Source organism: Pseudonaja textilis, chromosome 1 (genome assembly GCF_049901715.1).
Source record: "Pseudonaja textilis isolate UNSWEBS1 chromosome 1, rPseTex1.2, whole genome shotgun sequence".
Taxonomy (NCBI): domain Eukaryota; kingdom Metazoa; phylum Chordata; class Lepidosauria; order Squamata; family Elapidae; genus Pseudonaja; species Pseudonaja textilis.
Window position 1 is genome coordinate 75,101,970 of NC_141990.1, and position 72,089 is coordinate 75,174,058.

Sequence of the window (72,089 nt, forward strand, 5' to 3'; positions counted from 1 at the left end):
TACGTTTAAAGTCCACAGTGTCATGAGACCAGGTTACTTTCAGTACAATTTCACCCTTTCAGATAGTATGGGCATGTGTTCAGTTCCTTCTCTTAAATGTTCTCATCTCATGAGACCTAGGAAATATGCCTTCTCCATAGCTGCTCCTGACCTGAAGAACATCCTTCCCCTAGAGAACCACAACGCTCCCACCATCTTTGCTTTCCAAAAGGTTTTGGAGAGCTGGAAGTTCTCGTAAGTATTGGGGTAGGATGAAGCTGGCTGCTTGACAAGATAGTCTGTGGATGTATGGAAGAATATTGCCCTGGGATAGCAGGAATTTTTATTTTGAATGTTGGGATAGGGAACTTATGGTTTTTATGGTTTGTGAACTGTCCAGGGTTGTGGTTACAATATTGGCAGGTATACAAGTCTTTCAAAATAATATATATAATATATATTTAAAAAATGTTTGTATGTATCACACTTGGGGGAGAATTTATGGCTTATTGAAGACTTTTTAAAATATTCTGGAAATATTCCCTTCCCAAATAATGATGGACGTCTGAAAATGCTTTTAATTACTAGGCCGCAGCATTTGTGTGTGTATAATTATGTGTGTATGTGTATTTGTGTATGCATATATGTATATGTATTTAGATACATATAGATACATGTAATAGATATAGATACAAACACACTTACAGATTTATATCAGATTGACAACTTCATAGTGGATCCACTTATTTTATGAATAAAGGGATAATTTTTTTCTAAATGAAGTCTCCACCTGGGAGATGAAAGTCAAGCTGTGTTTCCTTCTGCTTCTTGCATTATCACTACTAATAACAAAACTGCAGGCAGAACTTGAGCTGGCAATTTTGCTAATGATGCATGAAGCAGACAAGGAACCTGACTTGCTTTTCCTCTGTGGTATCAGGCTAGCAGCTGAAAATGGATTTGCATTCAAATAAAACAACCAGAGTTAAAATTGCCAGGAGGGCTGGCAGATGAGCAAAATATTGTGCTTATAGTCCCTTTCCTGAGAACTCTTGATATTCTCTATAATTTACGGCATAGATGACATTTATTATCCCAACTTTCTAAGCTTGATATCTTAAAACTCCAAACCCATTGAACTAATTTTTGTTAAATTAATAGACTGAACACTCCATTCTTTTACAGTCCAGCTTGAAAGAAATCTGTTTTACATGATACAGTTGACTATTTTAACATTTGGCAAGAGAAGGAAAAACATCAGATTAATCCTGCATAGTATCACATTTGCCAAGTACACATATCTGATTTGAATGACTGCACATAAAACATAACATATACATTGTAATATATTAGATTGCCACCGAGAAAATCAGGTTCTGTTCTTGAACTCCATGGTAACAAGTGGCATTAAAAATGAGGCATGTGTGTTCAGTACTTTGGAAAATAGGGGAAGGGGAGGAAAAGAGAAGCTGGTTTTTGATGGTGCCACTTTCAGTTGAAGGCTTCTTTTTCCCTTAATACACAGACTTTTCCAACTAGAGTTACATTTTTTTTCTTTCTTGGCTCTCTTTGTCCCTTTCCCATTCATAAGGCATGTGTTTCGTCTGCTTTGTTCTTTTTCATCAACTTTTCATCACCAGACCATCTGAAGTTCTACCATACCTATCCAAATCTACTCATGGTTTGCTTTCTAAAACATCTTATGTGTATCATCACAGTCCTCATATCTGGACAAAATCAAGGAAGTAAAGAACTACACAAACTTCACTAAGGTATCTTGTGTACCAATCCTTGGCATAAAGACAGAATTTTGGATATTGCAAAAGGAATTCTGCACCTTCATTCATAGTGAGTTCATAATTGCTTCTTAGATATCTTGCTGGCTCAGTTGACATTTAAAAGATAAGCTGCCAAGAGACATGCTTTCTGTCTCTTGATGGTTTATATCCACTCTCCCTTCTATTGCTTTCCCCCCAGCACTTTTGCAGTGATTTGATCTACACAAACTCTCCCTTCTGCACAAACTCTCAAGCAGAAGGGTATCCTAATATTCATAATACTTGTTTGATGGATATTTGCTTTTCTTGGTGTAATGGGATCTGAAATCATTGATGAAAAATCTTAAAACATGCTAAGGGATATTACTTACCTTATTAATAAAATAATAGCCAGTGTGGTGTTCAACTAGAATAGGAGCATCAAACTTGCATCGTCATGACGGTGTCACATGATGTATCGTGACTTTTTCCCCTTTGCTAAACTGGATGTGGGTGTGGCCAGCACGTGACGTATCCGGCCCACTGGCTGCTAGTTTGACAATCCAACCCCCTGCTTAAGCAGGAAACAATTCTGACATATGGTTGTCCAATCAATGGGGTGATTGGATCCTAGACCACTCTCAGGTGATTTTGGATCTCTCACCCCTCTCAGTTGAACATACTGAGCTGCAGTGGCACAGTGGTTAGAATGCAGAACTGCAGGCTACTTCTGCTCACTGCTGGCTTCCAGTAGTTTGGCAGTTCAATTCTCACCGGCTCAAGGTTGATTCAGCCTTCCATCATTTTGAGGTCAGTAAAATGAGGATCCAGATTATTGGGGACAATATGCTGACTCTGTAAACTGCTTATATAGGGCTGTAAAGCAATGTGAAGCATTATATCTATATAAGTCTATCGCTGTTGCTACTTCATAAGATTATTCTTAAAGGGGAAAATAGAAGCAAGCACTATACATATCATCTTCAACGTATATAAAACTTGACATCCTTCTCTAAGTGGCTTTACAGAGTCAGCCTATTGCCCCCAATGATCTGGGTCCACATTTTACCCATTTCTGAAGGATGGAAGGCTGAGTCAACCTTGAGCTTGATAGGATTTGAACTGCCAAATTGCAGGCAGCCAATAGTCAGCAGAAGTGGCCTGCATTACAGCACTCTAACCACTGTGACACCAAGGCTCTTGGTGTCTATATGGACAACAATGTAAATAAATGGTATTTCTGCCACTTATGTGCTCCTCTTTCTTTCATTTGAACTTGTTGGATCCTGAGGATGTGTGCCTGCAGATGTGCTTCAGGCAGATATAGCATCTCTTTTCATTCTTGAAGGAGGATGAAATCTGGACAGGAAGCCAGCATATTCATTCTGCCTCAAGTGGCTGCAGTCATGGAAGGAGTGCTTGGAAGGAGAGGAAAGTGAAACTATGCAATTTGCCTTAATCCTGTCCAGATGGCACTGAATGCAGATTTTCCTTAAAGAAATAGTTCCTTTTTTAAAAAAAGCATTGATATACAGTGCACCATAAACATTAAAGCAGATTATTAACTGCTTTAATATTAGAACCAATTATCTAACTTAGATAATATCCCTGGGAACAATGAATATTTGTAGATATCATAGGAAATTAATGCATCAACACAATTCCATTAATAAGCTCAATCAAAAAGATGTAGTGAATGCTGCTTGTACTTCAATTTATTTGCTCTTCTGACTTTATTTATACATTTATTGGTATAATAGCATAAACTGTAATACATTTAGTGACAGCTGCTTCATTTGACAGATAGGCAACTGCATGGGTATTTAACTCTACCCTGAAACCCATGCATGAGCCTTGGCACCCTTATACATTTGAGTAAGATTTTATATATTAAATATATTAATATGATGTGATTCAGCATCATGTTCTTCATTAGGGTCATTAATTTACTAGAAATGTTATCTAGGTAGTTTCCACGATTTTTAAATAGCCTGCTTCCAATTGACTCCAATTGAGCCAATTCTATGTATTTAAATTACCTGTCAGTGATTTTTTAAAAAAACAACAACCTCTGAATAACAGTTTCAAGATAAGTAGCTGATTTTTGCTTGATAAATGTCTTTATGAAAATATTTTCACAAGATAGACTTTTTCAAATTAGGCCCATAAATTTACTCCTGTGGTCAGACGCTTTCTATCATTGCAATTGCCCACTTTTGAGCTTCTGGTAGTATTTGGCAGGGCTTTGCATACTTCAAAATGATTCAGAAGTAATTACTTGGATTTGAATGAGTCAAGCCCTTCTTTGCTTTCATTAAATCAGAGCCTTTTTCTTCCATACATTTATGAAAAGCAAATGTTATGGCTGTTTAAAAGAAGCATTGACTTTAAAGAGTAAAGTTCTTAAAGCAACATCATGTTTTGTTTTTTTCCAAGTGTGGGAGGAAGCTTGAGGGGAAAAAACTGGGTGTTTTAATGAACAGTGGAATGGCACAGAATTTGGTGGAGATTCAAAGCCCTCCTTCTGAAACATTTTTAAAGCATGCATAGCACTAATATTTAGGGATTGAAATTAGAAACCAAAGTAACGTTGAATTCAAATTTTCAGTGCTACCAATGCTGCCAAAAGGATTGTTTTGCTACAGAGAGATCCAGAATAAAGGAATGAAAATGGCAGAGTCCTAACCTCAAATATAGAAGACCCTAGTTGTTTTCCTTAACTTAAATCTGTAAGGAGGGGAAAAAAACTTCACCAGACTGGGTGAAACTATCTAGTTTCACTTTGTGTTCAGTAAACAGAAAATGAAACAGGACTTCATGTGACAATAAGTTATTTCAATCCACTAGTTTTTAAAAAAAGATAAAACCTGAGGGATTTAGTACTCAAGTGCTTGAATCACAGAGAAGTCTGTGATGGATAAAAATTTTAAAGAAAAGATTTTGTTTACGGATTATCCAAATGACCAGAGTCTTTGATTATTGTGTGCAAAGCGGTGTATTATCTCATCTTTGATGCCATCTTATTGATATGATCAATCAACTTACAATGATGAATAGAGCTTCTACCCATTCACTGTTTATGTTTTGAAAAGCAAGAACACCAATATTTAGAAGCAGGGACACTGCTTCACATAATCAAAGGAATAGGAAAATTCCAGTCAAAATGTAATGCAGCCTAAGCACCCCTTTGAAGATCTATTTCAGAGAATGGAAATGTTTGGATACTGCATCCATTCATTTTTCAGGAACATCAATCAGAGCAGGCAAAGTTGATGCTTTCTCAACTCATTTGTTAGTATATACAGAAAGTTACAGCTTTTTTTCCTCCTACATTTTCCATAATCCCTTGAGGAGACCAATAAATTTGTATTGGTACATGAAGAATTGTGCTGATAGAAAGGTAACATGTTAGTTTAAACCCAAGAGTGTAATCTCTATTTTCTATATCAGTATCTATTTATTGTGGAAAATGAATATTTTTCTATTGTCCTCCAATGATTGTAAATCTATAACTCTCAATAAATTTCAATATGGTACCTAGGCTGGAAATTGATGTCCTGTAACTGCTGAAGGATCAAAAGTTGTGCAACTGATTGTCTTGAATCATTCTTACACTACTTACTATGAAGCATGGAACACTAGCGCTCTCTTGCCAAAAATAACCACAATCAGCCCTCACATATCTGCAACTTACCGAACATAGTATTTTTCTTCTAATTGCTTTCACAATCTCTATAGCCATCATACCATATTATCTGTCAGATTTGATAGTGTCTTTTATGTTCAGGTGGAACTGAGTTAAAATACTTTGATTTTAGGAGTTGCACTTTAGTTAAGCCATTTTTAGGAGCTACTTGTGGAACATTTTTCTGGACAACTTTGTGTAACCTTGCCTTTGGTATTAGCACAGTCCTGTTCTTTTTTTCTCTCTCCCCCATCCCTGTAAGAAGCTTGTGTTTTTTTTACCACATACTTTAGATACTTTTAGCTTAAGTTATTGTTTCCAAGAGGCAGGATACTGCTTACTTATGTTTCCTTTCTCTTACATGGTAGGCTATCTAGGAAGATTATGCAACAAAGTAGATTCAAGGGGGGGAAGTGATTTGGAGCATATGAGATGCCCACCAATCAGCTGAGAGCAGCTGCTTAAAGAAATGATACTTTTCACTGGCTTTCCATAGTTGTTATTCCCAAATCCTAATAAAATATGTGTTTGTAATTACAAAGATTCTGACATTCTATATGCATGCCCAAATAACCTTTTCACTTGCTACTCATGAGAGGCTTCTTCTTCTTGCGTGGAAAAAGTTCAGTGAAGTCTTCATTTATTTTTCTGCAAAGCAAGGCAGGCTGCAAGAGCTAATTTTATAAGAAAGATAGCAGTCAAAAACACAACCTGATCATATTTAAAATCTGTGCAGGAGTTCTACATTCCACTCAAGAGAATTTTAGTAAATTTCATTACTGTGATTCCATAGCATCCTAAGAAATATTTCTTTCCCCATCTTTTTATCCTTCAGTTGGATTTCTTTCTTTCTTTCTTTCTTTCTTTCTTTCTTTCTTTCTTTCTTTCTTTCTTTCTTTCTTTCTTTCTTTCTTTCTTTCTTTCTTTTTGGCTTTTCCATTTTCTCTACTTGGTAGATCATGTGCTGGCAGCTCTAAAGTCTGCTATAAAGTCTCTAGAATCCATGTCATCAATAATTTCATAAACATTTGTATTAGTTTCACTACATGGCCACATCTCCTCTTACCTTTCTTTCTACAGAAAATATATTAGCAAAAGTTTTTCTGTTGCGCTTGGATACTCCTGTTAGCCATTAGCCATTCCCATATGCAACTTAAGGGTCTCACTAGAACAATGCTCCTCAGGAAATAAGACCTATTGTGATCAGTGGGCTTTGCTTCCAAGTAGATGTGACCAGAATTGGGATGGAGAATTTGGAATCTAAAGGAATCCCATTTCAGGGATTTCAGTACTAAGATTGTAGGAAAAAGTGAGATTTCGGCAGCTAACTGTCAGAAATTTAATATCATTGATTGTCATTGTTTTTTGAGAGTTAGCTTTTTCCTTTTCATTTATTATTAAATATATTTGATCTTGTTCCCTTAGCTAGCTGCTCAGAATATCAAGTTTTTCAGCTTCCTTTCATACAGTTTTTTTAACAGTAATTTTTCCTCCCTGACCTGTTTTCAAATTCATAATCGATTCTTGAACTTAAAATAATGGACACTGCAAACAACTTTCCAAACGAGAGTCAGGGTTGAATTGTAGTGTTGTTGCATTTTCCCTTAAATTCCCCCCCCCCCACATTCCATACTTAATGTTTAATTTTTGACACAAGGTTACTTATTGAACAGTGACCTGCATTTCTGTTCTATGTGTACTTACTCATGAGTCCGTCCCTGAAGTGAGATACTGCTTAGTCCCAGTTATATATATATATAGATAGGATTGCAACTTTAGTGCCTCATTAAGAAAGTTAATTGAACGTGTGTATGTGTATATATAGATGAACACACGCACACACATATGCTCAATTATTCAAAATATAATCCTTTTCCCCAGCCACAAAATGTGATTTGCACGTACAAATCTTTACTGTAATACTTTACAGTATTAATCTATGATGCAACTTTTTCATATTGTGCCAAATCCCTTTTCTTTGTTTCTTTTATTATACCCAGCTACAATTTTCCCTTCCTTACCCCAATGCCTGTTTTCCTTTTTCTACAGGAAGCCCACAAATCCCCATCTTTGCACAGTCTCTGCCACCTGACAGAAACACCAGGTGGCTCGCTTCTTTCTCTATTTGCTACCCAGTGTGCTATTTCATTTACAGCCAAGATCAATATCAAGCATTCATTCTGAAGAGTGGGATTTGAGGGATTCCACAGGAAAGCAGAGGGATCTGTATGACACAAGCTATTGTTTCCATCTGAGTTTGATCTTACATAAGACCTGTTCTTTTGAAGCATGGACTATCAGCATACATACCCATTTCAAGAGACTCTTGAAGTTTACTTGTATAGTGGAACAACTCTATTGTATCAGCTTTCAAGTGTGATTCTCTCTGAATAGCTTTGGGAATGGGAATGGCATAGGAAGCCCTTACACAGGAACTTTTCTGTTATCAGAATAATATGATAGGCTTATTTGTGGTGTGGATCTAGGGAAGGGATTCAAGTAGCATTTCCAAAGACAAATTCCGTACTATTGGCTGTCTTAAGCTCTAATATAGATGGGACTTTTAGGATCCTCCTGCGATCTTGCCCTTGATATTACTGAAGCATTATGGAATTTAGACTGGGAAGTAGCAACCCAACTACTCCAATATAACATGAATCTACACCAAGGCTATTATCTATCACAACTTTGTTTTTTCAGACACCCACCAAGTTGTATTTTAATTCTGAATAGGGTCTTTCCAGATTTATAGTGTAAAGATATGAATTTATTGTGTAAGGAATGGACCACTAAAGTGAATAGAATCTATTTGAACTAATTTATCTTGCTATGCATAGATGCCATGGAACATTCTCAGGTATCACCTCAGAGTAGTAGCATCTAATTGACCCTTGCTGATCCATGATTGGATTGGCCGTGATTAGGATTTGGAGGGGAAAATTTCCTCTTTCCTGAATTACCTGTCTAGCTATAGGAATGTATCCATATACCACAGGTAGTCTAGAGTTTTGTTCAGTGAAGGTGAATTTATTTTTTAGGTATAAATTCATTTATTTTTTTCTATTATGTACCATGAAAGCGAAATCTAACTATACATGTGCTAAGAATTGATCCTGACTTGATGCACGTAATCAAACAATCAGTGTACCATTTATTCATTTAGAGGGGAGAAATATCCGTAAAATGTCCATTTTCATCCATTGCTTACAGTGGCTGTCATTTTATTTTCCCATAATGCCTATATGTGTTGTTCTGGCACATTAAAAAAAAGTTGCTAATAGCCAAGTTCCCTCAGAATATTCTGGAAATAGGAAATGACTAAGGCATTTTCAAAAAATAAAATGGCTGATAGGAGGCAATTGCTTGAGTGCAGTTGCTGTCACTGAGTAAAATTAAGTTCCACAAGTCCAAATGAATGATGATGAAGAAAGGCTATTAAAAAACTTTATCATACTTTCAGCTTCTCAGAAAGGATTTTGTGGCCATGGTTCCTTAGGCAATGAAATAAGGAGTATTGAGGCCAAATTCCCAGATTATGGATGATCACACTGAACAGTTTTATACATGTCTTTAAAAGATACAGCTAACATAACTGATTCATCCATAAACAGACTTTGATTTGGAGGGGGAGAAAAATCCATAAATCCGTTTACTTGAAAGAAGGGTTTGCCAGTTATAGTATCCAAAGCAGAGAAAACACTTTAACTGAATATTCAGTTACAACAGTTTGGTATTTGCAATGGGGAAAACAATGTTTACTAAAAATATTCAGCAGTCAATAGGTAGCCATTATGTACCTTTTAATTCCAAAGAAAATTAATCCTATCTCTTGTTCCACCATAGTTTGCATTTTAAATTCTTGGCAATAAGACAATGGATTTTCATATAATTTTGGCTGTTTGATGTTCCTTAATAAAAACTGTCACTACCTGCAGCTATTTCAGAATGTGACAGAGCATCCTGAAAATATCTCTGACTGCTTGTGAAAAAGACCCACTGAAACTTTACAAATAATTATCAGCCCAAAATAACGTTTGAAACAGAAATTGGTTTAAGGGATGAGTAACATGCAAGAATCTATGCCAGCTGGTAATCAGCACAGAAAAAATGAATATATCATTTAGTTAAGATTTCAAGTGGGTGCTGAAAAGAATAGTCTGATTAATTCATTGTGTTTGTATATTATTATTCAGATATTATGTGAACTACTTGATCAATCTGTTTAAAATGCTGTTGATTTCAGTATCTGACACAGGAACAGATTCAAATTACACTCAGAATGGATGAGAAGAAATTTAATTTGGTTAAAAATACAGATAATTTTTAAAATGATGATCTATAGCCTTTGGAGAATGAATCATTTTTGTTTATTCTGAGTGATCCTTTCCAAAAGTACCATAGGGATTTTGGGAAGAAAATTTGACTATTTTTGGAAAGGCTGCACTTATGTACCACCTACATAATCTGTAGTATTTATAATAAGAGAAATGCCCTTTCTTGATAATGAAAGTATGGTTCATTTGAAATGGTTCATTTGCCACCCTTGTAGCAGTTTAAAAATCAAGCATTGGAAATAACCCTTTTGGATCTTCCCATTCTGAATTGTGAATTTATTTGTTTGTTCTGAGAAGTAGACCCAGCAAATCTTAGGTCTGGATATGACCAAAGCTAATAAATCCATGGAACTCTTCTATGTTCTCTTCAACTGATGTTTTGAAGAAGCTGAGAATATTCAAATTAAATATTCAAAGCTATAGGATATATAGCAACTACCATTCCAGATTTTACATGGTCTCTTCCTCTTTTACTCCCTTCTGCTAGATATAAGCCATGGAAGATTTGATAATTCTTGCTAAATATATTTACCTTTATTAAATTGTGTTAATATAAACTATGGTTTCCTGTGGGTACTTTCTGTGGATTTTCCTGAATTTCTGGGAAATTTTATAGGAGAGTCTTAATCACTAAGGAAGAGATTAAAATGGCAGTTCCAACCTCCGAACCCTGATTGCATTACTACTTTTGCTACCTAAGCCTGCTGGGACCTACCTCCATAGGGAGGGACTTTCCAAAAAGCACTTTGCAAAGCATCTCTCAAATAGGATACAGAATAATAATAGAAGTGGAAGGGACATTGGAGGTCTTCTCCACCCTGCACAATTTCAGACAAGTGACTGTCCAGTCTCTTTTTAAAATCCTCTAGTGGTGAAATACCCACAACTTCTGAAGGCAAGCTGTTCCACTGGTTAATTGGTCTCACTGTTTCTCTTTAGCTTTAGGTTGCTTCTCACCTTGATTAGTTTCCATCCATTGTTGCTTGCCTTGTCTTCTAGTGCTTAGAGAATAGGTTGAACTCCTCTTCTTTGTGGCAATTCCTCAAATATTGGAACATTGCTATCATGCCACTCCTAGTCCTTCTTTTCTCTTGACAAGCCATACACAATTCCTCCAATTGTTCATATGTTTTAGTCTCCAGACCCTTAGTTGCTGTTCTCTGCACTCTTTCCAAAGTCTCCATATCTTTTTAATAATATGCTGACCAAAACTGGATGCAGTAGTCCAGATGTTGTTTTACTAAGTTTTTATATAGCAGGATTAATACGTGATCTTGATGCCATCCTCTGTTAATGCAACCAAGGATTGTATAAGCTTTTTTGGCTGCTGCTGCACACTGTGGCTCATATTTAAATGATCATCTACTAGGATTCCAAGATCCCTCTCAAAGTTACTGCTTTTGTATCTGGAGCTCCTGTATGAGTTATGACCACTCCTCAATTTTCTGCAGCTCATACCAATCATCACTGCTATGTCCCTACAAGCAAGTTCTTTTTTAGGCTGCCCTCTGCTATTGTGTAAAGAAAATTAGAGAATCCAGAGCCTTGTCTTTTAATTTAATAGCTATTTCCTCTGTTTCATTCTCCAATTGCTTCAATACAGTACATTTCAAATGAGAAAAAGAAAGCACATTTCCAATCTTCCAACTGTTTGGCCACCTGGGAGACAGGCCTATCCTAGGGAGGCAAAAGAAGCATGAAGTCACAGTAATATTATAAGAAATATGGTACCAGTTCTCTGCAGAACTTTTGCACAACTTTTTTGCCTATCAAATATAGTCATTTTTTCCTGGATTTTCCTGGATGGCATTATCAATCCATCTGACCTTGTACATATTTTTTATATAAATCAAGTTTTTGATGTTATATTTTGTCAGTGCGCATCAATGACTTGATAAATAAAAGAAGTTAAGAGGGTTTTATCTAATGTAATCGATGAGGCATAAAATTGGATAAGTGCCACCTTATTGGAAAAACATTACTATTGAGAAAGTCTAGGGAAGTTTTCCCAAATGTTTGGCATTGATGAACTCTCCATTCCTATTCTTGGAAAATCCTTTGTGTTTGTTACAAGGAGAAAAGCAAGCAGGCCAAGGCTACTTTTCTCCCATGGACTGGCTGTTTTACTCCGGGTCTGGTAAGATGTGATCAAAAACATGAGGTGTGTAGGTCAAATAAATACAGATAATGGGACTAAGACTGTAATGGGCAGTAGGAACAGGAGGAAAACTGCAACCAATACAGTAGTTAGTTTAAAGAAATGTGAGTGTGGGGCAGAAATATAATTTGAGAAAATGTCTCAGACTTGACCCTTCCTAGTTCTCACAAGTATAAAGGGAGAGAGAAGGAAAACCATAATTGCTTGAAACTATTGTTCCTTATAAGGTGATTGCAAGACAGTGGTTTCTGGTGGGTTTAGTGCTGTGGCAGATAACAAAATGGCCATTTTGTTCAAACTGTGGTCAGTACGTAACCATTCCAAAAATGAAAAAATTTGCAGTGGCACAATTGGTTAATGTAGCCCAGGGCTTTGCGCTGGTACTGATTCCAGATCATTCTGGAACATTTTGTTCTCCTATAGAACCATGTTGAATCTGTGTGTGCAGCTTTTATCATCTCAGCCTCTCAAAGGCTGACTTTTTATGACCATGAGATATCTCTTTGTGCACACATACAGTTAGTTTTGCCATTGCTATGTATTCTCCTAGTTTTAGTTCTCAGTCAGACATTGTCAGAAATGGGTCATGCTACCAATGTTGAGCAAAATTTATTCATGCTACTGTAATCATATATTTCATTAAATTATCATAATTTTGAAGATTTTTTCCAGAGAGTCTATGTAGTTAAAAGTATTTAATTTCAAGTTTAAATTTTCAAATTTTTTTGCATTGTACTATGTGTGTCTGTCAAGTACTTTTGAGATTCTTTACATGTCCAGTACAGGTGACAAAATATTCCTTCTGCTTCATGGCATTTCCTATACCATTTCTGTATGATTTAGTTATCTTAGCCATTATTGATAGGGTTCTATACCATCTGTAGAGCATTTTATACCAATTCTCCTTTAGATTATAACTTGGTGTAAATCTTACAGATTTAATTCATAATTCTTCCCACTGTTCTGTTGCAACTTTTTTAAAAAATGCTTTCCATAGTTTTTTGTTTGTTGTCTCTTATGTCGTATCTAAGTAAAAATTCATATCTATGTTATAATGGAAGGTGTTGGTTTTGTATTATCATTTCACATTCTGTTTTTTTCCCCCTAATCTCTCACCTTTCCTTCTTGAGATCTGATTTTATCCTTCCAAATATTTGTAAACACACTGGCCATGATATATTCCAGACTATACTAAGTAGTTCTTGCTATATTTTTAATCTGCTGGTAAAGTCGGAGTGAACCATATCTGTATATGAAATTAAAATTTTAACTGTAATTATATGCAACATGAAAAGCACTTGAAGGAGAAGCACATTGTTGGGCTAATTATTCTCTTTGTGGAATTCCATACATTTATCAAACTTGATTACACTTCCTAAAATAAGGAATACTGTTTTATTTCAAATGGCACAAATTAGAATTTTAGAGAGACCTTTACAAGAATGGCAAGATACAATCAGCAAACTTATAAGGAGTGGGGAAAAATCTGGAATGAAACAAAACTTTTTTACAAGATTCCAAAGAGAGAAGTGGCCTTTCTCTTCCAAATTTTAAATGGTTACATTAAGCAAATTGCCTGCCGTGGATGACCGAGTGAATTAAAACTCAGGATAGCAAAATGGCTAGGCAGAAAGATTTCACAGCCTGATTTCACAGCCCCATACGGAAAATGTGGGAGGGGTTTTTTCTCACCAGTCTTTGAGAGTGGTCTTGCAAACAGGTCAGGTACACATTGTCTCCAGCATTGCATATGCCATAAGACACTCTGTATTCGGCTGTTGTGCAGAAAATGGAACAGGAAAAGAAAGAGTTGCTTGCTGAAGTTGCAATTAAAGTATACTGCATATACTGTTGGCCTCAGTGGTTTCATTGACACTGTGGTGTGGAAAGAAATAGCAATAGTACTTAGACTTATATATTGCTACTGCTCCATAGTACTTTACAGTACTCTTTGAGCAGTTTACAGTGTCATCATATTGCCCCGAACAATCTGAGTCCTTATTTTATCAACCTTGGAAGGATGGAAGGCTGAGTCAACTTTGAGCCAGTCAGGATTGAACTCCAGACTGTGAGCAGAGATCAGGGGTGGTATTCAATTTTTTTACTACCAGTTCTGTGGGTGTGGCTTGTTGGGTGTGGTGTGGCTTGTTGGGTGTGGCATGGCTTGGGGGTGTGGCTTGGTGGGCATGGCAGGGTAAGGATACTGTAAAATCCCCATTCCCTCCCCACCCCACTAACCTGCTTTCCAGCTCCGTTCTCCTGTGCAGGGAAACAAAAGAAGACCCAGCTGATCAGCTGGGACTTGGGAGGCAGAGAATAGATGGGCCAGTTAGAGGTGGTATTTGCCAGTTCTCTGAACTACTCAAAATTTCCGCTACCGGTTCTCCAGGACCTGTCAGAACTGGCTGAACACCACCTCTGGCAGAGTTACCCTGCAATACTGCATTATAATCACTATGCCACCATGGCTCAGGAAGGCAAATTATGCCATCTAGTTTCTTTGTTCTTTTGCTTGGAGGCAGATAATATCCTGGCTACTGCTTTAGAAATAATTTAGGAAGACTAGAATTTTAAGTTGCAATGAACTCCAAAATGAGATGACTAAACTGGAGGTTTACATGAAAAAAAAAAGATATCATTTACTGCAACAAAAGGTTTTGTTGGGGCAAACAAACATACAACCCTCTACATTCTCATAAAGGCTGATGGATTTGAACAGGCAATCTTTTGAAAAAAAGGGATCTTAGAGTTATTAGGAATGTGGAGTCCTTAGTGCTCTCTGTACTTGGTTGTCTGCTTGCTAGAGAGGGGTTAGGGTTAGTAAGAGTTGGTTTTTCTTGAGCTCCTCAGACAGAAGCAAGGATTTAGAGTTCAACCCTGAGCTACATATATTATTTTCTATTGGTTATTGATTGATAATATATCAACCCAAAATTTGACTATGAGAAAGGAAAATGCCATACTAGGGACCACTAGAACAATGACTGAAAATAAAACAGCTTATATTGTAATCTCAAAGGATCTCTGAGAAACTCTGAGTAAATGAGTTTAATAATATGCCTTTGGTCATCTCCAGTACCAAGTGACATTTAAGGCATATTGCCTGACACTAAAAGTAACATATCATGGCCAATACACCAATTTCCATAGTCCTATTGTTTAAGGAGTGAATAAATACTTTACTTGCTCTCTTTCCTTAATCTCACAGCTTTATTAAATAACATTGATGGGGAAAAAATGGAAGTTTGAAGGACAGAAAGATTGCTTCCTTGTATTCTATTTTTAGTTTCCCAAAACAAAGTCCCAGTTGTGGTGGCCATTGTGGTAAAACTGGATCCTCTTCCTTGTAGCTCTTCTTATTATAGTTATTGTTTAGTTTTTGTAGTACAGCTTGGAAAATTTAATGAGAAAAAAATACTAATTTACTAAATAAGAAGGGAGAGAGGGACCAGAATCTCAGGACATGATTGTAAGCTATAATTTTGAAATCATGAATGTAAAAACATTTTGTAAAGGGTTAGAATGACATAACAAAGTCACCACATACATTTTAATGCAAAGCTATTTTCATAACCAATGCTATACACTCAGTTTTTTAAATTAATGACCCTGTCCTCTCAAGATGCTAAACACTAAGTGATATTGCTTAAATGCCCTGATCTTGCAGCCTACCAGTTGATTCTATTAAACTGGCATTGCTGTTCTGCCTTCTAGATCATTTAGAACTGGTAACAAAATTAGCAATATTGTTTTAGTTAATTGCCCTCATCCAGGAAACATTGGCAGCTCCCCTGGGTCACTACAAGCTATTTCTTTTTATGTTGGTAAATGCTCTTTTCCTCCTAAGTGAAAATACACACAGCTTCATTATACAGCATAACAGTCTTCCTCCAATAAAGGCTACCTGTGGATTTAATTCCATAAACAACTGCTAGATTTAAAGGAGCATTATCCATGATCTTTATATTTGAAATTCTTTTCTTTCATGGGCGATCATAAGAGAGTTTAATTTTGTTTTCCTGCTGTTCTGTCCTTAGCTAGACAGTTTACTTTTTCCTTTCAGCACACTATATCTGTATTCTTCATTTTTTGTTACACTGCCTCAAGTATTGAAAATATAGTTGCTATTGTTTTTCTCTTTGTGTTCTGGAAATGCTATCTTCCTTTGATCTCTCTTTCTCTCTCTGTCACTATCTTCTCTAGCTCTATCATCCTTCTGTATCTGTATAATCTCTATCTGTAATTCCACCTGCCTATCATAAATCCACAGCATATGATATATTTCTCACAACAAATGAGATTGATCGACAAATAAGAAAGGGCCATCTTCATTTACATCTTTTTTTTAAAAAGAACTCAACTGAATTGCCTGTTATGGTGCAGATGTTTATGGAGACATGAATGACCTGAATTCTACTTCTACCCCGAAGTTCTACTTCTACCCAGTTTTGTAAAAACTGCCTTGTGTATGTTCCCATTTACTGTACTTGAGAAAATTCTGTGTTGCCTTTTCCAATAAGGCAGTCTGAAAGCCTTTAAATACCAAATATTTTACACTCCCACATTTTCCCCATGTTATTTTCATGAACCACAGATCAGAAATGCATTTGGCTTTGTGTTGAATAAATATTTGTGATCTGGAATTGACAGATAACACCTTCAACCAATCTGAAAGTTTGCTTAGCCCAAACTAGGCAAGAGTTGAATGACAATGCCAGCTCATCATTGATCATTCATCAGACTTCAGGCTTTTTTTTAACCAACTTTACTGTCTTTCACATAACTTCTGATATTGTGTCCATTAACAGATTGTTTCATATGGAAGAGGAGAAGTCTCTAGAATCACCCACCCAACCCTCAACCCCATGTATTGTATATATTTGAAGAAAAAATGTTTTGGATCTCACAAAATGTTTTGGAATGCCCAAAAACAAATAGATGTTACTTTCGGGTCCCTACATGTTCTGAAAATTTGCTTCTGAGTTTAAACTCAATTGTATAATCCTATTACAGTAGTGACTAACCTTTTTGGACTGCGGTGCCAAAAACTGTATGCGTGCTTGTGCCCGCGTACTCGCATGCCAGCAGCCAGAAGGCAATGCATGTGCAATCCCTCCTGCCACCCCTTAGTCCACTGCACCTCCCAGCTGATTTTCGGCCCATTTGAGGCTTTTTTTCAGCATCCCAGAGGCTTGAGGAAAGCTTCTGCATCCTTTGCAGGCCAAAAAATAGGCCCATTTTGTCATTTCCGATATTTCTGGAAATACAGGAAGTGATGAAACAGGCCTATTTTTGGCCTGCAAAGGCTGCAGAAGCTTTCCTCAAGCCTCTGGGAGGTCAAAAAAGGCCTCAAACAGGCCGAAAATCAGCTGGGAGGCACGTATATGTGCAGTGAGATAAGTTTTCCTGCAACTCACGTGCCGGTACATATGGTTCTGCATGCCACTTGTGGCACACTTGCTATAGGTTCATCATCATTCTCCTAATATGTATAGCCCTTAAATGCATTTGTGTGTATTTCACTTAATTTGCATAACATTTCTTCAGAGGGATGCTTAGAGAGCAAGCAGATTCCAAGGGAGGATTGACCTCTGGCAAATACCTTGAGAAGTCTAAAAAGCCTTCTTCTTCCCATAGGGACAGATCTGTATTACAAATTATTGTGTCATCCCAATACAGATAGTCCTCAAGTTATGACCACAATGGAGTCCAGAATTTATGTTGCTAAGTGAGAAATTTGTTGAGGGAGTTTTGCCCCATTTTATGACTTTTCTTGCCATGCTTGTGAAGTGAATCACTGACATTGTTATATTAGTAACATGGTTGTTAAGTGAATCTGGTTTCCCCATTGACTTTTCTTGTCAGAAGGTTGCAAAAGATGATTACATGACCCTGCAACCGTCTTAAATATGAACCAGTTGCCAAGCATCTGAATGTAAATCATGTGATTGTGGGGATGCCACAACAGTTGTAAGTGTGAAAAATTGCCATAAGTCACTATTTTCAGTGTTGTTGTAACTTTGAACACTCACTAAATGGACTGTTATAAGTTGAGGACTACGGGTATATTTTAGTGCATTGCATGGCAGTGAATTAGTGAGAATTGCATATCCACAAAACTCCATTGAACGCTTTTCTCTGAAGTTATTTGAATGATATGCAAGCTAGCAAATGAGTAGGATATAGTTTTTTTTTCTCAAATAAGAAAATAAACATCCATAAACCTCAGTTGAATTTCATTTGCAACAGAAGCCATGACACAAAGGAGAAGGAAGTGGAAGAGATGGCAGAGGTGTTTCCCCCCCCTACCCCACCAGAGATGGCAAATCTCAGACTTTGAAGAATCTGCATTTCATCAGCACTGTTTTGCAGTCAATACTTTGTGATTGGCTATGGAATCTGCAGGAGACATGAAGAAAAATAATTGTGTGGTAAGGTTCTATAGTCGTGACGATGCAATCCATCTTTGTGTAGCTATAGTTGATTTTTTTTTAATAAAAAAGATTATAAAAGTAAAATTTATCACTTAAAATTGCAGAAAACATACACTTTGGAATGAATGACATATTGTAAAGGCACATGCTTGCAACTTATAAAACATTTGCCAATGCAGTAATGGTGCTTGGAGGAGGAGTTTTCCCAAAATATTCTACATAAAAAAATAATTCTAGGCAATAATAACTTGGACTATTCTAAAACTATGACTTATGTTTGATCTTTGAGAAACAGCAGAGATCATTATATTAAAAAAATAGATTATTTTGATATCAGTTTTGTTGTCAATATCTTATATCTTTTTTTTTGCAATTCCTGCTTGTGACTTATTCTATTTTAGGTCTCAACACTTATTAAAGAAAGTAACAGGCTTCCCTTAGACAAGAGGGAGGATGGCAGGCCTTTTTGTGATTTCTGCTGGTGAAACTGAAAAGAAGCTGCTATGCAAATGTTAATTAATTGCCAAAGAGGTTCATTCTTATTGTTAATTGCATTAACCTACAAAAGATTTGGGGATTAATGAGAAAAAGGGGCCATGAACGAATTGGTGGCTCTCGAGGGAAGCACAAATGTGCATTATCCTTGAGTTCTATAATCTGTTCAGAACTCTTAGCTTGTCATTAGCATGTGCATTTACCTGAATGTAATCATAATAGCTTCTTTTATTGTTAGTTTTATGATTTAGTCTTAATAGCTAATCACATTCTAGGTTCCTTTTTAAAAGGCCCAATGATACAAAAGTGAAAGAGAAAGATAGAGAAAGAAAAAGAAAGGAGATAATTCTGAAGGTTGATTTATTTCATTGTAGATGAGGTTATGCTAAAATATTATGAAGATCAAGCTCTCCTTTGTTTAAAATCCAACTTTCATCTTTGGCTTGAAGTCATGTTGGATCGTTCAGTTCTGAAAGGTTTCATTCTTTCCCCAAGATTAAGCTTTAGTGCAAAGTGAAGTGGCACTCAATTAAAAGGTCACTAAATCAACTGGAAAATCTTCTATGACAGTCATCACTGAATGAAACTCTAAGCTTTGAAGTCTGGCGGGGTAGTAAGGAATAGCTTGAAGTCAGAGGATGGAGTTTGGGGATTGTTCAAACAATGCTCTCTCAGGCTTTGGGAAATCATATAATAAATAGGCAACCCACCGTTCAGCAGCATTGTACAGATACCATTGAGGATCAAAAGCACTTCAACCTTTCGACACTGATTCATGTATGCCTTTTTGAAGCTGCCTTCCCCATATGTTTTTTTGTGCACCATGATGGCTATAAGCAGTACCATTAAGGACCTAATGCACTCCCCTTGAGAAACTCTCCTGTTCGGCATAACAATGAAAGAGAATCCTGGAATGTAGAGAGATGGGTTTTAAAAGGTACAAACAGTACCTGGGAGGCCATCTTAAAAGGGAAAACCTTTAGAGTTATTTCTTTCATCTAGACTCCCACTGGCTAAATGGGAGAAAATGACACACACACACAAAATACTGTTATTCATATCATGCAGACATACAAATCTTATTGCAGGGCCAGGACACACTGAAATTCTACTACACTAAAGAAAAGCAGAAAAGAGATGGCTGCTCGACATCCTTCTGCACAACAGCTATCCCAAAAAGTCATATGCTGACACACATCACCCAAACCACACCACACCACACAGCCAACCACCACATGAAAACTATCTCTACCATACACAAAAGAAGTGTCAAAAATGACAACCAGAATCTTCCAACCTCTAGGACGATAGCCCACAAAGTCACAGCTACACTCTGCCAGGAACTATCCAGAACCAAAGATGAAATACAAAGGGATGAAAGAAACAATGTAATCTACAGAATCAATGGTAACCTTTGCAACCAATATCACATCAATTAAAAACCAGGAACCATGAACACTGGCTGGCAGTCAAATGCCATGATCACAAATCCTTAATTTCTACCCACACCAACACCACATAGCACCAGTTCGCTTAGAGCAACACAAAAATCATTGGCCGCACTATCACCCACCACACCCTTGAGTTTATTGAAGCCTGGCACTTTACAAGCAATTCCATCAACAGACACATTGACCTACAACCAGCCTACGAACCCCTCAGAATCCTCATCAACTGCATAGACAACCAGACAACACTGACTCTCAGCATTCACCTCCCAACAATCCTGCCTTGATCTAATCTTCTTATCACAAGACCCATCACAAGACTCACTGATGACTCACACCTGATCCATCACAAGACTGATCACAAGACCCTCACTTGACACATCCACACCTGAAGCCCCTATAAACAGAGGAACAATGACACTGGCATCCCCTAAACTCTATTGAAGATGTTACCTAGCCTGGTAATGAAACATTTGGAAACCAATCCACAAGCTCAGAGAATGAACGTTCACCCCCTAATCCTATTTTATGCCATGGCACTGTGGCAAGGGTTGGAGGGGGGAGGGAGAAGGATGCTGTGAAAAAGAAATGGATTTTGATTAATTGGCCTTAATATTGCAAAAAAAATCCTGCTAGGAAAAGGTACTTCTCTTCTTGACAATTCAAGGCAAGTTAATTAAGTCTGGCAAAAGGCTTAAAAGTGTAATGCCATCCTTTTGCTTGGTATAGAAGTTATAGCACCTCCCTGAATTCCTATCCTGAAGCCATGAAACAGCCAATACTACTTGAAGATTAAATGTGGCTTCTTCAATTCCTTTGGCTGCTACTTGGCATTGATGAATGGGTGCAGAGGAGTTCTGTGAGAGGAGAAGCATCTGATCAAACAATTTGCACAAGCCTTTGAGACAAACATTAATTTCTCACAGATTTAAAAGATGCATGAAACAGGCATACCATATATGAAGGCTAGTCTTTGAGCATAATGAAGAATTGATTGGATATTCTATGTGTCCTTATTATCTTTGGTGCATGCCAGCATTGCTGGAGCAAAAGGACAAAAGAAAAAAAAGTATAGCTTATGATTAACATAGATTATTATTTCTAAATAAGCAGTGCAAAGAAATTGAGGACAACAGCTGAACGCAAAGGTTAGGAATAGTGTTTTAGAAAGTTACAGAAATCAAAGGGAAATATTATGCAGAAATGAGCACAATAGAATACAAAGAAGGCAAACGTTTCCTGAAGAAACAATATATAAAGGAGAGATGGCACAAATATATGGATTCCAACATTGGAAATATATTATGAAAGTTTCATTGTGACCTAGAGTCAGTCATTTTGAAAGGTGAAGCTAAATAGAACTAGAAAATATTGTCAACAACAATGTGGCAAGAATGGATGAAATACTAACAAAGCCATTTAAAATCTTACAAAATGATACAGTTAAAGCGTTACTTGGATTTGTAGATACACATGAAAATTACAGCAATGGCCAAGAGACTAGAAAAGATATATTTATATTCCAGTATCAAAAAAGAGGCAATGCTAAAAAAAATGATCACACTAAAACATCCCACTGATGCCATATAGTAGTAAAATAATGCTCAAGATATTAAAGCCAATCTACAATATTGTATAGGGACAAAACTGCTTGATATACAAGCTAGGTTCAGAAGAACCACAGGGAGCTAAATTCAGATTGCTAACATCCAATGGTCATTCTAAAATTAAGGAAGTTCCAAAAAGACATTTATTGGTACTTTTTTGGTTATACCAGAGGCTCCCAAACTTCCTTGGTCACTGAACTTTTTCGCAGTGCTTCTAGACCAAAAGAAATACCTAACTGTTCTGTTTATTAAGTAGTTAGGTCCAAATGTAAAGTATCCCCTGACTCAGTGAAGAGCTCAGAATCATAAGGCTTTACAAAGCTTTTTGACACATAATTTGAAGTTGAGATTAATTGGAGAAGATTCTGATGCTTGGAAAAATTAAAGCAGAGGGTTTTCTTTAAAGATAAACAAAAGACAACATGATTAGATATTATCACTGATGCCATAGATTTTAGCTTTCAAGAACTTAAAAATACAATTAATGATTGACAGTTGTGGCAAAACAGTGTCTATCAGTTCATGAAGCAATGGAAGGAACTGACTGACCGAGCGACAGTAACCTATTTATATCAATGATTGTATGCAAATTGCAAATGAAGAGAGCAATTGGGGAGGAAGGGAGTGTGGAGGAAGGGACAAAAGAAAAGCCTTCTCTGCTAACGAAGAGTGTCTCCAGGAGAGAGAGGGCCAATTTTAAGGCCCGTGTTAAGTTCCCACTTGCAATAGTTCTCAGAATTCTGTGGTAAGGGATGAAGAAGACAGAGGTAGATAAAAATAGGTTAACTCTTTGGTTTTGATATGAGAATTAAAAACAGAAACAGTTAAAATGCAACTGAAGCTGTATAACCATTCACTACGATTGCTAACTGCTGTACATTATTATATTATGATTTGTCACACTCATCCAGATGTTCAGACTGAATTTGGCATTTTTCCCCAATGTATTGTGTCCTTCCCAAGGACCTGGGATAAGCAGATGTTGACATTTTATGGTGTTAGAGGTATCATCGCAGAATATATGCTGTTCCAAGTAAAGTTGCCTTTTGCAATTGACTGATGGTGAAATTGTCAATGCCGACAGTGTTCAAATGGGACTCCAGTTGTTTTGGAATTGTACTCAAAGTGCCTATTACTATTAGAGTTATCTTTGCTTTCTTTTGCCACAATCTTTCTACTTCTATTTGCTCATTTTGTCTTTTGTTATCTCCTTCTTTTCTATTTTCCAGTCTCAAGGTACTGCTGTATATTGTTGCCATCAATTTCCTACCTACCTACCTACTTAGGTTTACTCTCATGAATAGGATGTCTGATAGCCAACGATGGTATTATACGGTTTAGCCCAGTTCTGCTGAGCTGGTAGTGCTGATGAGCAGCTGTGACCGAACCAGTTTCTTCGATGTTCTGCTATTGGGCCTGCCTGCCTGGGCTCCCATACTAACCTTTATTCCCTGATTTTGAAGTGCAGCTGCTTTGCATGGCACAGCAGATTGCCGCGTGGCAGCTGCTGAAGCGACAGGGAGAGAGCAGGATTTTAGGTGGTGAGTCAGAAAGCCTCTGCACCTGTGCAAAGTGTGTGTTTGGCACACGGTGTATGCAAAGTGTGTGTGTGCATGCAAAGCGCAGCCATCAAGCCACACCCACCGAACCGGTGGTAAAAATATTTGAAATGCACCACTGCTGAAAGCTGTTTCAAACCTAAGTGGCTTGCATACAGGATAAAGAATAATTATAAGATACTTTTGAAAAAGAAATGTTCTTCAGATGATCTATGGCTTATGTTAAACATTCCATGTATTGTTTAATTTGATTTGGACATATTATTCCTACTTTATCCTATATATACACACTATCTTTATCTGGGAAATTTAAGTTAAAGAACCATTTAGTATGTTCTTCTCATAGCTTGTAAATAAATGATATAATTACTCCATGCTTATAAATATATTTTATTACATTAGCAGTAACTCATCTCAACATCCATCTTCCTGGTTCCTTAAATTATTTTAATGTTTGTATTGGATTGGCTATGATTAAATCTCAGGTACTAATTTAAAAGTAAATGAGCTTTGATATTAGCTTCAGTATATTTTTCCAAGTGTACTGTGCATTGAAGAGACATAATAATCTTTCTTTATTATCTCTAGTTCCTTTGCTTTACTTTTGGGCAATATTTAATGCATTGCAAAGGAAGGAAAACTTGCTATGTGGTTTGAAATACTCCCTACTGTATTGACTTATGTGATACAATTTTTTCCATCTGGATACTTTGATACTTATGACAGCTCTGGAATAAAAATAATAATTGCGTGTCACCCATATCATTTCTTTTTAATCTCTTGAAGATGAAATATCTTTCCCTAAAATCCCTTTTGATAATGTATTCACAGGTTTAGCTATTCTGCAAAAGAGAAACAAACAGAAAATAATAAATTGGAGAGATGCAATCTTCAATAAGGCCTCTTGGGAGATTAGCCAATAAAATTTAACTGAAGATGTGTGAGAACTTTGACATACCTATCATGAGAAATGGGAAAAGGAGGAATATGTGTTGTTTTTGAAAAACTAAGATATGCATTCAGCAAAATATGTTTCAATTAATGAAGCACATAGTATAGGGAATGATGCTTCCTGTGACTGTTAATGTGAAATGGAAGACACTTTGAAGTTGTTTGTGTACAGCTAAGAAATTAGTTATACAAGGATCTTTCCTCCCCAAACTGACACATATTTAATGTAATGGAATTTGAATCTAACCATGGGAACCTTTTGTGTGTGTATGTCTGTGTACCATCTACTCATGATCTGGTCCTCAGGCCATATTGTTGTTTTGGTCAGTTACTTCTACTCTTTCTTCTCTGATAGAGACCATTTTTAAAAGTTGTCTGTCAGCAACTGCTAATCTGAGTCCATGTAAGCTCATGCAGGTATGGTCAATAATAAACCTTGCCTTCCATTGGTATCTTTTCTGATTGTTTTTGTTGAGGTCATGGGAAAAGAGACTCGGGATGCAGTTGACTTTTTCTACTCTTTATTTTTCTCTAGGATTTGAGTATGGAGAAACCGCAGCATCCTTTTTTGTAGCCATCTGCTTGCGGCTCATGGCCAATGACAGCTGTTCAAATCTCTCACCGCCACAGACCAACCCATCATAAGTAAGTATGCAAATATATAACACCCATCCCCATGGGGTCCAGTCTAACCAATCCGTGCCCCGCCTATATAATGTAGTCACATAGGTAGGTGGGGCTCTTATGGTTCCAACTGGACCTATGCAACTCAGTCATGAATTCACCTTTGACCTGTTTGGACAGGGTTGCTGTTTCTCCCGTCCTTTTCTGTGAACCTCCTGGAAGGTAGAGTTGGCCATGCCGCTCCTGCCAGGCCTTTCCTGGCTGGTTGAGTCAGCTCGGCTGCTCCCGCCAGGAGTGGCTTCCTGATGGTTCTTTGAAGCCTGCTCCAGTCTCCCCAAGTTGTTTTCTTCTATGGTCTCAAGTACATGTTTGCGAATTCCGATCAGGACTAATGTTAGTATTGGTTGTTGTGTAGTTGTTAGGGTTTGTTTTGTCAATTCTTTTATTTGTGGAGGGTCTCCCCCACCCCTTCTTTTTGTATTTGAGGGGTCTCCCCCCTCTCTGGTTGGGTTGTTTTTGCTAGAGGTTTGTGGAGGGTCTTCCCCACCCATTCCACTTGTGTTTGAGGGGTCTCCCCTTTCTTCTTCATGATTGATTGTGTTTCTCAGTGTGATCAAATCAGTTGATCTGATTTGGTCTATGTGTCTCCTCCAGTTCCTCTCATCCTCGGTGTCTACCCTATATGACCGGGGCCCCATTATTTGGGTTATTTTTGCCGGTATCCACAATGGTTCCCCCATGAGGTTCTTTACATATACTAGGTCCCCTGTTTTGAATGTGCGGCACTTACTGGGGGAGTCTGCTGGCTTTTCTAGGCTATATGTGGGGTGTAGTCTGTCTAGGTTTGATCTTAGTTTCCTTCCCATTAATAATTCTGCTGGGCTTTTATTTGTTGTGGTGTTGGGTGTCATGTGTTGTATACTTAGTAGTTTGTCTATTTTTTCTTGTATATCTCCAGGTCCCAATTTGTGTAGTGTTTCGTTTGTGTAACGGACCATGCATTCCACCCATCTGTTCATAGCCAGATGTCCTGGTGCTGTTAGTGCATGCCTTATCCCTTGTTCTGCCAGGAACCCCTCAAATGTTATTGCAGTGAATTGTGTTCCATTGTTTGATACAACTAAATCTGGCAATCCATGTGTTGCAAAGTTTCCTTAGTTGTCTAATAACAGCTTCTGTTGTGGTTGAGTGCATGATGCTTACCTCTAGCCAATTTGAGTAAGCATCTATGACTATTAAGAATATGTGTCCTTTAGTTGGTGCTGCAAAATCAATGTGTATTCTAGACCATGGTCCCCTAGGTGTTTCCCATTCGTGTATAGGTACAGAGGGGGGTGTAGGTCTAGATTCCTGGCATTGTGGCTCATGGCCAATGATGGCTCTTCAAATCTCCTGCCACCATGGACCAGCCCATCATAAGTAAGTGTGCAAATATATAACAGTTTTTGTTTTTTTCCAAGCATCAATTTGCTTTCAATATCTGCCCTTCCTTTTTGTATGTTGTTAGAATATTAATTGATTGATTGATTGCATTTGTCAAGTGCCCATTTCCCCTCAAAGTGGGACTCTGGTAGTGTACAATAAATGCCAGAATATAAAAACAGTATTTAAAATTAAAATAGTATTAAAATTTCAAAATTATTTTTTTAGAGGAAGACTAATTTTTAGATTCATTATTAGTGCTTCTATAAATCACTTTGTATTTACTGGTACTGAATGACGAATATTCTCAATAATTTTCTCTATCACCACAATGTTATGACATCAATTTTTCTTTGTTCAGCCTTCTGAAGATCCAGCTTTCACAGCCAAATATTATAAATGCGATCTTGACAATATGTACTTTTGCTATCAGGGCAGTATAACTGGACTTCAATATTTTGTCTTGATTTGTCCTAGTTGTTCTTCCGGGTAGCAGATGTGCCTTCATTTTAATCATTATCATTTTAAATATTTGAATAGCTGACTTTTTTAAAGTCCCCTGGTCTCTGATCTCACACATCAACTATCATTGGAATTGGAGACTTGGTGAGTAACAATCCGGCTCCCCTTTCTTCATCTGCTACATCTTCCAGCTGGTGTCAGTGCTTACGGTGTTTTTAGTTGTGACTACCAAATCAGAGACCCATGAGCTTTGAAGGAACAGGTTCTTTTCTTTGACTGCTTATACAAAAACTAGTAGCTAAACCTGCATTGTCCTGCCCAAGACAGAAAATTAGCTCTTTAAATTTACTCTTCTTCCATTTGTCCATGCAGTTCTGAAAGTACATGGTATAATGATTAGATAGCTTTCCATTGACAAGATTTACCTAGATGTCTACATAGGAAATGAAGACCTTCAATCAGAAGAGATATAAGGAAACTTGGAGGTCTTCTAATCCAATCAACACTCAAGCAGGAGACACTATATCATTTTAGACAAGGGGTTGTCCAGTCTCTTCTTTAAACTCTAGTGATGAAGCACCCACAACTTCTGAAGGCAAGCTGTTCTCACTATTGGGAAGTTTCTCCTCAATTCCAGGTTGCTTCTCTCCTTGATTAGTTCTCATGCATTGTTTCTTATCTTACCTTCTGGTGTGTTGGAAAATAAGTTGACTTTCTTCCTCTTCTTTGTGGCAGCTCCTTAAATACTGAAATACTGCTATTATGTCACTGCTATTCTTCTTTTCTCAAGACTAGCCATACCCAGTTCCTGAAACCATTCTTCATATGATTTAGTCTCCAGGCTTTTAATTATCTGAGTTGCTCTTTTCTGCACTTTTTCCAAAATCTCAACATGGGGTGACCAAAACTGGATGCATTATTTCAAGTGTAGCCTTTATAAAACTAAGGTTATATAAAGTGGTATTAATACTTCATGTGATTTTTATTCTGTGCCTCTGTTTATACAACCAAGGATTAAGCAACTGCGTTCTCTTCGCTGACAATATAAAGCTATTCAACACCACAGACAATACTGCTACCCTTCAAAAAGACCTCGACTATGTATCAGAATGGTCAAACAAATGGTAACTTCAAATCTCAACAAATAAATGCTCTGTCTTACATATTTGCAGAAAAAATCAGAAAATAAAATACGGGCTGAATAGTCAAGACCTTGTTGATGATCCAAACTCTGTCAAGGATCTTGGAGTACTCATCTCTAATGATCTAAGTGCTAGAGCCCACTGTAACTACATAGCCACGAAGGCATTAAGAGTTGTTAACCTAATCCTATATAGCTTTTTCTCTGGTAATATCACATTACTAATGAGAGCATATAAAACATTTGCTAGATCAATACTTGAATACAGCTCATCTGTCTGGAACCCGCATTATGTATCTGATATTAACACAGTTGAGAAAGTCCAGAAATATTTCACAAGAAGAGTTCTCCACTCCTCTACTCATTGCAGAATACCTTATGCCACCAGACTTGAAATTCTAGACCTAGAAAACCTAGAACTACGCTGCTTTCGGTCCAATCTAAGTATAGTATATAAAATCATACATTGCAATGTCCTACCTGTCAATGAATACTTCAGTTTCAACCATAACAAAACAAGAGCACACAATAGATACAAACTCAAGGTTAGCCACACCAAATTTGATTGCAGGAAATACGACTTCAGCAACAGAGTAGTCAATGTCTGGAATACTCTGCCTGCCTCTGTGGTTTCTTCCCCAAACCCCAAAAACTTGAACCTTAGACTTTCTACTGTTGACCTCACCCCTTTCCTAAGAGGTCTGTAGGGGGCATGCATAAGCGCACCAATGTGCCTACCGTCCCTGTCCCATTGTTTCTTTTATTTTTCTTATATGTATCCATGCATTCATAACTATCTTTTTACTTATACCTATTACCTTGTAAGCAATTGACAAAACAAATAAAATAAATAAATAAATAAATAAAAATTATATGAGTTTTCTGGCTGAGGCAGCCCCTTGTCGTAATGGCATCCATAAGAGGAACAAAATTGCAAGATGATGGGCACAATACTATCCTTTAAGCTTTTCCTATTTTGTACATGCATCAGTTGCACATGTATGCACAAAAGGGATGGAGCTTGCATCATAAAATTGCACCAGGCAAAAACTAGTATTAAAAAAAAAAACCTCCTGGTGCCATACAACTTGGCTCAAGCCTAACCCTAGTCCAATGCTTATGGGAAAAATAAACTTTTTAATGTCTTTCAGATGTCTAGAAAGATGGGGGCTCTACATATATAAAAGAATGTCCAGTGACAATAGAATGCATCATGTATCAAGGCAACAAAGGAAAGAAGATGAAGCTTTGGGAGGAGGGTATGTGCCGATCTTCCATTCATCCTAATATTGTAGTGTTCTACTTACAGTATACACACAACAATGCACATTGCAGGATCAGAAAAAATGATTCTGTGGTGTCTAATTAGAATGAATTTCACTGTGTTGGTGTTATGCCTGTAGCAGACATGAAAGATGCCCAATATACTGGATACTGAATCATATGTTCTCCAGATGTACCAAATTCCAAAATAAGTATGAAAATAATAGCACCATACATCTGAAAGTCACCAAGTTGGAGAAGGCTGAATTATTGTCATTATTAATCAACATTGTCAGAAACACTTTTAAAGAATCTTTTAGATTACTAAATCTGTTACCTGGTGGTTGGAACTGAAGTTGCCCAGTGATTAAATCCTTCTCCGGACATATCCTTTATTTTTGAGCTGTGGCTCTTCCCACATTCAAGCAATGAAACATTTCCTCTGTATGTATTACAAAGCATAGTATACTGACATGACATCACATAAATTCCAGCCAAGTAAAACAAAAAAAACCCTCCATGCAACCCCACTGAACAATCAGAATATTTATGACTCTTGTTCAAGCTTCCATTATACTGTGTATGTTAAATGAGAAGTGACTTCCTTGTAAAATGAGACTTTGCTAAATTGAGTGGCTTCCCTCTTCCAGCCAATAAGACCCTTCAATCTGTTACTAATTATATCACTACTTTAGTAGTCACAGTTTCTCTTGGCATGTTCTTGCTAGAGGTTAGCAGTGTTGAGGATATGATTTTCCCACATTATGATTGAGTCTTACATTTTATTTTGTTAAATCATTTAAAATCATTGGAAATTATTGCAAGTTGATGTTCTAATCTTGTATCCCTGCTTTCTTAGGTGTGGTGTTCAGGTCCAGCTTAATGATGCATACTCAATGTTTGATTTCTTTAACCTCTTATTCTTCATAAATTTTGTGATTGCCACAGTTGAGTAGAACTTTCTAAAATGAGAGCATAATTTACTGAATAATGCTGGGGCACCTGAACAATCAACTGGGCTAAGAATTTATAAGTTCAAAAAAGTCAGGTACATCCCAAAGGCATGGAGCATGTAAATGTAACCTTTAAAGCAATCTGCTAAAGCAATGCTGTGGAGAAGGTGGGGGAATTTGCTTTTTTTAAACAAAGCTAGCTAGTGTTACTTATTGTATCTCATATTCCTTTCACTCAGAGAGAAATTGTAGAAACCTAGAAGCATTGTAACAATAAATATCTTCCCCCACATATTATCTGCTTATATACAGACATGAATTCCCAAGTAACTTTATGAGGATAAACAGTTGTCTTGAAGAACAATTGAAAATAAGTCAACTATATTCACCAAATGATGGAATCATAACTTTGGAAGGGACCTCAAAGGACATCTAGTCCAAGCTTTCTACTAAAGCATTTCATATAGATATTCAGCCTTTATTTAAGATTTATTGAAGAGGAACACATCACTTTATTAGCAACATTTTCCACTGCTTCATAGCTCTTATCACCTTTGAATGTCTGTTCTGGATCTAATTTGCCCTATAGATTCAACCCATGGTTCTGACCCTTTGCTCCAGAGCAATAGAGAACACTTTGTCCTCTGTATGACAATCCCATTAAATATCTGAAATCTGATATTATATCTTCTTCAGTCTTGTGAAATAAAGAAATTCAGTTCCTTTAGCCATTGCTGATAGAACTTAGTTTTCAATCTGTTTGTCATCTTGGTAAACTTCCTCTGAACTCCAGTTTGTTTGTTTCATGTCTGTCTGTCTGTCTATCTATCTATCTATCTATCTATCTATCTATCTATCTATCTATCTATCTATCTATCTATCTATCTATCTATCTATCTATCTATCTATCTATCTATCTGACTAGGCTCCAATTATCCCAAGCTCTAAGAAGTATACACACCTTATTTTGCAAATAAAGTTAAAGACACAAACACACACAAAAAAACATATTACATTTCTCTGACAAGGAATAATACAAATGTCCCATTAAACTTTATCTTCAAGCTGGAACAAAATCCACCCCAAATCCTGTTGGAAAAGCCAGGCCTCAGTAGTCTTTCTAAAACACAACAAATTGGTGGTCATATGGATCTTGGGGAGATGCTATTCTATTGAAGGGAGAGGCAATATCTAAAAAAAAGCTATCCCCAGAGCTCCTACAGATGTTATTCCATAAAAGAAGAGCCCAGAGAGATCATGTTCTATCTAATCTTATTGGACAAGCAGAAGCAATGGGAGAAGGAAGATCTGAAGATAGCCACGTTCCAAGCCATGCAGTTGGCTCCCATTTGTTGATGTCCTTTTTAAACTGTGGTGCCTAAAACCGGACGCCGTATTTCAATTAAGGACTGACCAAGCATTTTAGCAGTTGCAGCACATCCTTGGCTCATGTTCAATTTGGGATCTACTAGAAGAGTCAAATTCCTTCCACATGTACCACTGCCAAAGAAGATTTCCCATATAATTGTGTCTCTCATTTTTTATTCTTCTGGGTGCAAGCCCTTTGTGCTTCTCTCTATTAAATTTCATCAATGTGTAAAAAATATGCAACATTTTTTTTATTTTATTCTATTTAATAAATTTATATACCAACCATCTCATTGTCTAACCAACTCTGGGCAACATGTGAATGTAATAAATATTACTGTCAGCTTTGGAAGCCATATTGAGATCAGATGCACCCACGCTGCCACATTTGAGCCTGGGAAGTGGAGGGGGGAATTTCTTGGAGTATATCTAGTTAGACATAATAACATTCTTTTTCTGATTTAAGGTCAGGTTGTTTTGCACATAACTGAGAGGAAGACTTAACTTGGGATGGATGGTGATTGGGCCATGTGATGTGATGATGGGTACAGGGGATGGATTTGTAGTTTTTACTTATTGTAAGGAAGCCCGGAACTTTCAGATTCAGGATTCCCCAGTTATGCCAGTTACTATCCAAAATAAAAGGAACCTTTGAGAAGATGTGTGTCTTGGAGTTATTGAGTGGAATGGAGGGTTGCTGGAATGCTGACATTACATTAATTTAATAATAAGATGTGAGACTTCTTGTTGTTGTTAGTTGCAAAGTCGTGTCCGACCCATCATGACCCCATGGACAACGTTCCTCCAGGCCTACCTATCCTCTACTATCTTCTGGAGTCCATTTAAGCTTAAGTCTACTGCTTCAGTGACTCCATCCAGGCACCTCATTCTTTGTCATCCCCAGCTTCTATTGCCCTCAACCTTTCCCAGCATTAAGGTCTTCTCCAGTGAATCTTACAGGCCTGTCCCAAGTCCTCCTGCTTTCTTCCTTTTTTTGAAGATGGAGAAACATTGGTGGTGCAGTCTTCTGAAACTTCACCCATTCTCCAGGAGTTCTCAAAGGTAATATTGGTTCTACTATCTCTTCTGCTAATTTCTTCAATATCCAAGGTTGTAATTCTTCTGGTCTTGGGGACACAAATTTATTTAAAGAAATTAAGTGTACCACTAGGTTTTTACCCTTTCCTAAGCTACAGTTCCTTCCCTCCACAAATGGCACAATGAGGGCCAACTAGGGCTTTGTTTCCCCTGAGAGATGACAATAGTTAAGACATTCTGCCTCCTCCAGCATTATCAATTTACCACTTTCTTCTTACAACAGACTGGCAGTTCCTTTGATTACCTGCAAATGACTGCATGAACTTGTCCTCAGTTTAGACTGTGATTAATGAGTCCTTCAACTATTAGGTTCACCCAATTAAAAGAGAAAAAAAATGTCCTGCATTTCTCTACTGAACCTTTACAAAATATACAAACAAATATAAAGACCCCTCCTTTCATAGCAGCTAGTCAGTTAGCCAACCAGCACACTTGTCTAAAATACAGTGGTACCTTGGTACTCAACTGCTTTGAAACTCATCTAATTTGGTAGCAAAAGATTTTTACTAAAAAATTTGTCCCACTACTCATCATTTGTTTGGTATTTACTTCATCATGTGTTTGGTACCAACACATTTTTACTGAAAATTTTGTCCCGCTACTCATCATTTGTTTGGTATTCAATACACAAGCTAGAATTTGTCAGAATCCACTGCCTTGTGATTCATTACATTATTCCTTTGAACTTTTTTGGTACTCATTGTTTTGGGTACTCATTGCATCTCCCAGAACCAATTAATGATGACCACTGAGATACCACTATAATTAACAAAGACAGTAGAGACCAGGGATGTGCCTTCCATGGTATATATTAGCCCTTTGTAAGGGAGGAATTTGTGTAGGATGGAATGAAGCACAGTAGGTTGCTTTGCCTTTGCCAGTGTAGAGGGGGAAACACTATTTTTCACTCAAAAAAGGCAATTGGAGGTCACCTTCTAAAATGGGTTGAGATAAGCTGGACATGCTCAAATCAGGTGGCAAGAATCCTTGAACCTTCCTTAAAGTATTTGATTCCCTCACATGGCCAATGGTGATGGATGATGGGGATTATAGGGCAGGCATTCCTGGTGATATTGGAAACAGGCATGCTGATATAAGGATGAAAAAGAAAGAGCTAGAATCCATTCCTATGGGGCAGTTTCAAATGTAGCAAACTTCCTTTTTTCTAGGTTGCATCTCTTTCCTGTTCCCCCTTCACAAAAAGTTCTTCTTTCTCTTGATTCAAATGTTTCTGTCAAACAAGTACAACGCCTCCAATTATCATGTGACATACACCCTCCAGTGAAAAACTGAAGCCAAATGTTCCTTGACTTATTGGTGCTATCACCCCTTGTAAAGCAGTAATTTTTTTTTCAAAGACAAGATGATAAGGAAGTGCATCAAAGATAGAAAGCTACCAAGTGAAAAGATCAGCAATTTTTGGTCTCCATTCTAAGAAAGTCTGACTTGTGCATTTCTGTCTTTCTTCTGTCCCCCTCTTCCTCCCCTCCATAGGCTCACCTATCAAGAATGAACTTTTAATAACTTCTCAAATACAGAAATGGATGTTTTCATTGGAGATCTGCTGAAATATTTTACTTCTTCATTTTCATTGGAAAGTAGCGGTAGGAAAATAAAATAAATGTGTGTGTGTGTGTGTGTATATATATATTCTTAAGTTTTCGCAGGTACTTACATGTATGGTATTCAGCTTTGTTTGGGTATTTTCCCACGTCATTATAGTTGTGCTTTTAAAGTTGTAGCAACGTTTCGGCAGAATCTCATCTGCCATCATCAGGCTTCTGTATTGTGTTCGTCTGTGAGTCAGACTTTTACAGTTGTTTCAGTTTTAAATTTGGGGCTGGCCTATGGCTGTGCCAGAATGGTTTTTTCTTCATCCTGATTGGTTGGGAGTCTTGGTCTGTGTTTATTGGTCTTGGAGTTTGCTGTGTTCTGCTTGTTTTGTGTTTCTAATATCTTCTGTCTGTTTTGTGGCTTTTTTTGTATCCTGATTGGCTGGCAACATTGTGTTCCTGTATTGGAGGCTTTTAGTGCAGCTTGGCTCCAAGTAAATGGACGGCTATCATTTGTTAGGAAGCTAGGTTTCATCTGGCTGCCTGGTTGGGGTGTGTTTGAGCTGGAGGTATCAGGGGGGATCTGTTCGTGCCCAGGTGTTTGCCTGGCTAGTGGTGTGGAGATTTTTTGTTTGTGAGTGCAGGCTTCCAAATAATTGACATGCCCCAAACTATACGGCCTCCCAAAAATACACAAAGAAGGCATACCTCTCAGACCCATAGTCAGCTCCAGAGGAGCACCACTACAAAACCTAGATAAACACTTAGCAAAGCAGCTACAGCCCCATGCTGAAGCAGCAGCTTCACATGAACAAAACTCATACCACTTCTTGGAAATGATCAAAGATTTACACGTGGAACAAGAAGATCTGCTTGTAAGTTTCAATGTGGTTTCACTATTTACTCAAGTCCTGATAAAAGAATCTCTTGAAATCATCAAAAATAAATACCAACCAGCTAAACACCTCATGGAACTAGCAGAATGGAACTAGAAGAATAAGTACCTGCCTGGATGAACACAAAAATGCAGTAAAAAAGCTGGAACACACTTCCTTACTAATCCAACACATGAAAGCAACAGGTCAACTTCATCAACTTCAATGGCACCAAAACCCTAGCCACTATAGAAAACCCCAACCACAGAATTATCAGAGAAGCCATAGAGATTGAAAAAAGACCTGAAAGCATGAATAGAAGAGATGATTCCATCAGACTGTCAATTATTTGGAAGCCTGCACTCACAAACAAAAAAATCTCCACACTACAAGCCAGGCAAACACCTGGGCATCCCCCCTGATACCTCCAGCTCAATCACACCCCAACCAGGCACCCAGATGAAACCTAGCTTCCTTACAAATGATAGCCATCCATTTACTCAGAGCCAAGCTGCACTAAAAGCCTCCACTACAGTAACAATGTTGCCAGCCAATCAAGACCAAAAAAAGCCACAAAACAGACAGAAGATATTAGAATCACCAATCAAGCAGAACACAGCAAACTCCAAGACCAATAAACACAGACCAAGACTCCCAACCAATCAGGATGAAGAAAAAACCATTCTGGCACAGCAGTAGGCTAGCCCCAAATTTAAAACTGAAATGGCTGTGAAAGTCTGACTCACAGACGAGCACAATACAGAAGCCTGATGATGGCAGATGAGATTCTGCCAAAACGTTGCTACAACTTTAAAAGCACAACTACAATGACGTGGGAAAATACCCAAACAAAGCTGAATACCATGTATATGTATATGTATATGTATATGTATATGTATATGTATATGTATATGTATATGTATATGTGTGTGTTAGGAAGTCTTCTGAATATTAACATTATTGCTGTCTTGCATATCAGACAAGGCTGACACACACATACATACACACACACACACACACACACACACACACACACACACACACTATCTTTATGGAAAGGAGAAATTCAAAAAAAAAAATTATCAGTGCAACTGATGGGGAAATTTACATAACCAATTTTAATTCCATGAATCTTCTGGATCTTGTTGCAAACTTGCTAACTGAACTTTGAATAAGAGATATGGAATGAGTATTGATGCTTTTGAATTTTGGCACTGGGAATGAATACCATGGATGGTGAGGAAAACAAATAAATGAGTGGTAATAATAATCAATTCAGAGGTTTTGCACAAGGGACAAATGACTAGGTTTACATTATTATATTTTAGACAAATGATGTAAATACCTAGATGTTTTGAGGAGAATAGAATAGAATAGAATAGAATAGAATAGAATAGAATAGAATAGAATAGAATAGAATAACAGAGTTGAAAGGGACCTTGGAGATCTTCTAGTCCAACCCTCTGATAAGGCAGGAAATCCTATACCATTTCAGACAAATGGTTATCCAGTCTATAAAGTTAGGAAAGATGAAAGGAAAGGAAAGAAGATGCTATCATACTAGAGCTACAGGGACCTATTGTGGTGATGAAAGCATCATTAAAATACCTGTGGGACCAAATCAGGTATAGATCATTCTAGAGAAAATATTCATAGTTACTAAAAATCAACACTGAATGGCTAGAACATCCCAGGTAAAATTCTCCAATAATCATAGATTTTCCATGATACTCTGTTGCAGCTGTGAGCAAGCAGAAGAAGTGGAGGGGGGATGGCCACACAAGATCCTGCTGGATGGGACTGCTGGAGCCACCACCATGAGGTGAGGCAGGTGTTGGGGCATAGACGGCCTGGCTGTGGGGCCCTGAGATAAGTTGGGGTGGGGCACTTGAGGCAGCTCCACCTTCCCTGCCTCACGGAAGCGGCACTGGCACACCACATGGCCACCTGCAGCCATGAGCAAGCAGAAGAAGTGGGCCTCCTGTACATGGGAAAAAAAAGACATCCCCCCAAAATAAGCCCTAGTGCTTACTTCAGAGCCTCGAAATATGAGATCAGGTTTTATTTTCAGTGAAACATGAATTCCCTCCCTGTAATTGGTATATGTCTTCCTCAATGTTGGGTCCTCTACTAGACCTGGGAATTTGAGAGTTCTGAGAAGTCTTACCTGTTCCGAGCACTACACAGTCATTTCTAGCAAGAGTGAGAGAGATAGTCATTTAATTAGCACCACTCTAGTTTTAAAGGTTCACCATGGTTATCAGCATACATTATCCAACAGTAAATCACAAATCCCACTTTACATGTAACATTTTAACAGACACACAACTTTACAACCCAGTGCAATTCCATTTAAAGTTCTTCTATCCAGGAACAACAATAACATTAAGCAACATTGAATCATTGAAATGAATCCCCCCTTTCAAAAAAGTTTGGACTGAGAAATAGTTTTCACCACATCTTGCTCCCCATTCATGTACTAGTATAGCTAGCCATACTGAAATGCAAGCTAGTTTCCATTTTAAGGCTGTCAGCATCCTTCCCCCCTCTTCTTATTGTAGACTGAACAAAGAACAGGGTCTGAAAATGTTACAATAGTTTTTTCTCATTCTTTCTGGTCCTTTCTGGTTCTTGCTCCTTTTTCCTCTTTATCTAAATTTATTGTCATGCTTGCCTGGCTTTTCTTACCTGTCTTGGCTTACTATTAGTCACTGTCTTCATACCTCTTGTGGTGGGACAGTGGTTAGAATGCAGTATTGGAGGCTACTTCTGTTGACTGCTGGCTGCCAGCATTTGGCAGTTTGAATTTCACTGGCTCAAGCTTTCCATCCTTCCAAGATTGGTTAAAATGAAGACCCAAATTGTTGGGGGCAATATGCTGACACTGTAAACCACTTAGAGAGGGCTACAAAGCACTGTAAAACAGTATATAAGTCTAAGTGCTATTGCTAGGAAAGAAAGTAAAGGGTTAAAAAGAAATGTAAAAAAGAAATGATTTCAATAGTATTACCTCCTAGCTATATAGCATAAAAACATATTGCAGGTTGTCTAAAGGATTCAATCCATTCCTCCTTGGGAGATAATTAATCTCACAAGAGATAAGCAAAACAAAACTTTATCCTTTTTTAAATGTAACAAACTTTTTTTTATTTTAAACATTAAAATGCAAATATGCTAGTGTTGGACAGATAAATTACAGAGATACACTGCTTCAGGATACAGGAACCTGCAAATTCATTTCAAGAAGAAAGAGGAAAATACAGTGTTTTGGACAGGTCGCAAGGTGATGCTGATCTGCTTGGGAAGTAGATGAACTAGACAATTTCAAATTAATATTAGCAGCTACAAGAAAGTCCTAAAGGACAGTCATGACTTCATGTTCATAATCTGAAATTTGCATAGATGCAAGTATCAAGCAGCTAGTTCCATAGTTTATTCAAAGAAGTGTAGACAATTAAACTTAGCACTATTCAGAAACAGAAATAAAAAAAATCTATCAAAATATCTAGTTGAAGCACTTTATATGTTGATATAGAAATAAATGATTTCTAATGTAGATGTTTCCTCTGCTCCTATTTTCTGGACTTCCCTTTTTCCTGGGTTTCCAATTTTTTTATTCAGAGAATATAGAAATTACAATAGTTTGGTGTTGTTGTTTTGCAGCCTTGGTATGCAAACATCACTTTACCACATTTCCTTATATATCCATATTCCTACATGAGAAATATTTGACCCCAAAGATTGCTTTTTCTTCCTTGTTGTGTCATTGAGAATCATTGGAAGCCCTGAGAATCCAGCAGTGATGGCAGCGGCAGAAACAACAGAAAGAACATTAGCTTTTGGAATTGACTCAAGACACTGCCTTGCATAGATGGAGATTAAAAGCATTGAAGTGTAACCAGTTTCCCAGTCCAAAATAACAAGCATCCAGGATCACATTAGCAACTGAGACAACATTATTTAACTGCTGCATTTACAATAATTTAACCAGAGCAACAAGAAGACAAAAGGTAACAGAGAGAGAGAGAGAGAGAGAGAAAAGAGAGAGAGAGAAGCTTATATAAATTCATAGAAGTACCAGAATCCCATCCTTATTCTCCCAGCCCAGCATAGAAAAGTTCAAGAACTATATCCATATTCCAAGATAACACAAATGGAAAATATTCATTTCCCATATTTGTGGCTGTTGTGTGATACAATAAGAGAAGGCGATCTATTTCATTACCATCCAATTTATGTAGTGTGACAGGCTGACACAGTTGGGTTTGCCATCTGTGAAAGACAAATAACCAGATACTTTGTAATCTGCAAGTTAGAAGTGATAGGCAAACTTCTTCCAGCAAGGCTTCACCCTATCTCAAGAATGCCCACCTCTGCAAGCATGAGGCGACCCTGTCCTTGTGTGCCCTTTTATGAGGAGCTCCATTTTATTCAAATTACATTTATCATGCTTTTTTTTTCTACATCTTTTTTGTTTCTTTTTATAGGTGTGCAGATTCCAAAGAACCATTGACTATCATTTTAATTTTCTAAGAATACAGTGGTACAGTGGTAATTCAACTCTTCTGAAAGGTACTTGGTACTTGACACATTTTGACATGAAAATTTTGTCCCGGTGCTCATCATTTGTTTAGTACTCAGCATGCGTGCTAGAAGTACCCGTCATACTTCCCTGAATCAATTAACAATGAGTACTGAGGTACAACTGTACTTTCAAAGGTCAACTTGATCAATGTTCATGAGGACCATATACATATGTTTGTGTGTCTGTGAGAAAAAAAGGGATACATTATATTGAAAGAACTTCAGTTTAGGAGAGAAAAAAAATCTCAAGAAAATATCAAAATAAAGTCATTCTAAGATACTTTCATTAGCTCAATAGAGGGCTGTCTGTTGTTCTGCTGACAATAGGTTTTCTCAAGCCAATAAAAAATGCAAAATATATTTTTTTGCCCCAAAAGAATTTTAAGGAAGTTCTGTTAGTTTGAAGCTACCTTGCAACATGTCTCTTCATTTACAATGATACAATGATAATTATAAATGTATATTTGGATTTTATTCCATCAACACACTTGACTTTTGGGGTGTTTCTGGCATTAGCTTCTGACATATTTGCCCACAGCTTTAGACGCTGATTCTCTCCATGCAATTCAAATGATGCAACAAAGCTCAGATGATGGCATTTCAGAATTCCATCCTCACACTCAATGAAGTAGCCAATATATTTTTACATGAATGAAGGTGAATATATGTGTCCCAGGATAATGTTTCATCTGGGTCAGTCACCGGGATCAGAGGTTTTGTCTTTTGAGCTTTTGGACTCATGCTGGAGCTTGAGAACAGCACCCACTGTGCTAGAGAGAATTTTCTTGAAGATGGGCTCCAGCGTGAGTCCAAAAGCTTGGAAGACAAAACCTGAGGCCCCAGTGACCAACCCAGATTGGACCCTGCAGAATATTTTCTTTGCATAGTACTAACAAGTTATGAGGAAAAAAACATACTTGGAAGATGCCCGCTGTTCAGGAAATACATTAAAAGCTCTAAAAATGAGAAATGTAGAAATGTATCAGGAGTAGAATCTAGGAATTTCATATTTTATGCACAGCATCCAGCATGTACATAGTCAATGAATGGAATTATGTCATCATATATCATGGATAATACAAAATGGGAATAGTCTTTAAAATTCCTAGAGTGGTCCATATTACATCTCTACTCCGGTGCAATTCATGGTGTTAATTCAAGGTATTAATTATGACTTTTAGAGTCCTTAATGGCATAGGTTCAGGCTATCTTTAAGACTTGTGGACTTCAACTCCCAGAATTCCTCCTCTAGTCATGTTAGGTCATGACTTCTGGGAGTTGAAGTCCACAAATCTTAAACTTGCCAAGTTTGAAGAGCTTTGTGATAAACTGTCTCGTCCCACTAGGATAAGCCCATCCCACTTATACCAGCAGAGAGGCCTATTGCAGATCCTATCTGGCTCTCCCTGTTGGCCCTGGGACCCATCCTAGGGATTTTCATGCTGTAGGTGGCTGCTGGATTGAGGTATTCTTGCTGTTTTCTTTTTCGTTGTTTTATTGTTCTATTATTTTACTTCTGTTTTGTTGACATTTCTTTTCATTTCTTTGTTTTTATTATGGTAAGCTGCCTAGAGTAGCCCTATGGGGAGATAGGTGGCAAATAAATTTTAAAAATAAATAAATAAATAAATGATGATGCAATGCTCATAAAGTTCCCCTTGCTTTATACTGTTGTGGTAGGTCTCATCTGTCTTCTGCTTTCCTCTAAAATATAAAACCAAACAATCCTCTAATGGACTATATACTTGAAGTTGAGCTGAAAATCTCTAATACATGATATATTAGACCTGACTGGTTGTGAACAGGATATAAAGAAACAAGGCATAAGAAATAAATCTTATGGCCATTCACTGATACCAGAAAAAGATTAGTATTTGAAAAACTCATAAGCTTCACTGGATGACTTTAGCCATTCTGACATATTCTGATATTTCAGGATATCTAAAACAAGACTTTTAATGCACATTGAACAATGAAAAATGTGTGGAGAATTTCTGAGTCATGAATAGAGCACTCAGGAAATGATGGCAATGAAGAAGATTCTTCTTCAGATATTTCCATCTTATATGTTTATTAAACATGTGTGTGGCAAGATGAGGGAAGTGATACTCCGTTTGCTCATCAAAGTTTATAAAAAAATCTAATCTGTCAGCCCAACAAATTAGACCAGACTGAGAAACCAATGCTATATAGATCAGGACTACTTTTATTGTAACAGCTATAGTAACAGAAGTTTGGAAGTCTGAAAGTGCTTTATCCTCCTTCACTTTATCTTAGCGTGAACTAGGAAGGGACTTGTCTGAGGCATTTTCTTGAGTTATTTTTTTGGCCTGAGCTCAAACTCACTTCCCTGACCATCGCCTTGATAATGTTTTTCCACTTGTCCTTCAAGGACATTCCCTATGCTCTATACATAACTTGGTATTATTTTGAGCAAGGACTTGGTTCTTGCCAAATGTTAGACAATATCTCCAGTTTTGTGACCTCAAGGTCCCCTTGATATCTTCAATCATCAGAATACTGTTTAGATCCATATTCCTGTAGAACGAGCATCAGTTTCAAGGTCTGCCTTTCCACACAGAACTCTGAAGCAAAAGAAAATACTATGTTTAGGAATTTGGATGAAATGGTGAGATGAATAGCATGGACTAATGGGGAAAGAAATCCAAGCACAGGGAAGAAAACCCAAAATCAGTCAACAGGAAATGGAGGGAGATACTTTCTGGGACCATTTCAGAAACCCTAGTAAGCAATCCATTTTGGGGCTTTTGTTGTGAGGCGTGAGAGTATTCCTAATTTTGATCTGCCTTCTAGGATTGGAGTATCCAGCTGAGATATTACCTCCTTGCTGTCCATGCCTGATTTTTTTTTATGATATGCAAATGCTATATAGGAATATCATTATAAATCTACTACTGAAAGAGACTGCATTTAAGTGCTTCTTCCATGGCTACCCTGAATATTCTGCCAGTAGAGATTTAGAATATTGTCTCTTTGAACATTTTCAAGTCCAGACTAAAAGCAATATTCTTTAATTCATTCTTTGACCCAGCAGTGGCTTTATCTGAAGTTATCACTTGTTAAGTTCTCTGCCATGTTTTAAAGATGAAGTTGGAGCGTTTGTGTATATACATGCCATGTACTGTATCTTGCTTGTACAGCTTTGACAATAGCAATTCATAAGCATCAAAACCATTTTATCTTTTGTGCCTACAAATTGTATATTAGCTGAGTACTATTCACAAGGGATTCAGGCTATTTTAAGGTGGTCTTTCTTTCTTTCTTTCTTTCTTTCTTTCTTTCTTTCTTTCTTTCTTTCTTTCTTTCTTTCTTTCTTTCTTTCTTTCTTTCTCTTTTGTTGTTGTTGTTAGATTTAAAATGCTAGACTACACTTCTCAATCTTTCCCAAATATTCCCAATGAATTTATGTTGAGCTTATCATTTCATTTCCAGGGAGATTGGGATCATCAAATTTATAAAAATAATATAAGGTCATACCGACCTCCAAAATGAAGCTTTTAATGGATTTGCCTGGGGTGATTTTCTTATTGCTTTGTTTCATCCATGGGTCTCAGTGCTAAACTATCTATGTCAGATGTGTATTGGTTTTAATGTACCTGTCTTGAAATATAACACCACAACTATGGAGGGCTTCTGGTCATGATTGAAATGGAACACAGTTTTTGCCAACATTTAAATACTACAAAATATGAATTTAAATATGGTTTAAGTGCAAGAGAAGACACTGATGTGAAATGTGTTGGAAATTTACTGTGGGTTATTTCCAGTTCAGTTTGCATCCAGCACATTCCCAACCAGCTCCGCTATCTAGATCAGAGTAAGTATATATGTCACTCAGTTCACTTAGCTAAAATATATCTTGATGCTTAATTATTAAACATCAGCAAACATTTAAACATTTGTGAATTGATAAACATGGGATAAAGATATGTATAGATCAGGAAAGATAGACAAGAGCAACAGGTAAGAATGTGCATTATCTATATATCTACAGTAATCAAAAGATAGCAACATTGTGGATAATCAGTGAGGATAGTCCAAACCTGAATGGTCTTTGGCTATCTCAGCTTTTATTTTTTTATGTACATAATAGTAGAGGAACAGAGATGGAAAATAGGACACTAGTGTTCCTTTCTCTATTCTGTACCATGAAGAAAACAGTTTGCCAGATATTGATGATATACTTCAAAAGAATGGTTTTTAATTCACACAAGATAGGGCAACTAGTCCCAGACTAGATACTTGGAACATGAAGCTCTGATTTTCCTATTACCTCAGAATTATAAGTATCTTCAGGCAAGCAATATTGCCCCTAATGACAAAAATAAGGTACAGGTAGTCCTCAACATACAACCACAACTGAGCCCAAAATTTATGTTGCTAAGTGAGATAATTATTAAATGAGTTTTGCCTCATTTTATGACCTTGCTTTCCATAGTTATTGTTGAGGTATTCCCCGTTAGGAGAATGAGTGCACTCAGGGAAATGTAGTGAGAGTGTTGAGGAATAACACACAACCAGCATACAGATACACTGAATAGTAAAACGTAAGCTTTACTTCCTGTAAATGGGTAAACAAAGTCCAATAAACAGTCCAAATCATACACGGTTAAAGCAGATAGTATTCAATACAATCAGTCCAGGATAATTCAAAAACGAAGTCCAGTATCATAAACAAAGTTCAGTAAAAGGAGTTTACTAACAGTCTGCAAGACTCACAGCAATCCAAGCAGAACCACGATCAGGCAAAAGGCAATAAGGAAATGCAAGAAGAGAAGAAACCAGGTTTCTGGCTCCATCTTATGGCCGTCGGAGGAACTTCAGCCAATCACAATTACAGCACTCTCTTAAAGATACAACAGTATTAAATAACTATCCTGGTTTATATATTGCCAACCTAACTGTTAGGTGACTATCATTCCTAACAGTTATTAATTGAATCACTTCATTTGTTAATTTAGTAACGTGACTGTTAAATGAATCTGACTTCCCCCATTGATTTTGCTTGTCAGAAGGTCACAAAAAGTGATCACATGATCTGGGATACTGCAACCATCACAAATATGAGTCAGTTGCCAAGAGTCTGAATTTTGGTCACATGACCATGAGGATGGCTTGTGGGGAAGGCAAAGAGGAAGAAGGGGAGGGAGGAGTGCGAGGAGAAGGAGGGCCTGGGGGAGGAGGAGAATGAACTGGGACCCTAAAAGGGACAAACTAATAGAATATGAGTAAGCTAAAGTACTCTGGGACTTTAGAATTCAAACAGACCAGTCCCTGCCACATAATACCCTAGATTTAACAACCATCAATAAGAAAGACAAAAAAGGGTCTTGATAGAAAGCAAAGATAGTACCAATACTGAAATGTGCCTTGGATGTAATACCAAAACACCTGGAGCACCACTTGAATTCCATCATCATTGACAAAATCCCCACCAATTTCAGAAGATAGCTTTGCCTGGAACAACTTACATCCTGTGAAGATATCTTTACCACCACCAAACAAGAACATCTCCCTACCCAAAATCCTTGGAGAGGACTCAATAGATGGATCAAACTGCCAAATACATCTGTGCAATGAACCATAACAATGTATTTTAAAATCTGTCACAACTGGATCGGAGTTTCGTCATTTTACAAGCTATAAATATCAGTGATATTAGTGACAGCAGATTTTAACAGTTGGAAGGAAGGAAGGAAGGAAGGAAGGAAGGAAGGAAGGAAGGAAGGAAGGAAGGAAGGAAGGAAGTAAGTAAGTTAGGAAGTTTCATCTATTTGATTACTATGCGCAAGCATTTCCCTCAATTTTGCTTTTTCCTCCTCCTCCTCCTCCTTTTTGCTATTTTCTAAATGTTATCACCCATAGACTGATGCTGCAGCATCTGCTGGCCAGTTCCTTCAGGCAGTATAGAAAATTGGTGTGCAATTTCCCATTTAATTCCAACCATACCAGTTACTCAGGCATTTCCTTTGAAGGCCTCCCAGAATATTTAACAAAATTAGTTCCAAAAGGAGCACCAGTACTGATTCCCCAGCAATTTCCTTTACTGTATGTATTTCAGGAATATAGATAATGCCCAGAACAATCATATCACAAGCCTTCTGAATTTCCTAAGAGCATTATATGATAAAAAATTTATGTTTTCTTCTCTTTGGTCTGTCCATGGCTAATTGAGCTCCCTGCATGTGCTTGAAATATCTTGGATAAATATTCCACGTTGTTTTCTACAGTGAAGAAGGATTAATTTCTTCCATGAGTTCTTAAGCTGTTGGCTTTAGATGCAAACTCATATTAGGATTTGTATGAATTGGGGTAAAAAATAAAGTCTCTGAAGAACTGAGGTCAACATCTACAAGGTGACCGACTTTTTTACAGTGAAAAGGAAGACATAAATAAATTGAAGGAAAAAAAACCAAAGCCACTTGTGCGCGGCACACTCTCCCAAAACAATTCTCCTGTGTGGAGCGCATGTGTCTCATAATCGCATCTCACCGCACTGTATCGAGCCTTGATGAATCATGTCAAATACAAATACGTCACATCACACACAACAGATCGGATCTGCATCAATCAAATAAAGAGATTTACAGATTAGTCTTCAAATATCAAAAAGGAGGACATGTAGGAGGATACTTTTCAAGAGAGGACAGAACTTACAAAAGGAGGATTGTCCTCCCTAAAGGAGGATGGTTGGTCACCTTAACATCTAGTGACTCATGGACATCTCTGAGTAATTTGGAAATTACTTGGCTCTGTAGGCTGTTTAATTCAGTTTTCCAGATACAAGAAGGAGCATAATGGAGCTATTCTAATTTATATATTTTACACTTAAAACATGAGGAACAAAAGAAAGCATTCTCCTTTTCCCTGGGAAAAAGGGAGGAAAAAAGGAGGGAAGGAGGGAGGAAGGGAAGGAAGGAAGGAAGGAAGGAAGGAAGGAAGATAGAAAGAAAGAAAAGAGAGATTGATTTGCTTCCTATAGCAACTATGTGTGAAAGGGAAAATTTCAGCTAAACAGTTTAGTAAAATGAGTAGGTAGAGTTTAACAGGAAGCAATGCAAGAGAGAGGACTATTACATTTTAGTTGTCATGGATCACAGGATCAGTTTTAGTATCTATTGGCTGGTATTTATATTTTGCCACTTATAGAAGAAAAGACTCCAATGGACAAAGGTAATATTTTCCCCCTTTATTTAGCAAATATTTTATTACATTATCATCAAGCAGAAAGAGTAACCAACCAGTCAATCCTGCAAAACAGCAGATGGCACCATAACGCTGGATATGCAGCTTTAAATGGCAGCGTAAGGCAGGCTTGAAAAAGAGAAAGATTAATACGTAAATGTTATAACACAGCTTTTAAAATTCTTGCTTATGGAGACAGTAATTATGGAATTATATCCTGCACCAAAATTTCTTAGATTAACTCTGAAAATAGCAACTAGTACCAAATGCAACATAAATTAGTCCATCAACTGCTATGCCAGCACTCAGAAAATGAAATAGATTTTTCTACTTGAATTAAAGCTTCCAGGCCATAATCAGGGACAGTTTTACATTGGAAATAATCCAAGCAGAAAATATCTAAAGAGAGATTGTCTCTATAATGTTTCTGGAGTTTGGCTGTTTTGGTTTGCCACTTATAGGGAAATGGGAAGCTAACTCATAGCCGTAGAGAATCTTTATTCTGGACAAAGAAATCAAAGCACATTGTTTTTAGTTTGTGTTTGTTCTTTGGAAAATCTGATGAAGATGATAAAATTGTGAGAAGCACAAAAGTAACAGGAAAGCATTGTGATTCAATTACCTTATCTGGCTCTTGTGGAGTCTTTGGTGCTATCTAAGCCTGGCTGTTTGCTTGCAGACATTTTATTTCCTGACTAGAAAACATCATCAGTGCCAGTGAATGTGGGTTTGCTCCCTGTTTTATATATAGCTCACCCTTGCCAGAATTGGTGGGAATATGGTTTTCTGTTTGGCTTGGCTTTCTGCCTTGATAGTATATTATTTTATGTTGATTATTTGTCCGGAGTTAGTCCTGCTTATCTAGGAAGCTTGTTGTTCCCTTATTAATGTTTTTAAATTATCTTTTTTGAAGAGTGTGTTTAAATGTGATTTATCTCTAGGTGTCTGAGATAAACAGCCATTTGAAGTCTGACTTGTCTAAATGGCAAGCTTCAGAAAACCACAACCCTACCAACACTGGCAGGGTAAGCTACTTGTAGGGGGAAAACCCCACACTCAGTAGCACTGATGTTGTTACCTAGTTGGGTAATAAAATGTCTTCAAGCAAACAACTAAGCTCAGACAACATCAAGGACTTCACAATTCAACCCAGAACTACATACTTCTCTTCTATTGGTATCTGGCTCTTGCTGTCAGCAGCACTAATAACTAATGAATAGTTTTCATTAGCTTGGCTGTAACCTATATTTTATGAATAAGTCTTATGGATATAAAATGGAACTGTTTCATGAAACTCCAATGGAAAATAGAGAATTAGTAGCTGTCTAATCATATGAAGCCCACTTCAAATGATGTGTTCAAAGCAAAATTGCGAAATGTAACTTCCTGGAACTTCCTGTATATAAGCCTAAATGTCTGTTCATTGCATAACTTTCTGTACTAAAGTGTGCACCATATATTTATTTATTTCTGTGTAGCATCTTGAATTGTTCTAAGGTGCAGAGCTCCTCTGTTCAGAGATGAGTGAGTACAAGTGTTTGATCTGTGATCTTGCAGAAGATATAAGATCCTAATGCCTAGGCTGGCCACCTCAGTTAGATTGTACTTTGTCTCATGAAAAAGAGTTACTCTTTTGCGAATCTTCATAGCTATAGTATACATCGGCATACATTTTCTGTCATTTTTAACAGAGGAGTATTTTGTGTGCATTTTCTATCAGCTGTTGGCTGTTCTACTTTTTAGTCCTTCATGCCCAATGGGCAACACTTTTCAGTAGAAATCTCTTGTTGGAAGGCTTCCATTGAGATTTAGTTCATTGACTCATTTTAAGTAAATGCCAGCATACTTTGTGTGATCAACTGCAGAGAAAGTAACTTTCCTAGAAGAAGCCATAGAGATTTTTATGTGCACAAACATGCATCAGATTATTGTAATTCCTACTGATACATAAGGATAAATGGTTATTCTACTTTCCTGAGGTTTTCTTCCTTAAAAGAGGCCACAAAGAGAAATATGAAATCCTATATTACGCTTCCAAAGTCATTTTTTCTGTGCCTGGCTGTAGAGTAACCATCACCCGCACTAGATGGCTTTCAAAATTATTGTAAATTGTAAATTTTCTATTTATCTACGTATATCTGAAGCAGGTGGCAATAGCAAAGCAAATAATATTTCCTTTAAGTTTATATATGCATATATAAACACATACATACATATACACACATGCAGGAATGGAGGGAGGGAGGGAGGGAGGGAGGGAGGGAGGGAAGGAAGGAAGGAAGGAAGGAAGGAAGGAAGGAAGGAAGGAAGGAAGGAAGGAAGGAAGGAAGGAAGGAAGATAGATTGAAGTGCAGCCAGGAGCGGACAAAGAGTTTTCAGGGAGGCTAGTATTTTCTCTCCCAAACATACTTTTTCCTTTTCAAAATTCCCTTATCATGCTGCCCCCCCCCCACATCTCTTTTTCCCTTTTTTAAAATGGGGATATGTATTGGGAACTAAGATTTCAAAGGAAAAGCAAAGAGACAGTCAGAAGAGGAAGAACATTTTACAGGGAAAAAAATGATAGCGTTCACTATTTACTCACCCTGGTTCCTAACTGCAGTTTCTCCTGCAGGAAACTAAATGCAACTTTGTTGATGGATTAGATCAATTTAAAATACAGAGATTGAATTTCAGTAATATGAATATTACAAACTGCAATCATGTATGTTATTTTTTATCATACCCTAGCAGGCACAGACTTCTATAAATATAATTTGTAAATTCATTCCATTCTGTTCAACTAGTGTTAATGGATAGCAACCCAAACATGTCCTTGACACAGACAGAAATGCAGTATAATAATTTCCTTTCATTGATCTTATATTTGCATAGTCTAAAGAGTTATTTTAAAAAAAAAATCAAAAGTGAAAACTCTTTGGGTTTGGCTGAAATAAATGGTTTTCAGTAGCCTTTATGTTTTATAGAAATTACAAAGCTTATTTGGATTTGTCTCCATTTGTTAGAAACAACCTTTTCTTCAACATTTAACTGGGTTATTGAAGCTTCAGCTTTTTCCTCAGTGGTGTGTGAGGATCCATTAATTATCTTCCTGTCTCCAGTCCTGTCTCAAAAGAATAGGGTTACCCCCACCCCCCTTCTTTTTAAATAAAATTGCAGATTTGCAATTTTCCAGTTCGGTGACTTGCTTGTGTTTAAATATATTCAGAGTCCACTGAAATGGTCCATCTTCTCCACAGCTAAGCTTTATTGAGTCAGGTGTCTATGGGATTACAAAATATATGTGAATTACCTAGAAGCCAATAGATATTGTTTGGGCACAAAAGGCTGTATTAAGTCCTTAAGTAAAGATTAGAACCTCCATCACTATAGAGCTGACACCTGAAATTCTGCAACAAGATCCTCACTGTCCTCTGGTTCAAGGAAGAGTAAATACCACATTTTTTTTAAAAAAAAGGTTATATATGCCCTCTAACAAATTACTACATCTGGTCAAGGAGCCAAGAACAACACAAGTAATCACTTCAGAGTAATTTCTTTATTGTTGTTTACCTATAGACAGAAATCTTGCACTCTTCAAGATGGTTGTTTGAATGAAAGAGGTTTTTTTCTCTTTTGCTGACAATCTGCTGATCTTGCTGCCAATGTTACTTCTCTGGCAGTGCTGCTCCCTGGAATTGAATGGGAACACTTAGGAATGCCCCAAGATGACTTTTGAATAGTCTTGGACCATCTGGAAAGGGAGATTTTGAAGATTCCAGTTCCCTTTGGGAATGATCGGGAAGTTGCTGAGCAAATCCATCTTCCTCTTGGCAGATTGCTTTCTGAGCATCCTTGGTTTACATTTTGATTTTTCTGTTCCAGTTTGCTTTTACCTTTAAAAATTGACTGGCTGGTTGAATGCTGATATTCCCCCTGCCCTTTCCTTTTGGTTTATGTTGTTTTGAATAACTTTCATTTTCCCCATAAGGAAACACAACATGTTTTCAGACAGTGAAGTGTTTTCATTTGATTTGCATTAACTCTCATCACAGAGTTTTTGCATTTGTTTGTATTTACAAAATATTTGTAGTTTGTTTCTTTTTAATTTTTCTTTTAATCTTGGATCAAAATATCCAGAAAATATCTTTCCCTTTTTTTTCTACTTGAGCATTGTTTGATCCCTGATTAAGTTACACAGAGCAACAGTGTATCAGATTGCATACAAGCAAGGGTGACAGAAATATGATTGTTACTTTTTGGTAACAATCTTTAATTCAAGGGTCTTCAAACTTGGCAAGTTTAAGACTTGTAGACTTCAACTCCCAGAATTCCTGAGCTAACATGACAGGAGGAAGAATTCTGGGAGTTGAAGTCCACAAATCTTAAAGCTGTCAAGTTTGAAGATCCCTGCTTCAATTGATAGTTTTTTTAAAAAAAAAGTCTGATGAGATGATAATCGATAGGGGAAAATATTCAGAAGCATGTAGCTTTGGATAAGTTAGATTCCTGAAAGGAATCTGATTTGAAAGGTGAACTAAGAGCTGATTGCATACTTTGAAGTTCAAGCTTGCATTCTTTTATAACACTAGACTTCTGCATGAATGGAGAACTAACAAATTGTTTTTATTAGGAGGACTGAGATATGTTGGAGAATGGACTTACTTCACTTGACTGGCAACCATTTCTATTTGGACTCTGTTGGGAAGGAAGACTGACTATGGAGACTGAATTTATTATATGCAATTAGACAACAATTGATAAGAGATGGCATTAAGAAACAAATGTGAATATTTTATCCAGGATAAATTAATCTTAACTCTTGGGACAATTTGGGATAGATAAGATGCCATATTAATTTCCCACAAGTTGATTATAATAATAGTTTGTTAACAGAGGGTTTTCAAACTTTAACTTTGTCTTTTCTATTATTGTTGTTTTTTTCCCTGTTAACTATTCTGTCATTAACATAGAATATAGTAGACAAGTCAATAATTTGCAAATAGATTCACCAGTTAAAAAGTTTTGGGGAGGTCCTGTTTTGCCAAGGGTAAGAACAAATGTTGTAGTAATATATTCATCAGTATTCAACTAAGGGGGAATAATATATGCATATGTGCTCTCTTTTCGATGCACTTTTTAAAAATGTCTTGATTGTTTTGTGTTTTTGTGTGGGTATTTGAGTGTTGTGTTTTAACTTTCTTTTGGGTAAATCAAAGTAGAAAATTAAAAAAATATATAGTGACAGACTAAAGCAGGGGTCCCCAAGCTTGGCAACTTTAAGACTTGTGGACTTCAATTCCCAGAATTCTTCAGCCAGGCTGGAGAATTCTGGAAGTTGAAGTGCACAAGTCTTAAAGTTGCCAAGTTTGGAGACCTCTGGATTAAATCAATTATTTGCATAACTATTAGATGCACCCTGTGAACTGCTTGGTGGGTCTGCCTTTGTCCTCTTCCAGCATACCAAACATTCCAAATTGCCCTTTTGCCCTCTGTGTAAAAGTCCCTCCCTTCTTTGAGACTCTAGACTACATTCTACTCACAGATTATAATCATCTGAATTGGTGAATGCCAGAAGTAGCCACTCTAATGCTTTTTCCATCTGGTTCTGATTCAGAACTGCCCTTCATAGGGTAATGAGAATTAATTATATCACTCCCCTTGCCACTTCATATTAATACGATTTTCCAAAATAAAATTAAATCTTAATTATTCTATGACCAAGCTGCCCTAAAATAGAAAGCAGGACATGAGCATGGTTTAAGATAGGAGCATAATCTGACAATTTCTTTCTCTCAGGTCAATCTGCCTCACAGTTATGGGTGTAGAGAAAACAGGAAGAGGAAGGAATATTAGGCATGTTGAGTTATTTAACCTTGAGTTATTTATTTAAAAATAATTAAAGGTGGAATTAGAAAAAGCTTTAAACAAACCATTTGGGGTGATTTACTGCTTAATATTAGGAGGGAAAATTCCAAAGAGTAAGAACAATTCACCAGTGGAACCAACTGTTTAGACAATTAGATGTGTTCAAGCAAAATAGGAGAACTTTACACAGTTTAGACAGTAATCTGTTGTGAATATTTTAAATTGTACTTCTGCACAAAACAGGAAATAAACCCTTAATGGCTATTCCCAACTCTATGATTCTTTTTATGGTAAGCCTGTCCATTTAAAAATAGTTGCAGCAGTTCATAATTCCCTGAAAGGTCAGCTTAAATAAGATTCTAAGCCTCTTCTAATTTATGTTCTTGATATTGATCATATCTCTTTTTCTCAAAAAGGAACTGCAGGGACATGGGACATGCCATGGAGAGGATGCGGACCCCTTTTCCCTTTGCAATTTTCAGCTGAAAACTATCTCAATTGTTGCTATTTTTTGCCTTTCTATTTCAAGAAAATTGCATTTATACAATACAGAGCTAACAAGGAAAGAATTTCAGGAAGAAAAAAATAAACCGTATCCTATTCTACAGAAAGTTCAGTGTAGTTGATCTGAACTGTTTTTGTAGAGAGAAAAATAATAATTATAGGGAATCTTGCCATTGACAAATGTTCTAAATTCCGATGATCCATCCGGACCCCACTAAAATTAAGCAAATGTTTAAGTCACATTAATTTCACTTTAAAAAATAAATCATTGGTTGCAATTCTTTCCACATTTCACTTCTGTTTTATTTTGTGCCTATCTCGTATAGTGACTTTAACTGAAACTTCTAGAAAAGTTGTAAATTGAAAATGTGTGTACATGAATTGGAATGATATTTCATTTTGAGTTTGGGACAACTAGTTCAATCTAAGATATTCTTCCAACATTTCTAGCTGGCTGTGTTCTGATGGAAAGAAATCTTGAGTATCCTTTGTTCCAACAGAAGACAATTTGAAATATTTCAAGGGCTTCAGTCATAAAGTCAAGAGTGGAAATTTGTGAAAAAAACCTTTTAAATCCCAGGCCACAAGAGTAGACAGTTTAGCATTCAGATGACAACTATTGATATCAGCATTCATAAATATTAGCCAAAGTTATTATTTTAAAATATTTTGAGGGGAAAATTGAAAAAAAGAAAAAAAAACCCAGTGGAAAACAATGAGAACAGCAATCTAGTTTCACTCAATGGAAAAATAAACTAGTATAAATTATATTTTTAATCACAAAAATCCTCTAGATATGGAATGTTTCTTAGTCACTTAAATAAATTCTATACAACAAAGAGAACTTCCAGTTTGAGCTTCTTCGGCGACAGACTGAAATCTGAGATTGTGTGCAGTTTCGATCCATGCTCACCACTGGAGCACCCCAAGCCATCTGTATTCGGGGCTAAGCCATCCTGTAGAGGTGGTCAAGAGGGGGGAGACTGCCAGCAGGGTCAAGGAGAGCCGCATCTCTCCTCCTCAGCTGGCCATTACTCCCTTTCCCGAAAGCAGTTGCAGCGGTGGTCAGAAATGGCCACCTCAAAGAAGAACTTGACCAGAAAAGAATGTGCAGGAGGAAGATAAGAAGAGAAAGTTTTGGTTGACCGGGTTAAACTGAAAAAGCAACAACATAAGGTACCCTGGAATTTGAACTATAAAAAATAACATTGTTTCCAAAGAAGACTTTGAAGCAGTGATGGAGAGAGGGAAGGGAAAGGATTTGGCTTTTTATTAATTTCCCTTCCTTATACTGACAGCTAAGAGATTTAAGAAATTGACAAAAATCCACTTTGACTTTAATAGGCATTTAAGCTGAAAATAAAACGTCAAAGGGATAATAAAGACTTTTGGATACTCAAAAACCTTTAAAAGCAGGAAAGGAGAGAAAAGGAAAGAATAAAAGGGCAGGATCTGGAAAAATGGAGGAGACTGCCTGGAACTAAAAGGAACTTACAGTGAAACCTTAACAAGATTCCTAAAAGATACATTCTAACTGAAACTTTGTAACAAAATAATAGAACCCCAGGAAGAGAAAGTGTAAAAAAGCAGCAAGAAGAAAAAGCTTTGGATTATTTGGATTACTTGATGATTTTTAGATTTTTGGCCATTGGATTTAAATCAATTGGGTGGTTGTTTAAAAGTGTTTAAAATGGGATTACTTTTAGTAGAACTGAAAATGAAACTTAAAAAAACAGAAAGAAGATGCACAGGAAGGAAGAGGTTCTTTTGGCTTTGTATTTCAATTTTTAGAAATGGAGATCTGGAACTATGAGAAACAACAAGAAACACTTGTAGAACAAGAAGGTTGGGACAAAGAAGAAGCCATCTTTAATGATCAAGTAATTTTATGTGGGGGGGGAGGGAGGAAAGCGGGGAAAGACAGTGAAAAGTTTAAGATTTGAAAAAACAACCAAAAAATAATAGTTTGAAAAATAATTACAATATTAGGAAGCAACAGAAGAGAGGATCACAGAAGAGAGAATTAGAAGTAGAGAGACAAGGGGGCAAAAAGCAGAGGGAGAAGAAGAGGGGGAAGAAGGAAAGGAAAGGAAAAGAAGTTATAAAAGACAGAAACAAGATATAGAGAAACAGGGAAAATGTATAAGGATTGAAAGTATAAGCCTATTTAGAGATAATGGGTGACAATTTAATTGAAAAAAGGATTCTGCAAAGGTACATAAGATAGTATTGTTATATTAGAAATAGAAATAATTTTAGAAAATATGAAACAATGTATGATTAAAATGATGGATAAAATACTTATTGTAATGCAGTGGAATGTTTGTTAATAAATAAATGAAATAAAGTGAATGAGAAAATGAAATTAGGAAAGGATGGGAACATTTTAATTATTATTAATGTTTTATAAAAATATAGTGAAGAGAAATATGGAAAAAAAGAATTAATTATGGAAAGTTTATAAGTGTTCACAAGGAAGTATGATAGTCAATTGAAAAGAAATGTTAAAGATATTAAGATTCTAACTAAATTAATGATAGAATTGAATTGGAATGGAATGAGTGTTTTATTTACTATTGTTGTCTGTGTGTGTGTGTGAGAGAGAGAGAGAGAGAGAATGAGACTTCGTAGAAATGTCGCCAAGATACTTTCAATTTTACGCGGGAGAAAACCGAATAACCAAGATCCACATACAAATACCCACGAAAACCTCAGAAAAAAAAACACACACACACACACACACACACACATGTATGTATGTATGTATGTATGTATGTATGGTGTGGCCCCGATTCCTGAGCCTATGCTATCAGAGGAAGAAGACCTGGAAGATGAGGAGAAGATGAGGAGGAGGAACTGGGAATGCCTTCCTCCCCAGGACCTTCCTCTCTGGCAATGCCTTCCTCCCCGATAATGCCTCAGGTTTCATCAGACAACTGAGAGGAACAGCCTGAGATTAATCAGGAGGAAGGCATATCAGAGCAGCCCCCGACAGGGAGTAAAGAGGAAGAGTGTTGGCTTGATCCTAAGCAGTGTCATAGGGAGAAACGTCGAGCAGCAACATAGGAGGCATGGGAGGGTCAGAGAGTGAGCTGAGTCATTGAGCCACACCCCAAAGGAGATAAAAGTGGGTGTGTTTTCTCCTGAAACTTTGTATGGGACAAAGTTTAACCTTACTTCAGATTTTCTTTGTGAATAACTATTTTTGTGGACTGCCTTGTGATTTTCTGTGAGTAAATTTTTATTTGTTATCAGTTCGGACTTGGCAGACAGAGGGTGTTGGGATGCCAAGGATATTATCAGTTCCAAAGAATTAACTCTGTGAAGTCCGAGCCAGCTTGCCTGCCTGTGTTTTTGTGAGTTTGTATTCTTTCATCTTTTGGGAAAGAAGAAAAGTGAGACAGAAAATATATATATATACACACACACACACACACACACACACACACACACACATACATATATATATATTCTTAAGTTTTCACGGGTATCTATATGTATGGTATTCAGCTTTGTTCGGGTATTTTCCCACGTCATTGTAGTTGTGCTTTTAAAGTTGTAGCAACATTTCGGCAGAATCTCATCTGCCATCATCAGGCTTCTGTATTGTGTTCGTCTGTGAGTCACAAACATTAACATTAACATTCCTTTTAATTATCACAATTCCTAGACTGAAAATAAATAAGCTAGGCATCAAGATAAAAATTATTCTTCCATTCCCAAGACATATTTAATGTTTTATTTTTAAAAAATTACCTTGTTGGTATTTTGTTTTAGTAGGCACATACCACACTACCTGTTCAGCAAAGCTGAATAAGTTTTTTATGTGCTTGTTGTTCTTTATTTTGCTTTTCTTTTGTTTGGCAAACTTCCTGCCAGGTACCAGTAACAAATATCTTGAATCCCAAGATGATATAATACAGAATAAGGATCCAAAGAGATCAACATAAACTAAGCAGCTAAGCCAACAAGGTCAAAAAAACATGCACACCAAAGTTAACATAGCAAATGAAGCAATCAAAATACACTGAACCAATAGGATTTGTGTGTACATACAGTCATCTTTTCAGTACTTTCTTGAAAAATAAGCTGTAGGTAATATATTTCAATCTACCCCTATGAACCTGAAGCTCCCCATAGCAAATAAGGGAAAATCTTCCTCCTCCTTTGCCAAGTGTTTTCCTTTGCTTATGCAGCCCAATCACCTTTTCCATTCAAAATTAACAGCAGCAGAAACACGTTTCTCACTGCTGTTGTCCTGGCTAAGCTACAAACTTTGGGGTGGGATGCAGGGGTGGGATTCAAATTTTTTAACAACCAGTTCTGTGGGCGTAGCTTAGTTGGTGGGTATGGCTTGGTGGTCATGTGACTGGGTGGACATGGCTTGGTGGTCATGTTATTGGCTAGACGTGGCCAACTCACATCACTCACATCGAGGCATGCATCTCCTCGCCTGGCCTCTCATGACTGTGGGGATGCTGCAACAGTCGTAAGTGTGAAAAATGGTCATAAGTCACTTTTTTCAGTGCCACTGTAACTTTGAATGGTCACTCCACACAAGCAAAGTACCAGCAAAGGAAGGATAAAAAACCTCCAGAGACGTTCCTGAGACAGGAAGTCTAGTCCTGCCAAGAATGTAATAAGGGTTAATGGAGAGGCAGTTTCTTTAAGCAACACGAGAATGTTTCCTTCCTGCCTTCCTTACAGGATTAGGCCAGTAATTTCTTCTAACAACCAGTTCTCCAAATTGCTTAGAATGTTTACAACCTGTTCTAGCGAATAAGTGAGAACTGGTAGAATCTCACCCCTGGTGGGATGGGAGAAACCAGTTACAAGATATAATACAACTCAATAGCAACCATAAAATCTTAGAATATGTGAAACAGCATCAGTAGATACAGTCATGTTTCATTCTATATATACTATATATAATCATTCTATACACCAATCTTAAAGAATGCATGTTCTGTTTTGTACATGGAATACTGAGAAAGGCTGTTCTAAGGCATCAATCAATCAATCAACCTGAAAAGCAACAGCTGTCCTCCTACATGATCTCTTCCATTGCTCTCTTCCACTTATCTCTTCTACTACTTAAAAGTGTATTTTTTTTCCACATCAATCCCCAATTTGAACTGAACATTTTTATTTCTCTTTATATTATTCTAAAGTATTCATTTCCAATTAGGTAGCATGTGACGGTACCCCAGCCAACAGTTTTCAAAGAACATCTCTATAAGCTATCTGAGTGATAGCCAGTCTATGTAAGATCTGCCAATCACCTTTGCTATCTCCCTATTTCAGTAAAGAGTTCGATTTTGCAGTAATCTTCATTTCAGAATAATAACAAAACTGTCATTAATTTGATGGATTTTAAATATTAATTGGAAGAAGTTGAAAACAAACTCCTATGTTCGTGAAATCATTTTTAACATTCCTGTGCAACAGCCCTTATCTTGAATTCTTTACAAATATTGGGGAATTCAAGGCACAGAAAAGCGACATTTTACAAGACCTATGAAAGAAAGAGTTTATCTGAAGCAGATAGTACAAAATAAAACATAAGTTTTGTTTCAAACTCAAAACCCACATAGTGTGTCTCAAATATCTTGCTGAAACATTCCAGATCAGATCAGTTCTATACAACTATACCTAGAATATTTTGGATTCAAAAATCCAAGATCGTGTTATCAAATAGAACAAAGCAAGTGTATGTCATCCATTTTTCCCTTTTCTATTTCACAACCTATACTGTAAAACAGTGCCTTCTCTCCCCTACCTCCCTTTAGTTACCACTGTTATCCATTGGTTACAGGTATGGCGCATCAACCTACTCTCAATCTTTCAAGTGCCTTTGTTTTCCTCTCCCATTTTAAGGATGATAGGAAAGAACTAGTATCCTTGAAGCTGAGGAGAGAAAGAATAACAGGAATGCTAGGGAAAGACAGATGCTGGTAAGATTGTGGACAAATGGGCTACCCTATCTATTGTTTCTTTCTCACTCTATCCCCATTCATGAAGCACTCTGCCCAAAATGCATGTTTTGATCAACGTCTATGGAGATTCTCAGTCATCCAGGTCATTGTTGTCCCAAAGGTGCTTTTTTCGAGAGACAATTGGACTTTCTAGTTTCTAGAAAGTCCAGTTGCCTCTTGAAGAAAAAAGCACCTTTGAGACATGTTTTTATCCCATGTCTGTACAAATGTACACTTCATTTCTGACCGCAAATGACTAGGAATTGAATATTTTGCTTATTCCCAGCCTGAAATAATTCTTCCCAGTGTAAAAATTAATTTTCCTGCCTTCGTGCAACTCAAATCTATATCTAAACATAACACATATTTGAACATTAATAATTAAGCAAACCCTTTTGCAGCAACATTTTAAGCCAAAATGCAGTGCTTAGACCTGTCATAACTGTGAGCCATATTAAAATGAAAATGAAATAATTTGCATAGTAATTGTGAAAAAAGAAGCACTTTTTTTTAAAAAAAGTGTGAATCTGAACTTCTTGCTTTGATTTCTTTTAACATATTTTGCTACTTTTTTTTTCAAACCAAGTGAAAATAGTGCGAAACTGCAAAGTCTCTGTTGCTATCTGTCCATTTACCCACAAGATAATTCTCCAAAAGTAGAAGAAACCAAATTTGACTGAGGAGCAAAAGGAGAGGAGAGGAAACAAAACAATTAGACTGTCAAAACAATTGTTGGTATCTATGTATCTACAAAACAATTGTTGGTATCTATGTAATTTAAATTTAAATTCAATTTAAAGCCCCCTCCCCCACCTGTTGAGCAGTTTTTACAATTAGGACATCCCTTTTAATGTCTAATGAATGGATTCTGCTTGCTTGCCATTTTCACCATTTTCATTCCAGCCCCATCCTTTAATTTGGGTTGGAGATGTTTTAACTTTATTTCTGCCCATAGGCAGAATTGCAAACAGACATTTACTAATAACAATTAAACATTTAAGATATTTTCAGAGTACTTTACCACATAATCGTTATCATCAAAAGTACTATTAGTATTAATGGCAGTAATTTATAACTAGCTCTTTAGGCATTTTTCCATGGTGTGCAGTGAAGCTTTTATGTTGTCTTCACCCAAAAACTGAAGACTGAATCACAATAGCAGCAAAAAGAGATTTAATTCTGTGTCTTGTGCCAATCCACTAAAAACCCAGCAGGAACTGTCATATCAGTAATGTCTGTGGATGGCTGAATTTGTCCATTTTGGTATTATTGTGTTTTAGTTTTCCCAGATCTAACTTCATTGGAATCAGCTTCCAGATCAGTTGGTGCTATTGGGGAAGAATCTGCAGGGGGGAAAAACCCAACATGCACATTTCTCCTACTATGTTTATTAACAGCTATTTTTGCAAATATTTCTTCTTATTTTTGACAGCCTAATATGTCTTTGTATTTTGCTGATATATACATTTCTGTTGGTATTTTTTTCCCCAACTACTCATGTACACACTAGATATAAAGTAGAATCATTGAAAGTGAGTTGGACGTACATGTAACTTTTCTTAATAAATAAATAAATAAAATAAATAAAGCAAGATAGAAACTGAATAAATAGCCTATTTTGTGAACATTTTTCAAAATGCAAAACACATAGAAAAATCCTGAAATAATGTAGATTACTGTGCACAAAATCAATACTCGGAGGTACAAATATAATAACTCGCTTGGGACAAATGTAATAAATGATATACCTTTGAAATATTAAGTGAATCTGTCCCTTATTGATTCAAGATATAATATAATGGTCATCCAAAGCACCCAAGCTAAGTTGCACATTTTCATGTCTTTAAACACACAAAAACTCACCCCAACTTTGGCAAATAGCAATATTTTTCAAATGCTCTAAAGGCAAACTTATAGGAATACAGAACAATAGAGTTGGAAGGAACCTTGGATGTCTTCTAGAAACCCCCTGCTCATGCAGGAAACTCAATATTATTTCAGACAAATGGTTGCCCAATCTCTTTTTAAATGCTTCCAGTAATGGAGCACCCATAACTTCTGAAGGCAAGCCATTGCGTCAGTTAATTGTTCTCATTATTCGGACATTTCTCCTTAGTTCTAAGTTGCTTTTCTCCTTGATTAGTTTCCATCCATTGTTTCTTGCCTTGCCTTCTGGTGCTTTGGAAAATAGGTTGATCCCCACTTCTTTGTGGCAGTCCCTTAAATATTGGAACACTGCTATTGTATCACCCCTACTTCTTTTTTTCTATCGACTATCCATAGCCAATTCCTGCAACTGTTCTGCATATGCTTTAGTATCCAGATCCCTAATCATATGTGTTGCTCTTCTCTGCGCTTTTTCCAAAGTCTCAATATCTTTTTTATATTGAGGTGACCAAAGTTGGATGCAGTATTCCACACGTGGTTTAGCAGAATTTTATAAAGCAGACTAATACTTCTCATGATCATAAAGAGTTCTGATGTTTGTTATGTAATGCTTGACTTCATATGCACAATGAGAAAAAGAAAACCTTCAGCATGCATTTAGCAGGTTGAAGGGAAAAAAAAGATTGGAAGTGATCAAGATTAACTACCCAGAGTCATTTCAATATGAGAGGGTGGCAATTAAATTTAATAAATAAATAACATAAAAATTACCTCAAAGAACAAAAAAGTAGCACTGGTGCAACATCAGGTTGGATAAGCAATTATTATAAAAAGTGTATAAACCTTGGCAGAGAGAGGAGTGGTTTTTCCATGTTGAATCCCTTTGAAATGGATGTTTTTCACATAACCCAAAATGTTGGTGTAGAAATAGTTGAAAATCTGCATTTCTTACTTTACCAACTGTCTACAAAAATGATATGCCACTTTCTTTTTTCTGAAGTGGATCCCTGAATTATCTTAGAGATCCACTGAAGTTATGACTTTGTGATTCTGCTTTGTAGAAGATGGAAGGGAAATGCCTATAGCTCATGCATGACTGTATAATGAAATTATGCATCACTAAAGAAAAAACCAAGTGGACAGGCTGGGTAGAATTCATTTAATTTCTTTTTCCAGAAGGCTCCATATGAAGGGCATGCAGAGCAGTGGATGGAATTTATGATCTAGTTACAAAGGTCCTAGAATCCTCTGAAGATTAATTCATTTTAAGAATTATGTTGCATAATTCTTACAGGATGACTATTATTCAAAGTGGATAGCTATCAACTCAATGCAATTATTTTGTCTTTTTTTTAAAAAAAAAAAAATACAGTCATAAAAGTTATATCCAGGTTTTCTCCTGTACATTTGACAAAGGATCTCCATCAAGAAAAAATGACAAATCACCGGTACTTCCAAATTTCCTTTGCCATGACATAACAAAATGAACAACGTTTCCAATTGTACAGTTATAAGCCATACAATTGCAGTAGAAGCATTTCATACTTTCAAATAGGCACTTGCAGACCACTTAATATCCATGAGCTGAATGGAAACTAATCAAGGAGAGAAGAAACCTGGAATTAAGGAGAAACATCGTAAGGGTGAGGACAATTAACCTTCAGAAGTTGTGGGTGCTTCATCACTGAAGGTTTTTAAGAAGAGACTGGACAGCCACTTGCCTGAAATGGTATAGGGTCTTCTGCTTGAGCAGGGGGCTGGACTAGAAGACCTTCAAGGTCCCTTCCAACTCTATTCTAAATTGAAAATTGAATTGAATTCATTTTCAAGCTTTCATAGAAATTTACTAGTGGGGCCAAGATTTTGTCCCTCCCTTAAATTATGATAAATATGTTGCCTATTTTTTTAAAAAAGCTCATAAATTAAGTTAATACATTCTCACCCATCCACCCCAAATCTCCTTTTCTCCCTTTAATTACTGTGAGAGTAATGGATTTAAATTACAGGAAACATGAATTGGGCTTAGGTTTCCCCTCCCCCCCACACACACACACTTCTAAATGGCTCACTGCTCCTTCCCTCTCTATAGGCAGCCTTTTTTGATGGATGCAAGTTAAATTTTGTGCCCCTCAAGAGGAAACAGGCACTTTCATTCAGCTGGGCAGCTGCAAGACAGAACTGGCTATAAAATCATCACTCACACAAGTCAGTTACAGAAGTCCTAAGTATATTAGCAGAAGAGTAAATGGAGATAAATTGCTGTTGTTTCTGCTTATGTTCTTTCTTGTCTATATTTATATCAAATGTCAGGCTAGTTAGATCATTGTCACCCAGTGACAGGACACGAGTGCTTGAGAGTGAATTGTTTTTGAGGGGTCCACTGTTTGCATAGAGTGACATCCACACTTAATTGAAAATATTTCCCTCCAGTTAATATTTTATTCTCTGTTCTCCCTCCTTCCACTCCATCTTGGAGGTGAGATACATCTTTACCTGCATCGGTGGTCTATTTAGAGGATGTTATCATCTTATGTTTGAGAGCTAGAATCTGAAAGATGAATTTGTGTAAATGTTTGACTTAGCCCTTTAGGACAGATCCTCTGAGTGCTATCAAATAAAGCATGGGATGGATTTGTTTTAACGAACTTGTATCACACTAAGGTCTGCCCGCTTTTAATAGAAAAATTTATTTCCGCTAAAATGTGTTCATCAAACAGTTGATTGGTTCACCTTTGCTCAGAAAGCTCTGCAGAATAGACATTTGAAACAGGATGTTTTTGATTCCTAAAGAGAAATCAGATGTGAATTTGGATGTATAAAGTCCTTTTTGACTTGGTTCCTAAGCACTTAATATATTTCAGGTCGAATCAACCCAGTATTTCAATTGAGGAAGCCTGTTGAGATTTCTATCCTGAAATGAGATAAGGGGTATATGAGAAAAAATTATGTGGTTTCCCTTTCTATGCTGCTGTGTCATGGAACATTATCTCTCCTGACTATTTCTTGGGGAGTTCTGAAGACAAAGAGAGAGATTTTTGTATCGGATGCTGGGTTTTTACTGATATATATATATATATATATATATATATATATATATATATATATATATATATATATATATATATATATATATATATATATATATATATATTGTATTGTTTACTGCTGGGGAGTTGGGGAGACATTTGTGTTTGTGAGAGAGTGTGTCTATGTGTGTGAAAGTTAAAGATGCAATCCTTATAGTAAAGATAATTAATTGGATCCAAAATCTTCTCATGTGTTCCCCAACAAAGTAATTAGTGTGTGTGTGTGTGTGTGTGTGTGTGTGTGTGTGAGAGAGAGAGAGAGAGAGAGAGAGAGAGAGAGAGATGTATATATGTATGTGTATGGTTTTTATTTCTTGTCTTACTGGAAGTAAATAACCTAGGGAAAGTTTATTAAATCATAGAGGCAATTGATACCCTCTCTACTCCAAACATCAGCAACTCTTTACAAAGACATTTTATTCAAATACCTATATTCTAGAACTTACGTTATTGCAGTAGACACAATAGGTCCACACTAAGACTCCTGAATATATGAGCAAAGATGGTAAGGTTACATACCCTTAGCCTGAAGGATAATATCTGACATTTCTTGTAGGCATCAACACTTGAATAATCCATCCTAAATTTTTGCTGCCTCCTGTACTGATTGCTGCAATCCTTTTCAAAGTAACTAAAGAAGGTGGAAGCACAAAAGTCCTTTTAGACTTGAATTTCTTTTCCTCAGTATCCTTATGAATTAAACAAGGCACAAGATCAGAGTCACCATTTCTAAGATGAGCTACAAAATCCATGTTTAATATCAGCTGTGCCAGTATTCAAATGTAACAATACAAGGAAAAGGAAGCTATAACACACCAGTAAACTCACAGGAAAAGCAAGTTTTAGCCACTTGCCTGAAATTGGTTATAAATGGTGAAATGCTAATACCACAGATCTGGCCAGGTTAGCAGAGTATCTCAAAAAGTTGGTAGGGGTAAGTTTTGATTAGCCGTATTCAGTTCAGAAGTTTTACAAAAGCTAAGGAAAAACATGTCATAAATAATTTTCAGAAAGACTCCTTAGAGAAGATTGGGAAAATAGGTTAGAAAGTGCTGGGAGAACACCCAGATATACCCAGCTTATACTGAACAGATTCAACACTTTCTGTGCAGAAGCAAAAGAAGCTCATTGCATAATTTTTTACACTTGTTCAACTGCTGAGCAACATAACACAAAGCTGCTAAATTAGGCCTCTGCTCTTGATGATGACCCTGTGCTTACTCTGTATAAACACTATTTCTTCTTCAACCCAAAGTCCATAGGGACAAGATTCTACAAATTATTTTTGCAGTCAAGGCAGGAAAATCTTACAAGTAGCTTGCCTGGTGGTAAAATTACAATGGTAATAAATCAAGGAGCAAACAACTTTCTGACGTTATGGAGATAACAGATTTAAGTGCTTGAGAGAGAAAGGGAAAAAAATAGATGCCAAGACAACATGTAAATAAAATAATCTGGTAATAACTACTAGAAATTTATGAACCCTTAACTCCTTGTTCTTTTTCCTCCCTGAAGAATGTATATCATATTTCTTGTAATAAAAGTATTTCTAAACCTGTATGAGGGCTCTATAGTAGGAGATTCAAGCTTGGTCAGGCCATGGAAAAGATTAATCTAAAGTGGGGAGGGAGAGAGAGAGAGAGAGAGAGAGAGAAAGCCGGAGGGAGGGAGGAAGGGGGAGATAGAAAACCAGTGATAGAAAACCATTCAAGTGAACTTTTTTTGGTTGGCCCTTACTCTGTCTAATGGCTGGAAAAATGAAGTGGAACTGTCAGAGCAGATGTTTGGAACCAACAAGGGGGAAGCTCAAGAGAATGCAATTTAAGAAAAGTGAGACTTTTTGTTTACAGCGGCTAGGGTTGAGCATCCTTGCTAGAGTTGGAACAGTTGCCCTGTGGTGTGTATATATTATGTGATAGTTTATGTACTCTGTGGTTGAAAATATATGGCCCTGGAAAGGAACAAGTAGGTTTGTTGAAGGAGAAACTGAGCAGGCTTCTAAACACCAAGATTCCTGCTCCTTGAGTTTAGTTGTTGCTGTTGTGTAAAATTATTCATATATGTATATCCATTGGTTGTAAATCTGCATAATTATTGTTTTAAAGTGTGTTGTAAAGTAGAGTTGTTTCTTCTTAAATTTGGTTCCATGCAAGTTACAAAGTTGTTTGTCTATAGCCAGAAACTGATCTTGGATTTTAGTGAACCCAAGGGGAGGAAAAAGCACTTTAGAACCTGTTGCTGGTTAATGATGGCTTGGCTGAAAAGGTTTGAATAGGAATTGTATTTTTTTTTAAAAAAAAAAACTGATAGCAGCCCTATAGCTGGAGGGACAATTCCTTAATTTCCAGGAAATAAAGAAAAAAAGACCATTATAAAAGCTACACAAATATCCTGTTTGGATTGGCCACTGGTAAAAATAAAAATCTACATATCTGAATGTTGCATTGAAAATTGCAGTTAAGAAAATATGCAACTAAGCCAATCTATTTGGGAATATGTATACAGAAATATCTGTACATGCATGTTCCAAAAAATGCATTTTCTTATGATTAAAAAACAAACCTATTAGGAAAGATATGTAGATAAGTATGAACATTAGTCGTAAGACTGTAGATGTGCAGTTTCTTGAATGATTTTTCTTCTCCAACTTTGTTAACAATAGGCAGAAATAAATATTCCTGTTAGAAAAATAAGAAAATACAAATGATACTGAACAAATCACCACGCTTTTTTCCTCTTTTTGTAGGCACAAATAATGGACCAGCAGTTTGAAATGGGATGATTCAGAACAGCAGTAATGTAGTATTTATGAGTGTAAACACAAATGTTTTTCAACGATTGCTCTGTTATTTCTTCCCCACCCAACTTTTTAAATCACTGATTTCAGTTTGGATAATTCCTAGCCAGACTGCCTCTAATACAATAGCTACTTTCATACTGTATGAGCTCTGAATGATTTTTGTCAGAGGTATCTGGATTGTACTTGTTATCAGAGCTTGCTTCCAACTATTAACAGCAGCCTATTTTCGATAAAGAGGAGAAAATAACTCCTACTAGTGTGATGAAGGGTTCAGCCAGACAACTGCATTCAAGTGCAATCCACCAGTCCTCCAGTGAACATCAAAAGTATATCTGCATAACATTTTCTGCTCCAAACATTGATCTCCTTTCTACCTCAGTAATAAGGCTGGCAAGTTCTTAAATGTTTAAGAAAAGTAATTCTTGGATTAATTTGGCTTTGCTTCTCCTGCTACTGAATGTTATCCCTTGGTAGAAGTGGTGGTGGGGGAGAAATCCTTAATATGTGATGGAACAAAGGTGGACAAGTTTAAACAGGTGGTTTAGTTTGATGTGGTGAACAGAGGCTGGATTCTCAGGAGGGAGAGGCTGCATTGCAGGGAGCAAAGAAGTAACAAAGCATAGAATGTTTGGTAGGGAGGAAGAGGGTAAATATGGCTCCTCCCTATCAATTCCCAGAGTATATCTATAGTGATGCAAAGAATTGTTTTAGTTTGGCAAGATTTCTATCTACAGGTGAGGAACAATACAGGAATCTACTCAGAAGTAACTCCACATGACTTTCTTGGTTCTCGGGGGAGGGGGGCTGACACGTGGCCATTTGTCAACTGACATGTGTCAGATATTGCTGGGTAGAAGTGTTCCATGCCTGTGATCTGACAGTTGGGTTAATTATGCACACACATAACAGCACTAAACATGCCCAGAAATGGTCAGGTTGCAGGCACAGAAGGTAGTACAGGCAGAAGCCAGAAGGAGAAGATGAGCAATCTCTGCTTCTGTTACTGCTGCAAGAGAATGCCACTGTTGACAATGAGTGGCCAAAGCTAGAAACACCCAGAAGTAGCACATGGAATAGGCAAAATGCCACTGATCCCCCAGTGAAATAGAATAGAATAGAATAGAATAGAATAGAATAGAATAGAATAGAATGGAATGGAATGGAATGGAATGGAATGGAATGGAATGGAATGGAATGGAATGGAATGGAATAGAGCAGAGCAGAGCAGAGCAGAGCAGAGCAGAACAGAACAGAACAGAATAGAACAGAACAGAACAGAATAACAGCACTGGAAGGTGTAATTAAAAACAAAAAAACATATTCATGTAAAATCTCTAGTCAGCAGAAACCAGAAGTACACACAGTAATGAGACATCTTACAATATACAACAGGTAGAAGCTAAATTTGTTAAAACATTTACATTGACTTTTTTGCAGCACAGAATTGTTTCAAAATGCAGGTCCATTTTCAAAATTATGTATTTTAAGGAGCCCATGAAGTCCTGTTTAGTCAGTACTGGTAGGCAATCTGGACAATACCTATTGGGAATCACATGAGGAGATGCCTCTGTGGAAGCTAGGGGTCCAGTTTCACCAGCAGCCTAAGGCAAAAGAGCCCTGTGGGGCAGTGTCCAGGAACCAACACTGTTGGCTGTTGTAGGGTGTGTACCTACAACAGCCAACAGTAGTCAATAAGAACCAAATGATTCTTGAAGTGTATTTGATCTTATTCACAGTGGAAAAAATTGTGAGGAGAAGAGGGAAAATATTGTATGACAATGAAACTGCTTTTGTATTGATTGTGTGGTTTCACCAAAATATGTTAGAGCAGATAGCACACACAGAAAGAAAAAAAAAATTATCTTCAGGCATAGAGGGAGGTTGTTTTTGAAAATTATGTTTAGCTTCCTGAATGACTGCCAACCACATTTAAAACACCATTCAATTTCCTTTATTGTACCACCTTCCATTGAGATCCATTGGCCAAGGTAGTGGTCTAATTCTTTTCCAGATATAAAATTTTTCTTTCTTTGGTGAATTTATTTAACATAACCTGAATATTTTTCAGGTTTATTTTAATGCCAAATGGTTCTCCTGTTTTGTGCAGCTTTTGTACGTGTCTTTGTAGTAATTCTGGGTCTTGTGCAACATTATCTACAAATCTTAAATGGTTTAAATAGGCGCCATTGATTTTTATTTCATCTTTTGCCCAGTCTAGTTTGCAAAATACTTCTTCAAGGCAGGCTGAAAAAAGGATAGGTGACATTGTATCACGTTGTCATACACCTCATTCTATGTTGATTTCCACTTTAAGATCATTAAGGCAAATTGTCACCATTGTTTTTTCATATAATGATTATAGTAAGTTTATATAAGCAGTATGTATGCCTTGGTTGAGCAATGCATTAATTATTGCATGCTGAAATACTGAGTCAAATGCTTTTTATATTCAATGAAAGCTGTGTACAGAGACATGGTGTACTTGTTGTGCCTTTCACTTACTTGCTGAACACTGGGTGTGATCCATTGTGCTGTAGCCACTTCTGAATCCTGCTTGCTCCTTTGGCTGTGCATCATTTAATATTCTTTTTGCAATTATTTTGTTTTAAAAAATTAAGTTTTTGATCAGTATGTGCTACCTGATCTAACATATGCTGGGGAAACATGGACACTAACCTCACAATCAATCTAAAACCTATGTGGCACAGAGAGCCATGGAAAGATATATACTTGGCATTGCAAGACAAGATAAAAAGACAAGATATAGTTTTGAGACTATATTCACATCATTTTGGGGGCTATGTAAGGATGAGCCCAGAGAGATGGGGAGTTTTATTAAATTCCATGAAATTTCCCTTTTTAAGATAAAACAATGCAAAATTTGGAGGTAGGCATCATGACATAAATTTTGGCCTTGGTAACATCATCATTGTTACCACCATCTCAATATTCTCTGTTGAAGTTAAAAAGGGTTTGCTATTTTGTGATTTAGAGCAGAGTTCCCCAACCTTAGCAACTTTAAGACTTGTGGACTTCAATTCCTAGAATTCCTCAGCCAGCTGGCTGAGGAATTCTAGGAATTGAAGTCCACAAGTCTTAAAGTTGCTAAGGTTGGAGACCCCTGGTGTCTTGGCATGCTGATGAACTGAACTATCAAATCGTCATAATACGGTTTTCTTCTTACATGAAATAATTTAATTAATCCAAGTTTAGGGTTTCATATGTTGTATGAGACCAGGCTCTGAATATATTTCTTAAGCCACAAGTTCAATACAATGAACAGTTTCAATGAAACTCAAGATGAAGTGAAGGCAGTAATAACGTTTGGAGCTGTATATAGTTGCAACATTAACTACCTAATGGAACAAAGCAGATGACTCCCATAATAGCTAAAGGCAGACTTGTTCTGAACTATCTGAAGTCTTGATTCAGAACAGCAGAGTAGCATAAATGCTATGAGATTTTGGAATATCAACTATCAAATCTGTCTTCTGTCATCCATTTTCATTCTGCTCTCCCTCTCATATTACACATTGACAGGCTGGACCCAAGGCTATGAAATAACCTGTGGTTTTATGTACACCTTGACTGCAAATATATATATATATATATTTCATTTTATATTATTATATTTATATGTCAGTCTAAGACTCAATCATGCTATAAAGAAAATAAACTACAGAGTAGAAGTAACTGCTCTGGTTTCTAGTTCATTTATTCATTCTTTACACTAAACTCTGTTGCTCATTGTGTAATGATAGCTGCCTTGTAAAAGAATGAAAACTCTGATTCAGGAAAATATTCAATGAATTTGGTATTGGGCTAATATATGAAAAAAGCAGTGTATATATGTGTGTGTATACAGTACATACACACACATGCATGTAAAACAATCCCATGTATATATATATATAAAACAATCCCATCTGATCCTTTACATGGAGGTAAGAAGAGTGTCATCTTGGCCCTCTATTATAAGGTTGAAAAAAAGGCAAGATGAAAGCTGAAACCATGAGAATGAAACTTGTTTATGTTTTACATATGTGTGTATGATGGGCTTGATTGTATGGTTGTGGCTGTCATCCTGACCTGTTTAACCCATCCTGTGAACAGTTTCTATGGACATCCCTGAAAGCCATAGTTGATTTGAAGGCATCTTTGTAGTGTATTTCCTTCCTGTAAGAACCAATTTGTGTATTGAGTATTATTCGGTATTGTGTAATATTATTTAGTGTATGGTATATCATATATGAACTAGCAATATTAATATATATTCCTAGTCCCTGTATGATATACATATGTTAAATAATAATGTGAAAGATTGAGTTAACCTTATAAAGCAGGGGTGGATAGAATGGCATCCAAGTCCTACTTGTAACTCCATAAACCTTTTTTTTTAAAAAAAAGATGACTCTGATTGCAGAAAATCCATGGCATAGTTTTACCAGGAATATATATACACACAATTGTGGCAACTGTCCTACAATATAATAGATTTAACTTTATTTCAATATAAAGAGAAAACAGTTATGCCTACTTAAAAATAATGACAGGAGAAAAATTATTTCACCTTTATCTTTACAGAGGTAAAGCGCAACATCTCTCTTCTACTCATTAAAGTAACTTTTCATTTTTTTCAAGCTTTACATGAAGAAAGGTCCTTCTGCTGTAAAGAGTCAGCTGATTAATGTGCCTCCTCAAAGCAATTTGCACCTGTCTTGCACAGAAGCCTGAAAAAAAAAAACCCTGCTTGGGTGAATAGTATAGGTCTTCTGGGCTTGCATGAGGCTGAAAACATTCCTTTTGAAACATTTTTGAAGCATGAATAGATTTATATCCAGAACCCCTGGATGGGGGTTGGAGGTGCAGAAAATTTTGGTCTTGCATATACATGTGACATTGCCCCACTCACTTTGCATTGTTTGTTTAAATACTGAAATCCTTTTCCTTCTGCCAAAGGTTAAATGCAACCCCATGGTCACCAATAGTTTACTCTCCCTGCCCCTCTGCTAATGGCTTTGTATGGTGGCTGAT